This window comes from Anastrepha ludens, chromosome X, assembly GCF_028408465.1.
Source record: "Anastrepha ludens isolate Willacy chromosome X, idAnaLude1.1, whole genome shotgun sequence".
Lineage (NCBI taxonomy): Eukaryota > Metazoa > Arthropoda > Insecta > Diptera > Tephritidae > Anastrepha > Anastrepha ludens.
The window spans coordinates 48,380,679-48,452,767 of NC_071503.1; the positions used below are offsets into that span (position 1 = coordinate 48,380,679).

The window sequence follows — 72,089 nt, forward strand, 5'->3', positions numbered from 1 at the left end:
TACTATAGAACTAGTAGCTTTTTTATGCTGTTTTTTTTATGCTGTTTCTTGCGGAACGTATCTACCGCATAAAAACAGAACCTACTGTATTTATATTTGCATATACCATCTTCCTGTGTGCCTGGTAATGAAGCGTTTTGTTTGCAGGGATATGCAGGATAATAAAGATGCAATTGAACTTAGTTGTCCCATATATGCAAATACGTTTCTTTGAAGTTTTCCTTTATTTATTTTAAAGTTTTACACTATCTAGAAAATGCATACATACAAATGTACATATGTATATTATTATTCCCTGTAATAAAATGTAAATTGAAAAAAATTTGGTTTGCCAAAGGAACAAATGAATGCATATTCAAATGTAAATACATATGTATGTCGATATATAATACCAAAACACTTGTATGCTATGAATTAATTTCGACTCAAAATATTAGTAAACATTTTCATCAAATTTGTTTAGTTTTAAATTTACTAAAACGCACATACCGAAATGTGAGAGGTCGTTTTATAATGTATTTTTTTAAATTAAATCAAAATATAAAAGTTACTTTGATTCGAAATGTTGGCGCATATAATAAATATTCAATCATTTTTTTTTCTTCATCACCTTTGTTTGAAAATACAAATTGAATAAATTTTCGTTTTTCAAGGGAACATAAAAATGCACAAGCAAATACTTTGCAAAATGCCGTCGGCTAGTCGTCAATTTGATTTCCTACAGAAGCCAAAAACTGTGCAGGGCCAATATGCTAAAGGAGAAATCGTTGTAAACATCTCTGTTAAAAGTTTCACCACACCCCGGCAGCGGTTAGACTTCATTTTTGACAATTCACACTATTCGTAGCTCGTGAGAATTATCTATATTTAACGTTCTCTGCCGATAGTGGAACCAGATGATTAAACAAAGTGGAACTAAATACAGGGTGGACCAAATAAGACCTACTAATGTACGCACAAATAACTTTTTTATTTTTTGACATATTTATTTTTCTCTTTTTGTAGGTTATAATTGAATTCTTGGAAATTTATTATGGAATCCTACAGTACAACACAACGCGTTAAAATTATCGAGTTCTTCTATTCTTACACAATTAGCCACACAAATTGATTTTTTAAATAATGTTTTGATGTCGGATGAAGCGCATTTCCATTTAAATGGTTATGTCAACAAACAAAACTGTAGATTGTGGGGCTCTGAAAATCCAAGGGCAACACCCCAACATCAATTGCACCCATCTAAATTTACGGTGTGGTGCGGTGTTATGGTCCATATTTATCGGTCCATATTTCTTCGAAAATGAGGATGAAACGCCGGAATCGATTTCAGAAGCTTCTTACAGAACATTGATTAAAAACTTTTTGCGGCCAATGGCGGAGCAGTATCCTAATTTGTGGTTTCAACAAGATGGAGCAACTGCGCATACTGCTAGGCAGAAGTCTTAAGTCATTAGTAGGTCTTATTTGGCCACCCCTGTGGAACAAAAGCTAAATAGAAATTGAATTACTCACAAGGTTCTTTGTTGGGGCCAATTCTCTATAACATCTTCTTAGCTGATTTCCCTGACCCACCATTAAGTTCTGAAATTAATAATTGCGATATTAAAGTGCTCATATACGCAGATGATATAATTATATTGGGATCTCACCAACGCATAACGAAAGCCAATGAAGCCGTTAACTCATACCTAAATGAATTAAATACATACTTTCACAAATGGAAGCTAAAACTAAACTTCAATAAAAGCGAAACAACTATTGTTAAAGGAATACGTAAAAACTTATATCCAAATGCTCGTAAATATGAGCCTCAAATTAAAATAAATGGATTCAACATAAAATACAAAGAACAAATCAAATACTTGGGCATAATTTTGGATAGCAAATTCACCTTTGTAAGACATATAGATTTCATTTTGACAAAAGCAAAAAAAATGTTCTTTAGATATTGTAATTTATTAAGAAGGCAGGGTGGACTATCGAACTGTATTAAAATAAATATTTACAAACAAATAATTAGACCAATCATATCTTATGCTCATCCGATATGGTTCAACATTTCTTCGAGCCAAATGGAGAGACTCAGACGATTTGAACGATATGTTTTAAGAATTTGTAGCGGTCTTAATCGCCAACCTTACAGAAGTGGTACTTTTCGGAAAAGAGTTTCTAATAAAAGTTTGTATGAAAAATGTAAAATATCACGCATAGACTTTTTCTTAATGAAATCGTCAGTAAGATTTGTTGATAAACTGATATTCATAGAAAATGAACTGATAAACAAATATCTGTCAAAGGCAAGGGAAATATCATTACCTCTAACAGAAAAATATTTATCACCAATATATTTAAAAATACTAAAAAATAATAATATGTTACATAAAAATAGTAAAGCAATATATTATCATAGGCGATACAATACTTACAACTTCAACGATGAAAATTTAGTTTATAACATTGATCAATTTATAGCCAAATAAATTATAGAAGTTTATTATACGTTATCTCCTTTTTAAGCCCTTTTTGGGAGAATATAAATAAGTTTTAAAATTATGCCAAAGACATTCCAAATAATAATGATAACCTATTGTATAATCAAAAGAAAAATAAGTTTTAAACTCCTAGATAAATACAAGTGTATGTTAGGATAATGCTAAATAATCTAATTTTATCATAACTTTGTAAACTCCTATGTTAAAATGATTTTGGGCAATAAATGAAATTAAAAAGTGAATTACTGAACTAATTTTTGAAAATTATACAGGGTGGGCCATATAGCGTTTGCTTTTTGAACCACCTGTTTTTTTGAGAATGGTAACACGAATGACATGTCAAATGTGTTCATAATTTACTTAGGGGTTTGACATTTACGAAATGGGACGCTATACGCTTGAAGAAAATTGGGAAATATTGAAAACCTATTTCCAAAGTGGTGAGCCTTCTTTTTCTTTTCTGATGAAGCTCATTTTCACATCGGTAAGCAAAATTGTCGGATTTGGGGCTCAAAAAATTCACACGTTACTGTAGAGAAGCAAATGCATCCACAACGAGTCACTGGCCCCTATTATGAGTTGCATTCGATCTTCGATATTCGTTGGTTGTCGAAGATCGAAAATCGAATGTCAATTTGGTATTATGAGCGGTGCAACCCTGTCGAAATTTTCGTTGAATACCAAATTTAGAGTCGAATGCCATTTTGCTTTCGATTGTGGAGCGTACTGTGGGAAAACTTGTTAAAATGTAAGTTGTTTGCGATTATTTATTGTTTTATAGTAACCAAATAATAAATATATACTAATTTTGTTAATTTTATGCAGGTCGAAAGTCGTGAGTACCAAACAGCAACTAGAAAGGCTAGGCATTAATGGAAGAGAATCCACAATTTGCAAAAGGGATTTGCACCAAAGTACATGCAGCAAAAAAATGGGAAGAAGAATTCACAACGGAGCTGAATTGCTTGGGACCACCAATTAGAACGGCAGCAAAATGGATTAAGGTTAATAATGTTTTTTTTTTGTGTGATGTTTATAGAAATACAGGTATGGGCTGACATGAAGTCAAAAGCGAAAAAAAAAATGTCGCAAAACAAAGCTGAACTCCGAGCAACAGGTGGGGGCCCTAACAAACTTCAGGGACTTTCAAATACCGAAGAAAGCATAATCGGTTTGCTGCAATTTGATGTCTGCATAAATCTGCCTGGGGTGGAATTTGACCTGGATACAACTACCAGTGACCAGTTCACAGTTTTGTCCGCGTCAAATCCCAGCCCAGAGCTTCTGGTCCAAAACTATGAGGAAAGTGAAGCCGATTTAAATTTAAATGTTCACGAGGAGCCAGCAGGAAAAACCAGAACAAACAAAAAGTCTCAAAAAGCAGAGAGATTGAGGTTACTGGAGTTGCAGACTGATGGCCAAAAACAATTTTATGAACAAATGATTTCTACATTGCACAAAATCAAGCAAAGTGCTGCAGAAACAGCGGAATACTCAAAAAAAAATTACGAGTTAAAAAAAAAACGCAACCGACGAACTCTTGCAACTAAAACGGGAGAAGTTGCGCATTTACAAAGAAGAACTTCTGAAGAAGCAACAAGACCGCAGATCAAAACTACAATTAAAAGTAGCGATTTTAGAGATCAAAAAGAAATTGCTATCGAAATAATTTTTATATTTAGTGTTAAGGAAACTGAAGTGATATTTTTTGTTTTATATTAGTATTAGGAAAAAAGACTGTATATATTTAAAGTAGGTTATTTATATGTAATTTTTATATTTACATAGCTTTAAGCTATATGCCTTAAAGAAACTGAAGTGATATTTTTTGTTTTATATTAGTGTAAGGAAAAGACTATATATTTAAAGTAGGTTAAACAAATGAGTTATTGTTTTTTATTAAAGAAATGAGATTGATTTTGAACTAAATAGCAAATTGAAATACGTAGAGGAACTGAAATACATATTTTTTTCGAATGACGAAAATGACGAATGAATAAAGAAAATTTATAACAAAAATAAAAAAGAAACTGTGGCATAAAGGTTTCTATTTAATACTTTTTAGATTTTTTTATAATATTCTAAGAATTTCATTTCTTATGTGTTCTGCTTCTCCGTTATTTGACTCCACTTCAATATCTTCAGCATCATCGTTGAGGGTCTCGTCGGATAACTCTTCATCCGGAAGTTGAACATTATAAAACAAGCAAATGTTGTGCAAAGCTGCACACACATTAATAATTTGTGTTGCTTTTTTTGGAGAATAGTGAAGAGCTCTTGCCTGCAACAAACATCTAAATCGATTTTTCAGGACTCCAATTGTTCTCTCAATTATACTTATCGCTTTGGCATGTTGTTTGTGGTAGGTCCTTTGTGGAGACCCTTCCTCAGAGTTTCTGAACGGTGTCATTAAATAAGGTTTAAGAGCGTATCCAGCATCACCTGAGACAGACAAAAATTATTAAAAACGGAGTTTCAATTGGTGTTTATTACATACCGAGGAGCCAAGTATTGCGACGGCCATTGAGATGTTGCTCCTCTAAATGCGCTTTCAATGGCGACATGTTGAAAGCCATGGAGTCATGAGTAGCTCCTGGATTTTTCGCATTTATATAGGTTATTTTCATTGTATGATCACAAACCTAAAATTTACATTATTCGCATTTAGAATTTATTACTCATATTTAAATATATGCAAATGTCTACTTACAATCATAGCATTAATGCTGTAGAATCCCTTCCTGTTGTAATACAAATGCTGAACTTCTTTCCTGGGAGCGACAATTTTAACATGCGTGCCATCAACACAGCCAATTATTCCTGGAATCCGGTATTTGCTATAAAAATGTGCTTTTCTTTGTTGCAGATCAGCCTCAGTGCTACTAAATTTTACCCATCTTTGGCAAATATAATTTTCCAGGACATCTATTATTTCTGATAGCACAACAGACACAGTGGGTTGAGCAAGTTCTATCATACCTTCATTACCAATACTCAATTGGTACGATCCCTGAGCACAAAATCGCAGAACTGTGGCTAGCTTTAAAATATTAGGAATCGATTTGGCTCGGGTGCACTGCTGCAACTGGTTTTCTGTAGTGGACAGTAGGTTCACAAACGCCTCTTTAGATAATCTAAAGTTCTTTAAAAATCTGTAAGGAAATTTCTGTTATATTAAGTACGTCAACACATTTTGAAAATTCTGAACTTACTCAGTGGAAGCCATTTCTAGGGGGTTGGATGCGTCCCTCAACTGTTTTCTACTTCTAGCTAGTTCCACTAATCTTTCATCGTCCGGTGAATCGTCGAACCACAACTCCGTTGTACTCATTTTCACGTAAATTACGGTTTTTAACTTTTAAAAATAATGTTAGCAAAGAATTTCAACACAATAGGTTTTTCTTTTATTTTGATTTGCTGTATCAGCTGAGAAAAAATTATCTATTGTAAATGCGTCGAGCGATCGAAATTCACAATAGTCCTATTCTTCCACGAATGAGCACCATAATACCAAATGAAAATTCGTTCGATCAGCACTTTCGACTACAGTCGAAGATCGAATGTTACTCATAATAGGGGCCACTGTTTGGTGCGGTTTTTGGTCTGGCGGCATCATCGGGCCTTTTTTTTCGAAAATGAGCGAGGAGCTGCGGTTACAGTAAATGGCAAGCGTTGCCGTGACATGCTCAACGACTTTTTGTTTCCAAAAATTGAAGAGGATGACATGGACGACATTTGGTTTCAACAGGACGGTGCAACTTGTCACATTGCCAAAGTTACACTCGAACTTTTGGCTACCGTTTTTGAATTCCGATATCAATTGGCCGCCTCGGAGCTGTGATTTAAGCCCTATTACCTGGACTATTTTTTGTGGAGAGCCGTTAAGGACAAATGCTATGCGAACCATCCACAGACAATTGATGCTGTAAAACACGAAATCGAAGTTGCCATTCATGAAATTGGAGCCCAAACAATCGAAAATGTGCTTAAAAATTGGGTTGATCGAATGGCCTACTGTAAAGCCAGTCGTGGCAGTCATTTGAACGATATTCTTTTTTATTCATAAATGACAATGTTCAATCCTCAAAATAAAAAAAAAAGGTTGAAAAAATATTGATTAGTTTTTTTTTTATAGCCGATTCAAAAAGCAAATTTTACATGGCCCACCCTATATTTTACATAACTATAAACATCACACTTTTATTAAAAGCAGCTAGAAAAATGTCAGTGAGGAAGTACTAAAATATTAATTATTATTTGGAGACCTTATCACCAATTTCCTGTCAATAGAATAGGATATAAAAAATCTTCTTTTGCAACGCAACAACTTTCTTATTCCGGCGAAAACTTTACGAAGGTCTTAACCTTTTTAACTCAAAATATTCAAACGAATTTGGAGTCAAATGCAATTATTGCTCGTACTCTAAATCAGTTTTATTATTTCATCATTTAATTTGCTAATGTAAATGTATTATTTTTAGACAAATTGTGTTTTAGTTTTAGCTCGTTTGATTTGATATTCTATTAATATATTGTTTATATTAGCATTGTGCCAATAGTCAGTAATAATCTTTATATATCTTGACTCAATTAAATAAAGAAAATAAATGAAAACTCCTCGGCTAGAGAACAAAAAAACAAAGCTAAATCAAGTTACGGACCACGATAGGCGCCATCTCATTATACCTTCCATCACGGTGCAGCGCATTACATTAAAGATTGCATGGTGCCAAAGGCAACACGCAAAATAACAACAGCCATATGCTAATCGTTGTTAAACTGTTCTCTTCAGATGACCACAAATGGACACATCTCCTTAAATCAATGGCTGGCTTGTGCAAGTTACGCAAAATATCTCTCAAACGATTTGACATTGGATCAGCCGGTTGTGTATATGTGTGTGTATGTATTTATTCTACCAAAGGTGTTGCGTGTGGTGATGTCGTATGAACTCCGGAGAAAAAAACTACTAACATCAGTTTAGCACAGCAATAGGTTCCAGTGAATAGTGAATTTATGAATAGAACAATACCTGGTTTTACTTTCTCCAATATTGGTAAATGTATAGTTGTTGAGTCCGCCCATGACGTCTGGTTCTACGTTATCGGAATGACTCAGGTTTTTCCCGACCAAGGGCTTGCCGCCCCAGTTAACTAGCCCTCTCTACTACACCGTACCTTACCACCGTTACCGCTCAATGAAAAATCTAATACGATTGGTCTAGATGGCATTCATCCCAATTTTTTTTTTAATTTTTTACAGTCTCTATGTTTTAAATATCATTTTAACAACTTCTCTTTTTCCTCACTGCTGGAAGTCCGCTAAAGTCCATCCGATTAGAAAACCTAATGGGAACTTTACGCCCTACCTGGGGACTATCTTTCTAAATTATTTTCCGAGTCGAAATCTGCTGATAAATCAGTACTAATATCGTTTTAGATCAAACAGAAGCTGTATAAAAGCGCTAATTAGGGTATCGAACGTCATCAGACTCAACATTGATAACGATCGCGTAATTGTATTAAAACTTCTGGATCCTCCAAAGCTTTCGACACTGTTAATCACGAACTTCTGGCCATGAAATTTTTAAAAAAATTTTTACTTCTCATCGATAGCATTACACTTAATAAAATCATAGCTCAGTGATCGCTCGCAAGCTGTTTGTGCTAGTGACATTATATAACTACTTACGGAAGTAATATGGTGGCATTATATACTACTTACCCGTATCTATTGTTCTCGGTCCTCTATTGTTTGTGTTATATGGTAATGATCTTCAAAGCGTGTTGAAATATTGTGATATTCATGTATATGCAAATGATATCCAATTATACCTATGTCTGCTGCTCTTTTGTATCTGTCAATAATTGTAATAATAACCTCAATACTGACTTGTTAACGAGAAGTAGGCCTGTGACAATGAGTCACTTTTAAATCCGGGTAAATTACAGTGTATCGTTATTTACAAGAAGACTTTTAATCTCGAAGGCTGCAGGTAAGTGAAATTGAACAACACTGTTATAAAATTTGTTGACACTGCCAGAAATCTAGGAATAATTCTGAAAGGAACTTTACAGTTCTAATGCAATAGACAAGGTGTATGGAAGGATTCGTTTATGAGCTATTCAGCACTTCACCCCAATAAAAAATAGACTGCTTTTAGCTAAAACATTTCTGTTACCAACCTATTGTATGGATTTGAATTGTATGCCAATTGTGATAGTCTGTGTCATAGTAAACCTAATGTCCTCTACAACAACATCCAGTATTGTGTAAAACGTCGTGGTTATATATCAATTATTGCATTAAGCATTTTTTCTGTAAAATTTGATGATTTACTGAAAGTAAAATGCCTAATGCCTCTTTACAAGGTCGTTTGGGTCGTGAGCCCAAAAACCGTGCCGAAAGAATTCAATTCACTATATCGGCCTAATCACTTTACCTGCATAGCATGAAATGCAGTTGCTTTGTATCCGAACGTCAGTTCTTCGTTTTTGCTGTTCGTATTTAAAATGTCCTGCCAAAAAAAAATCGAAACCATTGAAAGTACATTGCGAAATCCTACATTATTTAACTCATTCTTATAATACATCCTTGTCCTTGTTCTTCTCTTTCTACGTCCATTTTTTTACAGCCTACTATTTCTCTTTTTCAAAAATTTTCCATAAAACATCACTAATGTTATTTCTAAGCTCTCAGAATTAAATATATACTCATAAATATATATAAATATAAAATATATTTTATTTATGATTCCTGAAGGAATCGATTCACTTTGAATGTACGTTTTGTTCTTTACTATGTAGGTTTTAAAAACTCAAAACAATCGTTTTCAAGCTTTTTAAACTCTTTTCAAATTCAAAAAAATGTTCTCTACTCAAAAGGCAACAACAAATACATGTATGTTTTTACTTATATTCGCCTTGCCAACAACAGAGAACGTTAATGTATAGAGAAGTCTCAATGACAGGAACGTATGAAATTTCGAGGGGTACTCGTCTTGCGAAGACTAATCACCACAGACACATTTTTCACCAAAAATTAACAGTAAGGGGCTAAATTATGTAAATTTAGCAGCAGTCGATAAGAATTTGTTGGTGATTAGAAGCAAAGAATGTTGGGTTAAAATGACTATATTTGAATTTTTTCCACATCATCCACAATTATGGGTATATTCAGAAACGCATTATAATGCGCAACGTACTTTTGCAGTGTTGGCAATGCGTTCAGAAATGCAAATATGGCAGTACTGCAAATACATCGCGTTCCAAAACGCCATTATTGTATCAAACGTCACGCATTATTTGCAGGAAAAATTTTAATACTGCCACTGATTACGCTAATATGATGTCTGATGAAAAGTAGTATAAAACTAATTTTTTTAGCTTTTAATGCAAAGATATATTAAATATACGTTATTAAAAACATATTTTATTACATTTTTCTTGATTTTAGCGATTATCTAAGTACATCGGAAATAAAGTTGCTTCTCAGAGTCCGACTGAGCATGGAAAGTGAATTTGCTTCAGGGAGGAGGAAAAAGAGTGTTTTGTGGAATAAGGTGGCGGAAGAAATAAAAAAAGTGAATAAAGATTTGAAAATAGACGGGCAAATCGCGCAGCGAAAATTTTCTAATTGTTTCAAAAAAAGATTTTTTTTTTTTTTGTTTTTTTTTGAAAATTGGAAAAGTAGTGAATTACAATCACAATAAATTAAAAAGCATTAGCGATTAGGAAAAAAAGATTTATTTTTGGGAATTTTTCGTTTTAATGAACATCTTACTATATGTGATCTTCTTTTTAGCTTTACACGTCTTTTTTTTCTTAAATTTAGCAAAAAACTATCACTTTTTACTTCAAATATATCGTCAACAACTAAACTCAATAATACTTCCATTTTAGTGTAAAACGCGTTCATAAATGCAACAAATCTTTTTGCAAATCGTTAACAAATCTATCAATTGCATCACTTGTCACATTGGCAGTGTTGCCAGTGCTGCAATTACTGCGCATTTATAATGCGTTTCTGAATATACCCTATGTACACTAGCGAAAACCCGCCCGTTCCGCTGGTCGTCTTTAAAAAAATCTAGATTAATTAATTAAATTAAGCCGAAAAATACTGTGTGTTTTTTATAAAAATTCTCGCTCATGAATAGAAATGAAAGAAGTTTTATATAGTAGTAGCAATTAAAAAACGTTTGATGTGATTTACTTTATTACTTTTTTTATTGTAGTACTCTTTGTTATACAATATTCTTCGTTTTTCCATGCGTTGTTTAATAAATGAACAATACCAATGGCTTACCAACTCTTGAGCATGAAACATAAAGTTGGCCATGAGAAAAACATGGGTATTCTAAATCAATACCACAAATTGATAAAGTTTGGCCTTGTGACATATTAATAGTAATCGCGAAGGCAAGGCGAAGAGGAAATTGAAGACGTTTGAATTCAAACGGCATATCCGATGGTATCATTGGTATTCGCGGTATTAAAACATCTTCACCAGAGTATTTTCCATTCAAAATTGTTGTTTCAATGACGTTATTCATCAATCTCTTAACTGTTAATCGAGTGCCATTACATAGTCGTGGTTGATTTATGTTTCTCAACATAATAATCGGTGCTCCTATTTTCAAGATTAGCATGTGTGGCGGTAATCCAGGTAAATAAAGGGAATTCAAAAATTCAGTGGGATAATTTACAATATCATCTTGATTTGTAACAGTGTCAACGGATCCATATGTTTGTTCTGGACTTGGTATGTTAGCCAAAATAGCCGCATTCATTTCTTTCACGTCTTTATTTTTGCCAGCCATCATGGCTCGTTCACTAAGCCAATCATGATTTTTGTAATTTTGAGGCAAATTTGGGAAAATACCTTGAATTAACTGTTCTTTCGTTTAACTTATTTGACAAAAGTTTGGTTGTAAAGTTATTAAGCAAGTTAAATTATCGACAGGAAATTTGCCATTTCCAATATCCAATAATTGCTGTGAAAATTCAGCAGCTGATGGATTATTTTGCATTAGAACATGTACATTAGTAGTTAGTTTGAGTGTTTGAACATGTCTCCACAAATATGATGATTTCAAACATGCAACCAATTCATCTGCTACAGTTGCTCGAGGAGTAACAGGCGGTGTTTGTCTAAAATCACCTGCCAGCAGCACTAAGGCACGACCAAACATTTCATTTTTACTACGTAAATCTCGTAATGTCCTATCAAGCGCCTCCAGTGACTTTTTATGTGCCATCGTGCACTCATCCCATACAATTACGTGTGCGAAAAAGCGGAGAAGGAGAAGAGAACTGTTCTATTCTCCCCCGCTTTAACCCAGCTATGTGTTGCAAATGACTTGTTTGCGTAAAGTCTGATATAAAATAAGTTCTATTTACTCTTCTTAAATTTATATAAACTTTTCCAGGCGAAGTAAAAAAACTGACATATATTTGCTTCAACCGTATATTTGTGAGTACACAGGTAATACGTAAATATATGAATGATATAGGTAATATAATATCTCATATTAGAATAACCTTTCTGCAAAAAATTAAGGAAACGATCACCAATCATGCCGGCAATGATACAATGAATTTTTCACTATAACTGACTTCAGATTAACGTTTATATAATAAGCATATATGTAACATTTTAAAATTTTTTTCGAATTTTTTTTTTAGTTTTTAATAATAAGTGGTCTTCCTCTTTCTCTTCCTGTAGCTATTCCTTTTCCTCTTCCATCTCCAGCTCCATCTCCTTTCTTTATCCCGGAAACGGGCAGTAAAAATTACTTCACTTAAAAGCTTTCATCAACAGTTTCCATCTGATACCCATATTGTACAAACACATCCAAGGGTACCTTGGTCCACCTTTTCGGCTATATCTCGAGACCCTGGTCACTCAGAGATCTAAAAAATACTCTGTATTAAAGCACTCATCAGTAGCTTTGATTTGGCCTTCGGCAGCGCCACCTGGTGGCGAGTGGAATCAATAAGCATATTATACCAGAGAATGTTAATGCAATGAGAAGGAGCAAATGTTAAATGAGCTTTTTTCGAGTTCTAATTTGTAGATTCAAACTAAGGTAATTTCAAATTCAACTTTGCTCACGAGTGGGGAATTGCAGATATTTACCACGCGAGTGACGCGAGTGGAGGGTTTCTATATTTACTTACCACGCTAGGACAGGAATTCAGATATTTTCTGCGTTTACCAAACTACTGAGGAAGTTCATAAGATTTTTCGGCACACTACTAAGGAAATCGAAGCGAATAAATTTGCGATTAAGAAGGCCGCGCGGCAGTTAATTTATGGTGCAGAAGCTAAAGTCGGCGGAATTATTCGTTTTGTTTTTTGGCACTTATTTAATTCAGGTTCAAGTCCTGAAGTCATATTTTTTTTCTTGCACATTTTTTTTTTACAATTCAAACCAGGAAAGTTTGGTAAAATTTTTGAGTTTATTTTAATTAAAATTTTTTTAAAATACTGTTTTTTTTGTATTTTATAAATGGAAATTTCTTTTCGGTATAAAATAGTTCATACTGGATATGACCTGATTTTTATATAAATCAATCAAAACAGAAAATATGTACATACATATGTCTATAATCTATTTCATCAAATCCAAATTATATTGATGAGAAAATATGATTCTAATATCCGTCCAGAAAGCCAAACGCGCAAACACACATACATATGCATATAATTACGCATACAAACTTTCAACTAACGCAGAATATGTGCATATAAAACTGCGAATCCAATAAATGAGTGATTTAGAAAAGAGTATTAGTAATTATAGATTAGCGCAATCGTGAAAGACGTGTTGTGGATGCGATACATAGTCTCATGTTTGACTCAGGTTCAAGTCCTGTACACAGTTTTCTGTTCGATATATTTATTTCATTTTTTATATTTGGTTTAATTAGAATTGATTTAAAATAGTGTATTCAGGTTTTTCTAATACCTGTTATTTAGAAATTTATTTTCTATATAACATTATTCATACTTCATTTGAATTAATTTATATGTAAAACAGCCATAAAGGCAATCATATGAATATGCATTCCTATATTTAATCTCTTCAGTCAAATCTGAACTACTTACATACACATATTGATGAGAAAATATTCTAATATCCATGGATGCATCCAGAAAGCCAAACGCGCATACACGCATATGTATACAAATATATACAAACCTTCAACGAACGCAAAATGTATGCATATAAAAAGCAGCAACTGCGACCGTCTTCTTGTCCGTCAGTGAAAAGATGGGATATGTATACCCTATGAGCAAAAAGAACCGGGAAGGTGTTGTTGACTGTTTCCTTCGATTGCCAAGGCATAGTCCACCATGAGTACCTTCCATCGGGCCAGACAGTCAATAGAGAATATTATTTATCCGTTTTGAAACCGTAGAGAGATGCTGTGTGTTGCAAACCGCCGGAAATGTGAGCAAACAATTCTCAGATTTTGCATGATGATAACGCGCCATCGCACTGATCAAAGAGAATACAAATCGGCCTGCCGGGGGTGTTTGGAGGACTGGGTTAAACGTTGGCACATGTGTGTTGCTTCAGACGGGTCATATTTTGAAGGAGATAATATAAATTTGCCTTAAATTTAACTCTGTTTTGTTTAATTTAAACATTCCCGGTACTTTCTGATCATAAGGTACATATATGCGGCTTTGCGGACAGCAATGTGTGATTCGCTGGAAGTCGCATTAACTCGCGACTGTCGCACAGTTAGAACACATATTTACATACATATAAGAGCCGCGGCCACTCGACATGACAAAAATTTAAGATTTATCAAATATTGGCAATTAATTCCACGCGAAATATTCCAATATTGACTATTTTCGAATGGTCGCGAAAATTGGCATATGGGCGGCTCGTTTTATGAATGAAATTGAAATATGAGCTCTAACTTATGAATGAACTTTTTGTTTTTGTTCTAAATTGTTCAGCGCCGTCGCTGATAGAATCATGGCCGCTGCGACTGCGTCTACGAATGTATTTTGTTTTTGTAGTCGCTAGGCTTAGATTTTAGCTTTGGGCGACATGCGCATGTGAGGTACGTGTTTTTGTTGTGTTCTAGAACATTTTAGAATGTGTGGGGGCAAAGCGGTCATCGCGTTGCGCTTGCTGTTGCTTTTGCGTCTATCAAAGTATTGTGTTTTTGTAAGTATAATATTAGGAATATCGACTGGTGAAAGACAAAAGTACACGGAAGCAAGAAGGGAGCGCTGTGCTCGCGCATACATATATGCATGAATGTATGAACGTGCATGGATGTAGTAACATATGAATACAATTATTTTGTAGGAAGTTTAGAAGGCAAGTGGGTATACTCGTATATGTATGTATATATGCTAGGACATAAAGTGGGTATATATACATACATAGAGCAGAATTGTTTTTGCACTTGTTAGGAAGAAACTCGTTCACTAGTGCGTATGTGTATTTGATTTCTTTTAAGAATGTGATGTGCTATGACATGTGTACATACATAAGTCAAGGTTATTTGGGCATACTTGCATATGTGATATGATGTTCTTGCGCTTGTGCATTATTGTTTTTCATATACAAATGTACATACATACATATGTATGTAAATGCTGTCGAATACATAAACTATAAATTGACATAAAATATAAAATAAGTGTTGATTTATCTTAAACCGTTCTTTTTTTCTGCATGCAAATACCTCCTATTGACATGTACATACATATTATGTACTTATGTATATTATCATATACCATCATTTATTTACATATAAAGTATACGTTCATTTTTGAATGTAAGTAATGAAAAACTTCATGAATTACTTTCAGAACTTTATTAAAATTTATTCGCGTCGCGCGCATGCACAAAACCTTTTGTTCACAACGCAGGCGCAGAAATAAACGCTCTGCGTATTTATCCTCCCCACGTGACTCGCCATCAATTCTCGGTGGAAATTTTTTTTTTTTTTTTCGTTTTTAAATTTTTTTTTTTTTGTGTACGTAAAAAAATTTGTAATAAATTTTATGTATCCGCTTATCATTTCAAAAGTAACAAAATGGTAAAAAAAAAAGCAGTCGAAGAAATAAACGCACCGCCTATTTTTCCTCGCCACATGTTAGACTCGAGTTCAATTCCCGGCGCAAACTTTTTTTTTATAAATTTTTTTTTTTTAAATCGTTTTTTTTTTAATGTAATTGAAAAAAAAATTATGTAATAAATTTTACGTATTCGCTTATTATTTCAAAAATACGAAAATAGTAAAAATTTAATTGGTTTAATGTCGAGGTGAGAAATGTGATGTGTGTTGAGGTGAAAGATGTGTGGTGTTTCTAATTTTTGTGTGGGCAAAAGTCAGTGAGGTGTCTATAAACTCGGTGTGCTAAATTCCCTTACTTCAAATCTTTCAAATCTCAATTGTACTAAAAAAAGCTCACAGTAACATTTGCACCTTCTCATTGCATTAACATTCTCTGATTATACTAACCTTCACCGTGGAAAAATATATATATATACCAAATTTCATAATAATCGGCCCAGACACACGCGACCAAAATGTATTCAATTCTAATGAATGATATGTGCGGTACAAAAAATACGTGCGGCAAACAACAAAAACACACTCACTTAACCGACGCACCGCACACACACGCGTTATCGGATTTCAACCAAACTTCACAGAAACCTTCGCCAAAGCAACACCAACAATATGTGAAACTTTCATTGTTTTCCTTACACGCGTTGCTGAGATTACCCCGGACAAATGCACACTTTTTTTTGGCTTAATTTTTATATATATAGATATATTATGTCTGACTGTCTGGTGTTCTGTAAAACTTCAACTGAATCGAAATCCTCTAAAGAAACCCCTTCTGGTAATGAAGCGTTTTCTATAAAGAATTTGTTCATTGGATAATTACACTGCCCTGCAAATTTCAATTTTTCTGATGCGAATAAGATGTAACCTAGTATTCCCGAAGGGAATTCTCGCGCTGCGCACGAATCCGAGTTCAAAAATTTTCCATCACGTCAGGTTTTCAAAAAAAAGGGGGTTGAAACCCCTAAAAATAGCGTATTTGGCCATTTTTCAAAAATTGTGGACCAGAACCCTGACGTGCTACGATCTTCGTTATTGTCAGTAATTGAAGGTTGAACTTTGCTCTTTGAAATAAGCCCAAACCCAAATTGTTTGCATGCACCCTTAGAGTAAGGGGTGTACTTATGTCTACGGGGGCAGAGAAAAAAATGAACATAGGAACTTATCTACTTATTTTTATTTTTTTATTTCTTTTCATTTCTTTAAATGGAATGTTTGACTTCAGATTTGTAATCAGCGACACTAAATACCTTAGGAACACTGCACTTTTCATTATATCTTATCTTGGGTGTAGATAACTTCCTATGTTCATTTTTTTCTCTACCCCCGTAGACATAAGTACACCCCTACTCTAAGGGTGCATGCGAACAATTTGGGTTTGGGCTTATTTCAAAGAGCAAAGTTCAACCTTCAATTACTGACAATAACGAAGATCGTAGCACGTTAGGGTTCTGCTCCACAATTTTTGAAAAATGGCCAAATACGCTATTTTTAGGGGTTTCAACCCCTTTTTTCTCGAAAACCTGACGTGATGGAACATTTTTGAACTCGGATTCGTGCTTAGCGCGAAAATTCCCTTCGGGATCACTAGGTCCCATCTTATTCGCAAAACCGATGCAGGGCAGTGTTATATATGTATATGTCAAAACACATATATGTACGTACATAGGCTAGGGCATCAAGTGTGCATATACGCACATGCTAACATGTAGGCGCATATGCAGAAGAGAATTGTTTTAGCATTTGTTAGACAGGAAATCGATCATTCGGATACTTACTCCCTAATTATTGCATGAAATATGATGCGATGCTCGTGAGGTAGGTCATGGTTGCTTCAGTGCATACATATGCGTGCAACACTATATTTATTAAAGATGCAATAGAAGTTTGAAGTTTTCTTTTATTTATTTTAAATTTCAAAGTTTTATACTCTCTATAAAATGCATACATGTATTATTCCCTGTGAAAAAAATTTCGTTTGGCAAAGGAACAAATGAATGCATATTCAAATGTACATAAATATGATAAGGCGATGCGTCGTGAGATAGGTCATTGTTGCTGCAGTGCGTGTGCGCATACATACATACATATGTAACACCATAAGAATTGAAGATGCAATTGAACTTTTGCACAAACATAACTAACATAATATATGTATATATTTATATTGATATACATATATGTATGTATATTATATTCACCAATATACCAATATGCTCTTTGAATTCTTGTCTAAAATTAATTTCGAGTCGAAAAATTAGTAAAAAATTTCATCAAATTTGTATAAAGTTTTTAATTTACTAAAACGCACACAACAAAATGTGAGGTCGTTTTATAATGTATTTTGTTTAAATTCTTCTTTTTAAATTAAATCAACAAACATTAAAGTTACTTTGATTTTAAATCTTCATTTCTTTGAAAATATAAATTGAATAAATTTTCATTTATCAATGGAACATAGAAATGCCCAAGCAAATCCCTTGCAATATGCTGTCGGCATTCGTCAATTTGGTTTCATACGGAAACCAAAAACTGAACAGAGCCAATGTACTTGTACCAGAGAATGTTAATGAAGTGAGAAGGTGCAAATGTTACTGTGAGCTTTTTTTAGTACAATTGAGATTTGAAAGATTTGAAGTAAGGGAATTTAGCACACCGAGTTTATAGACACCTCACTGACTTTTGCCCACACAAAGATTAGAAACACCACACATCTTTCACCTCAACACACAACACATTTCTCACCTCGACATTAAACCAATTAAATTTTTACTATTTTCGTATTTTTGAAATAATAAGCGAATACGTAAAATTTTTTACATAATTTTTTTTTTTCAATTACATTAAAAAAAAAAACGAATTTAAAAAAAAAACTTATAAAAAAAAGTTTACGCCGGGAATTGAAATCGAGTCTACCATGTGGCGAGGAAAAATAGGCGGTGCGTTTATTTCTTCGATTGCTTAGTTTTTGCCATTTTGTTACTTTTGAAATGATAAGCGGATACATAAAATTTCTTACAAATTTTTTTACGATTACATTAAAAAAATAAAAAACGAAAAAAACGAAAAAAAAAAATTTGCGCCGAGAATTGATGGCGAGTCACGTGGGGAGGATAAGTACATTAAACCAATTAAATTTTTACTATTTTCGTATTTTTCAAATAATAAGCGAATACGTAAAATTTATTACATAATTTTTTTTCAATTCCATTAAAAAAAAAAAAACGAATTAAAAAAAAAAAATTATAAAAAAAAGTTTGCGCCGGGAATTGAAATCGAGTCTAACATATGGCGAGGAAAAATAGGCGGTGCGTTTATTTCTTCGACTGCTTATTTTTTACCATTTTGTTACTTTTGAAATGATAAGCGAATACATAAAATTTATTACACATTTTTTTACGATTACATTAAAAAAAAAAATTTAAAAACGAAAAAAAAAAATTTGCGCCGAGAATTGATGGCGAGTCACGTGGGGAGGATAAGTACATTAAACCAATTAAATTTTTACTATTTTCGTATTTTTCAAATAATAAGCGAATACGTAAAATTTATAGGACTATGAATAAGTTCGTGCGGTTTTTTTTCGAAATTTGAAACTTTATTGACGTAAAATGGTTACAAATTTAATATTCAAAATATTGTCCATCGCTTACTACTACTTTTTCCCATCTTTCTGGCAATTCACGGATTCCCTTTGTGAAAAATTCGGTCGGTTTTGCCGCAATCCACGAATCGATCCATTTTTTGACTTCATCGTAATTACGGAAGTGCTGGTCAGCCAGGCCATGTTGCATCGATCGGAAGAGATAGTAATCGGATGGCGCAAGGTCTGGACTATACGGCGGGTGGGGTAGGACATCCCATTTGAGCGTTTCTAAGTATGTTTTGACCACTTGTGCAACATGTGGCCGAGCATTGTCATGTTGCAAAATAACTTTGTCGTGTCTATCGGCGTATTGCGGCCGTTTTTCTCGCAGTGCTCGGCTCAAACGCATCAATTGTCGTCGGTAGACATCCCCCGTAATCGTTTCATTCGGTTTCAGTAGCTCATAATACACAACACCCAGCTGGTCCCACCAGATACACAGCATAACCTTCAGGCCATGAATATTCTGCGCCGACGTCGATGTTGAAGCATGGCCAGGGTATCCATACGTTGCCCGACGTTTTGGATTGTCGTAATGGACCCACTTTTCATCGCCAGTCACAATTCGATGCAAAAAACCCTTTCTTTTGTGCCGTTGAAGCAGTTGTTCGCATGCCATAAAACGGCGTTCAACGTCTCTTGGCTTCAATTCATACGGCACCCAATGGCCTACCTTTCGGATCATTCCCATGGCTTTTAAACGTTTGGAAATGGTTGATTGATCAACTCCCAAAGTTTTTGCAACCTCTTCTTGCGTTTGAGCCGGATCTTGATCGAGCAATTCCTCCAATTCGGTATCCATGAACTTTGGCGGCGCACCCTCGCGTTCTTCGTCTTCCAAGCCAAAATCACCACTTTTAAAGCGTGCAAACCACTTCTGGCACGTTCGCTCAGATAGAGCATGCTCACCATAAACTTCCACCAAGATACGATGACTTTCGGCTGCTTTTTTCTTCATATTAAAATAATGAAGAAGAATTCCCCGCAAAAACACATTATTTGGCACGAAATTCGACATTTTCAAGTGTGGTAAAAATATTGTTGTTTACGCTTCAAATAAAAAACTTATACTGACGTTTGTGCCTTACGACAGTAGCTCTCCAATGAATGTTTGGAAATGTGGATCGATGGAATAATAATCAAGTTACGCCATCTGTTGTAAAACCGTAACGAACTTATTCATAGTCCTATATTACATAATTTTTTTTCAATTCCATTAAAACAAAAAAACGAATTAAAAAAAAAAATGTATAAAAGAAAGTTTGCGCCGGGAATTGAAATCGAGTCTAACATATGGCGAGGAAAAATAGGCGGTGCGTTTATTTCTTCGACTGCTTATTTTTTACCATTTTGTTACTTTTGAAATGATAAGCGAATACATAAAATGTATTACACATTTTTTTATGATTACATTAAAAAAAAAATTTAAAAACGAAAAAAAAAAATTTGCGCCGAGAATTGATGGCGAGTCACGTGGGGAAGATAAATACGCAGAGCGTTTATTTCTGCGCCTGCGTTGTGAACAAAAGGTTTGTGATGTCTTAGTAGATATGTATGTATGTATGTATGCGCGCGACGCGAATAAGTTGTAATAAATTCTGAAAGTAATTCATGAAGTTTTTCATTACATAGAATCATAAATGAACGTATACTCTATATGTACATAAATGATGGTATATGACAATACTAGCGTACCCTCGCCCACTTCGCTAGGCGATAAATTCAATGATTTGCTGAAAGAGAATAAAATTAATACGAAACAAAGCAAATTCTTTGATACAATTTCATTCGAACTTTATTGTAACACTTTTTGGTAGACAACGTTTTTGGGTTTTCCATCTTTCGAGTAAATGAATAATGACGATGGTTTGCCTACTCGTGAGCAAGCTACATACAATTGTCCATGAGAAAAAATTGGGTATCCTAAATTAATGCCGCACATTTGTAGAGACTGTCCTTGCGCCGTATTAATTGTCATAGCGAAGGCAAGGCGAATAGGGAACTGTAAACGTTTTAAATCGAATGGTAAATCCGTCGGAATCAGTGGAATTCTGGGTATTAAAAAGTCTTCTCCTTTGTACTTCCCTTTCAAAATTGTTGCTTCGATAACGTTACCCATTAGCTTCTTCACAGCGAGTCTGGTACCGTTGCAAAGTCGTGGCACATTAATGTTGCGCAGCATAATAATCAGTGCTCCAATTTTTAATCGTAAATTATGAGGTGGTAGGCCTGGCAAATCGAGTGAGTTTAAGAATTCAGTTGGATAATTTACGACCTCATCTTGATCAGTAATAGTGTCTATTGACTTATACGCAACTATGTCACCAGGTATTTGATCTAAAATAGCTGAATTTATATCATTGACGTCCTTATTTTTCCCAGCTAAAATTGCTCTTTCGCTGAGTCAATCATGGTTTTTGTAATGTTGAACTATGTTTGGAAATACACTCTGTATCAATGCCTCTTTAGACTGTGCAAAAGTGCAGAAATTGTTAAGCAATGTTATCATTCCTGTTGTTTTTGAAAAAAGGTTTATTTTTTTTGGTTAAAAAGTGTTTTTTGAAGTTTTGAAAAACACTTCGCTCTAAAAAATTTCTTCTCAGTTAATTGCTGAAAATTAAATATTTTGAAAAAACTATTTTTTTTTTATTTAACGTTTTTGAGAAAATTTTGTTCTTGAAAAAATTTGATACTTTTGTAAAAGTTTAAATTGATTTGTTAAAAAAGATTTTTTTCCGCTTTGAAAAACACCCCCTCGAAAAAATGTATTCTCTATTAATAGTGGAATATGAAATGCTTTGAAAACACCATTTTTTTTTAAATTTTGTTTGGTTTTCAGAAAATTTGGTTTGAAAAAATTTCATACCCTTGAAAAAGTTTTATTTTATTTTATTTGTTTAAAATTTTTGAAATTTTTTTTTTTTGTAATTTTAGAAAAACACCTCTTCGAAGAAATTTCTTTTATCTTTTTGAGGAAAATTTGGTTTTGAAAAAATTTCATGCTTTCGAAATATTTTTATTTTACTTTATTTCTTCAAAATTTTTAAAAACAATTTTTTTATAATTTTCGAAAAACACCCCTTTGAAAAAATGTTTTCTATGTGTCATAGTGGTATTCCATTAACTTTTAGGATTATAGTCAAATACTTACAAATATCTACGCTTTCACAAATAGCAACAATAAACAAATTTCCTCAAAACCAAAAGATTTACTTTTTTTCTAAAAAAATTCTAAACAAACAACGTAATAAATTTAGAATTTTGTGTTCACGAAAAAACAGTATTGTTTTTATTGTATTAACTGAAAACCAAAATGTTGCAAAAAATCAAAACAAAACTAAATTATTTTTTTGTGTTCATTTGGTCCATATGTTCCATAAAAAGTTAATATGGTAAATAATATGCAGGGTCTGATACACGCAAATTTCCATTGACCATTATAGTGACAAAATTATCGATCACCAATTCCAACAGGATTTCAAAATCAGAGTTGGAATGAGTTGTTGTGTGGTGTACTTCTGAAAAAATGAGAAATAAACAAAATAAATCTAAAAATTCGAATTCTAACTTTATCTTGTGTATGTTCTTATTACCTTTGAATTTTTCCAATGAAGCACCATTCATTTTAAATTTTCCAAGAATTTTTTTTATCATTTCGCGTTTCTTTCCTTTTTCATTCGATTCCAACATTTGTTCATAGCCGAAAACATCGTTTGCAAACGCATTCATTTCCATATAGAATTGGTCAAAGAAAGCATTGCTCAATTGAATTGAAACATTATTTTCATAAATACTTAGGACCTTAACTAATGCACCTTGGTACATACCTAACGCAGATATTCATCGCGACCTTGACATCGATACCATTGAAGAAACAATACAAAGCGCTAGCAGAAGACACATAAATAGACTATTAACGCATACAAATCCTATGATGAGAAGACTACCAAATAAAGAAAAATCTACCCAAAGTCGGCTTAACCGTCAAACACCAACAGATCTTGCAAAATCCTTGTAATCAATTGTCAACTAATCGTATATGTCATTGTTTGTTAACCACTTGTTTTTAAATAATATGTACATATATATTTCTTCTAAATGAGCTTGGGGGCATTGGCCCTTCAATATCACTCTCATTCCATCTTTTTGTAAATCAAATTACTTATTGTCTAACGACAGGTGTAATATTTTATGGAAGAAATAAAAAAAAAAAACAATTTCATTCGAATCATTTGAAATTTCTGTATACAATAACGAAAAATTCAAAAAAAGTTGTACACATAAAATGAATGTCGATTCGAAACTTACTTTAATCTAAGAATCGAGCAAGTTTTGTTTTGTACAATATTTTGATTTTTTCTTTTTTTTATATGAAGAAAATATTTAAAAGAAATTTTTTTTTGCTAAAAACATTCCCCTAGTGGATCCCTACAATATGAAAAAAAGAACGAATAAAATTGGCCTCGTATCGGCCCAAAAAAATGCGTACAAACGAACATCATTTCATTTTTATATATATAGATACATAATATGTATGTACGTGTCAATAGGAGGTATTTGCATTCAGAAAAAAAGAACGGTTTAAGATAAATCAACACTTATTTTATATTGTATGTCAATTTATAGTTTATGTATTCGACAGCATTTACATACATATGTATGTATGTACATTTGTATATGAAAAACAATAATGCACAAGCGCAAGAACATCATATCACATATGCAAGTATTCCCAAATAACCTTGACTTATGTATGTACACATGTCACAGCACATCACATTCTTACAAGAAATCAAATACACATACGCACTAGTGAACGAGTTTCTTCCTAACAAGTGCAAAAACAATTCTGCTCTATGTATGTATATATACCCACTTTATGTCCTAGCATATATACATACATATACGAGTATACCCACTTGCCTTCTAAACTTCCTACAAAATAATTTTATTCATATGTTACTACATCCATGCACGTTCATACATTCATGCATACATATACATATGCGCGAGCACAGCGCTCCCTTCTGGCTTCCGTGTACTTTTGTCTTTCCCCAGTCGATATTCCTAATATTGTACTTACAAAAACGCAATACTTTGATAGACGCAAAAGCAACAGCAACCGCAACGCGATGGCCGCTTTGCCACCACACATTCTAAAATGTTCTAGAACACAACAAAAACACATACCTCACATGCGCATGTCGCCCGAAGCTAAAATCTAAGCCTAGCGACTATAAAAACAAAATACATTCGTAGACGCAGTCGCAGCGGCCTGATTCTATCAGCGACGGCGCTGAACAATTTAGAACAAAAACAAAAAGTTCATTCATAAGTTCGAGCTCATATTTCAATTTCATTCATAAAACGAGCCGCCCATATGCCAATTTTCGCGACCATTCGAAAATAGTCAATATTGGAATATTTCGCGTGGATTTATTTGCCAATATTTGATAAATCTTGAATTTTTGTCATGTCGAGTGGCCGCGGCTCCGTATGTATGTATGTAAATATGTCTTCTAACTGTTCGACAGTCTCGAGTTAATGCGACTTAGATTCCTTGAACAAGTCCTCCAAATACCCCCGGCAGGCCGATATGGCCTTCAGCTCCTTCGTCGTATTCTCTTTGATCTTTTTGATCGGTGTGATGGCACGTTATCATCTCGCAAAATCCAAGAATTGTTTGCTCACATTTCCGGCCGTTTGCAAGATACAGCATCTCTCAAAGGCTTCAAAACGGATGAATAATATTCTTTATTGACTGTCTGGCCCGATGGAAGGTACTCATGGTGTACTATGCCTTGGCAATCGAAGAAAACAGTCAACAACACCTTCCCGGTTCTTTTTGCTCATAGGGTATACATATCCCATCTTTTCACTGACGGACAAGAAGACGGTTGCAGTTGTTGTTTTTTGTATGCATACATTTTGCGTTCGTTGAAGGTTTGTATATATTTATATACATATGCGTGTATGCGCGTTTGGCTTTCTGGATGCATCCATGGATATTAGAATATTTTCTCATCAATATGTGTATGTAAGTAGTTCAGATTTGACTGAAGAGATTAAATATAGGAATGCATATTCATATGATTGCCTTTATGGCTGTTTTACATATAAATCAATTCAAAAGAAGTATGAATAATGTTATATAGAAAATAAATTTCTAAATAACAGGTATTAATTAGAAAAACCTGAATACACTATTTTAAATCAATTCTAATTAAACCAAATACAAAAAATAAAAAATAATTTAAAAAAACTAAAAAACACGCTTTTATTGCCAATCGAACTAAAAAGTATAAAATATATTTTAATGACAAAGAGACCTATAATGAAGTAATAGCAAATCGAACGATCAGTCATAGTCAACTACCTCAGAACAGAATTATAACAAAAATTAAGATACAAATAGAATAATTCAAATTAGAGTTAAAAGCGTGGGATGCATTTTGCTTCACTTTCATAACCTTCTGTACATAGATAGTTGCCAATAGAATGATTGTAATATTTACTATATCAAGCATCCCACGCTTTTAACTCTAATTTGAATTATTCTATTTGTATCTTAATTTTTGTTATAATTCTGTTCTGAGGTAGTTGACTATGACTGATCGTTCGATTTGCTATTACTTCATTATAGGTCTCTTTGTCATTAAAATTTATTTTATACTTTTTATTTCGATTGGCAATAAAAGCGTGTTTTTTAGTTTTTTTAAACTATTTTTTATTTTCTACTTTTTAGTTCGATTAGCAAAAAAGCGTGTTTTTTAGTTTTTTTTTTAAGCTATTATTTATTATGAATGAAAATTATTGTTATCATTGCAGTCAGTGAATTAATGATTCGATATATTCGTGTTATATTTAATTCCTTTCTTATTGACTGTGAGTCTAAAGCTATGCAGTTATCGGCCGTGATAAAGAAGTAATCGGGATGAAGAACTTATTTCGTGGAGGGAGCCTGAGAAACGGCTACCCCACTCCATTGGCCAGTTTTTCTCGACTTTCGTGGTGTGGTGCACTATGAATTCCTTCCACCTGGCCAAACTGTTAATAAGGAATATTATTTGAGCGTTATGCGTCGTTTACGTGAAGCAATTCATCTAAAAAGACCAGAATTATGGGCCAACAAGTCTTGGATTTTGCATCACGATAATGCACCGTCTCACACTGCACTCGTTCCTCGTGACCATTTCGCCAAAAATTCCACGCATATCGTTCCGCAACCACCGTATTCGCCTGATTTGGCTCCGTGTGACTTCTGGCTATTCCCAAAACTCAAGAGACCACTCCGGGGAACGCGTTTCGAGTCGATTGAGGAGATAAAAGCTGAATCGAAGAAGAAGCTGATGGCTATACCGGAAATGGACTATTTGGCATGTTTCGGGGATTGGAAAAATCGTTGGGATAAGTGTATTTCATCGACAGGGGATTGTTTTGAAGGGAATGAAATTGATTTACAAGAATAAATAAAATTTTTTCATTTTGCAACCAAATTCACCTTACTTTTTGCCCATAGGTAAAAAAAGAAAATATTAATCCTGGCAATCCTAATAAGGATAATGCAAAACTTTTATCAAATTATTGCATTGTCATCGGTCCTTGATAGGTGTGCAAAATTCCAAGTCGATCAGATTTTTAGAAGCCAGTGAAAATTAAGCTTAAAGATTCCGTTACATACATACATACAACCCGTCCTAATAAAAGTGTGTTAATTAAATAAAAATATCGAACAAAGTAAAGTGTGTACAGGATTTGAACCTGAGTCAAATATGGCACGATGTACTGCATACACGACACGTCTTTCACGATTGCGCTAAACTACAATTACTAATGAAGTTTTCTAAATCACTCATTTATTCGATTCGCAGATTTATATGCACATATTCTGCGTTAGTTGAAAGTTTGTATGCGTAATTATATGCATATGTATGTGTGTATGCGCGTTTGGCTTTCTGGACGGATATTAGAGTGATATTTTCTCATCAATATAATTTGGATTTGATGAAATAGATTATAGACATATGTACATATTTTCTGTTTTGATTGATTTATATAAAAATCAGGTCATATCCAGTATGAACTATTTTATACCGAAAGGAAATTTCCATTTATGAAATACAAAAAAAACAGTATTTTAAAGAAATTTTAATTAAAATAAACTCAAAAATTTTACCAAACTTTCCTAGTTTGAATTGTAAAAAAAATGTGCAAGAAAAAAAATATGACTTAAGGACTTGAACCTGAATTAAATACGTGCCAAAAAACAAAACGAATAATTCCGCCGACTTTAGCTTCTGCACCACAAATTAACTGCCGCGCGGCCTTTTTAATCGGAAATTTATTCGCTTCGCTGTGGGCATGAAATAAGTCGATTTCCTTAGTAGTGTGCCGAAAAATCTTATGAAAATCCTCAGTAGTTTGGTAAACGCAGAAAAAATCTGAATTCCTGTCCTAGCGTGGTAAGTAAATATATAAACCCTCCACTCGCGTCACTCGCGTGGTAAATATCTGCAATTCCCCACTAATGAGCAAAGTTGAATTTGAAATTACCTTAGTATGAATCTACAAATTAGTACTCGAAAAAAGCTCATTTAACATTTGCTCCTTCTCATTGCATTAACATTCTCTGCTTGTACATAGTTCACTGTTATTAACTCTGTTAAGAAGTTCCCCGCCGTCGAGTTGAGCGAGGTTTCACTTCAATTTTGACAATTCACACTATTCGTAGCTCATGAGACTTCTCTATACATTAACGTTCTCTGCAACAATAATAGCAATTGCCGATAGCAGAGAACGTTAATGTATAGAGAAGTCTCAATGACAGGTGATGCTTTCCATTTCAATTCAACCGGGCTATTCGGGTCATGTTCTTCGATTTCGATGTAACTTAAATATGTTGCTCTCTGGTCGAAATAATGGGACACGTATTTTTTTGTTCGCCCGAAAAAATTTTTTTTCAAGAGTTATCGGCAATTTTGTTTTTCGCCTCAAACTCGATTTTTTTTAATTATATAAGAAAAAAATTTTTTTAAATGCCCATAACTTAGTCAAAAATGAACCGATTTTAATAATTCTGGGTTCAAAATGATCGTAATTACTTGCACAAGCGACTTCATGTAGAAACAATTGCAAAAAAGTAGTTGAAAATTTTTTATTTAGCAAAAAAGAATAAAAATTTAAATTTTTTCAAAATTCAATATTTCAAAAAGTGTATTTTTTTTTTTTTTATAACTTTTTCCAAATCAAAAAAACATCTCAAGCTTTAATTGAGCTGCATGCCTAGTAGCTAAAATGAGTTGTTTTTGAGTAATGAATTTTTGAGTAAACACCCTGTTTCGCACTTTTTGTTTTTTGCAAAATAAAAAATTTTCAACTACTTTTTTGCAACTATTTCTAAATGAAGTCGCTCGTGTAAGTAATTACGATTATTTTGAACCCAGAATCATTCAAATCGGCTTATTTTTGACTAAGTTATGAGCAATTAAAAAAAATTTTCTTATATAGATTCTTTCCATTTCAATTCAAAAGGGCTATTCGGGACATGTTCTTCGATTTCGATGTAACTCAAATATGTTGCTCTCTGGTCAAAATAATGAGACACGTATTTTTTTTTCGCCCGAAAAAAATTTTTTTCAAGAGTTATCGGCAATTTTGTTTTTCGCCTCAAACTCGATTTTTTTTAATTATATAAGAAAAAAGTTTTTTTAAATGCCCATAACTTAGTCAAAAATTAACCGATTTTAATAATTTTGGGTTCAAAATGATCGTCATTACTTACACGAGTGATTTCATGTAGAAATAGTTGCAAAAAAGTAGTTGAAAATTTTTTATTTTGCAAAAAACAAAAAGTGCGAAACAGGGTGTTTACTCAAAAATTCATTACTCAAAAACAACTCATTTTAGCTACTAGGCATGCAGCTCAATTAAAGTTTGAGATGTTTTTTTGATTTGGAAAAAGTTATAAAAAAAAAAAATACACTTTTTGAAATATTGAATTTTGAAAAAATTTAAATTTTTTTTCTTTTTTGCTAAATAAAAAAATTTCAACTACTTTTTTGCAATTGTTTCTACATGAAGTCGCTTGTGTAAGTAATTACGATCATTTTGAACCCAGATTTATTAAAATCGGTCCATTTTTGACTAAGTTATGGGCATTTAAAAAAAATTTTTTCTTATATAATTAAAAAAAATCGAGTTTGAGGCGAAAAACAAAATTGCCGATAACTCTTGAAAAAATTTTTTTTCGGGCGAACAAAAAACTACGTGTCTCATTATTTTGACCAGAGAGCAACATATTTAAGTTACATCGAAATCGAAGAACATGACCCGAATAGCCCGGTTGAATTGAAATGGAAAGTATCAGGTACGTATGGAGTTATCAGGGGTACCCGTTTTGCACGCATGGTACACCACAGCCACATTTTTCACCAAAAGTTAACAGTAAGGGGCTGAATTATGTAAATTTAGCAGCAGTCGATAAGAATTTGTTGGTGATTAGAAGCAAAGAATGTTAGGTAGCTTTTTAATATGGCCTATATATTTGAATTTTTCCACATCATCCACAATTATATACATATATTATGTATGTCTGTCTGGTGTTCTGTAAAACTCCAACTGAATCAAAATCCTCTATAGAAAACGCTTCATTACCAGGCGCACAGAAAGATGGCATATGCAAATGTAAATTTGTGCGCATATGTATATGCTGTGTGTATGTATGCTCACCAGCCACAGCTCAAAATAAAACGGTAAAACTTCTCAAGAAATCCAGCGCGCATTCATAGGCGCAGCGCACATTCATAGGCACAGCATTGTATGTAGGTAACCTTGACATGTTTACAGGCACCTTCAAATGCTCTGATTTCAGAGTAAGTTTCTAACTTTGCAGATATATACATAGGTTTTGTGCACTTTTTATCAATTCAAGAACTACATACGTAAAGTAATCTACTAATTAACTATTTGCCTACTATCAGTTAACATAAAATAATTGTTTCCATATTTTCTCTTAGTATTAAAATGTTCGAATCAGACCTTTTTTTTAAGCTATTTGTTTTCTTCTGCAACTTACTGTATGCTCATGCGCGCACTTGACGCACAGCAGCTGCGGCTGTCGAGCATTTAGAAAGACACATTTACATACATATATTGATGTATACATATGTACGATTCCGCGGGCACTCGACTTGGCAAAAATTCAAGATTTATCAAATATTGGCAAATAATTCTACGCGAAATATTCCAATATTGACTACTTTCGAATTGTCGAGAAAATTGACATATGGTTGGCTCGTTTTATGAATGAAAGTACTTGCTCTTAGAAGTATGAGCACGAATTTATCAATGAATTTTTTGATGATGAGTTTTTGTTGTACAGTACAATAGTTGAAACTGTTCGGCGCCGCCGCGACTATTCAGCGCTATGGCAACTAGAATGATGGCCGATACGCCTGCGTCTATGACTGCATTTTGTTCTTGTAGTCGCTAGGCATAGAATTTTAGCTTTGAACGACATACGCATTTTGAGGAATAAAATGAGCGCCCTGTATGCACATGCATATGTGTATATTAATAAGCATTGTTTTGCTTGAATTCAATTCACATACAGTAGGTTCTGTTTTTATGCGGCTTTTTTTTATGCGGTTTTGAAGTAGTGCGGTTTTTTTTAAGTTAAAAAATGCATGTCGACCTATCGGGAATTGTACATATAAACAAGATTCTAAACCAGCTAAGCAAAAACTCATCACAGATTACATGAGAAATGCTAACCCTACAAGTATGGAACCGCCTGCATAACCATCTAGATCAGACGTGTACATTTCCTCAAGTGACGAAAGTGATTTTACGCCAAATCCTAAACGAATGCGCAACATGTGGGTATTGTCTGATTCTATTTCTGACTTAAATTTATTTTTCGATTCTGACGTTTCTTAAATAAAGATATAATTTTCAAAAATACAATATTTTGTTTATGCGATTTTATTTAATTATTTCAGATTCATGCGGTCTATGGAACGTATCTATAGTTATAATATGGGACTAGTGCCCTTTTTTATGCGATTTTATTACAATATTTCAGATTTATGCGGTTTTAGCACTTTTGAAACGTATCTATAGTTTTACTATAGAACTAGTAGCTTTTTTATGCTTTTTTTTATGCTGTTTCTTGCGGAACGTATCTACCGCATAAAAACAGAACCTACTGTATTTATATTTGCATATACCATCTTCCTGTGTGCCTGGTAATGAAGCGTTTTGTATACAGAATTTTTTTATTTGTTTGCAGGGATATGCAGGATAATAAAGATGCAATTGAACTTAGTTGTCCCATATATGCAAATACGTTTCTTTGAAGTTTTCCTTTATTTACTTTAAAGTTTTACACTATCTAGAAAATGCATACATACAAATGTACATATGTATATTATTATTCCCTGTAATAAAATGTAAATTGAAAAAAATTTGGTTTGCCAAAGGAACAAATGAATGCATATTCAAATGTAAATACATATGTATGTCGATATACCAAAACACTTGTATGCTACGGATTAATTTCGACTCAAAAAATTAGTAAACATTTTCATCAAATTTGTTTAGTTTTAAATTTACTAAAACGCACATACCGAAATGTGAGAGGTCGTTTTATAATGTATTTTTTTAAATTAAATCAAAATATAAAAGTTACTTTGATTCGGAATGTTGGCGCATATAATAAATATTCAATCATTTTTTTTTTCTTCATCACCTTTGTTTGAAAATACAAATTGAATAAATTTTCGTTTTTCAAGGGAACATAAAAATGCACAAGCAAATACTTTGCAAAATGCCGTCGGCTAGTCGTCAATTTGATTTCCTACAGAAGCCAAAAACTGTGCAGGGCCAATATGCTAAAGGAGAAATCGCTGTAAACATCTCTGTTAAAAGTTTCACCACACCCCGGCAGCGGTTAGACTTCATTTTTGACAATTCACACTATTCGTAGCTCGTGAGAATTATCTATATTTAACGTTCTCTGCCGATAGTGGAACCAGATGATTAAACAAAGTGGAACTAAATACAGGGTGGACCAAATAAGACCTACTAATGTACGCACAAATAACTTTTTTATTTTTTGACATATTTATTTTTCTCTTTTTGTAGGTTATAATTGAATTCTTGGAAATTTATTATGGAATCCTACAGTACAACACAACGCGTTAAAATTATCGAGTTCTTCTATTCTTACACAATTAGCCACACAAATTGATTTTTTAAATAATGTTTTGATGTCGGATGAAGCGCATTTCCATTTAAATGGTTATGTCAACAAACAAAACTGTAGATTGTGGAGCTCTGAAAATCCAAGGGCAACACCCCAACATCAATTGCACCCATCTAAATTTACGGTGTGGTGCGGTGTTATGGTCCATATTTATCGGTCCATATTTCTTCGAAAATGAGGATGAAACGCCGGAATCGATTTCAGAAGCTTCTTACAGAACATTGATTAAAAACTTTTTGCGGCCAATGGCGGAGCAGTATCCTAATTTGTGGTTTCAACAAGATGGAGCAACTGCGCATACTGCTAGGCAGAAGTCTTAAGTCATTAGTAGGTCTTATTTGGCCACCCCTGTGGAACAAAAGCTAAATAGAAAGTGAATTACTCACAAGGTTCTTTGTTGGGGCCAATTCTCTATAACATCTTCTTAGCTGATTTCCCTGACCCACCATTAAGTTCTGAAATTAATAATTGCGATATTAAAGTGCTCATATACGCAGATGATATAATTATATTGGGATCTCACCAACGCATAACGAAAGCCAATGAAGCCGTTAACTCATACCTAAATGAATTAAATACATACTTTCACAAATGGAAGCTAAAACTAAACTTCAATAAAAGCGAAACAACTATTGTTAAAGGAATACGTAAAAACTTATATCCAAATGCTCGTAAATATGAGCCTCAAATTAAAATAAATGGATTCAACATAAAATACAAAGAACAAATCAAATACTTGGGCATAATTTTGGATAGCAAATTCACCTTTGTAAGACATATAGATTTCATTTTGACAAAAGCAAAAAAAATGTTCTTTAGATATTGTAATTTATTAAGAAGGCAGGGTGGACTATCGAACTGTATTAAAATAAATATTTACAAACAAATAATTAGACCAATCATATCTTATGCTCATCCGATATGGTTCAACATTTCTTCGAGCCAAATGGAGAGACTCAGACGATTTGAACGATATGTTTTAAGAATTTGTAGCGGTCTTAATCGCCAACCTTACAGAAGTGGTACTTTTCGGAAAAGAGTTTCTAATAAAAGTTTGTATGAAAAATGTAAAATATCACGCATAGACTTTTTCTTAATGAAATCGTCAGTAAGATTTGTTGATAAACTGATATTCATAGAAAATGAACTGATAAACAAATATCTGTCAAAGGCAAGGGAAATATCATTACCTCTAACAGAAAAATATTTATCACCAATATATTTAAAAATACTAAAAAATAATAATATGTTACATAAAAATAGTAAAGCAATATATTATCATAGGCGATACAATACTTACAACTTCAACGATGAAAATTTAGTTTATAACATTGATCAATTTATAGCCAAATAAATTATAGAAGTTTATTATACGTTATCTCCTTTTTAAGCCCTTTTTGGGAGAATATAAATAAGTTTTAAAATTATGCCAAAGACATTCCAAATAATAATGATAACCTATTGTATAATCAAAAGAAAAATAAGTTTTAAACTCCTAGATAAATACAAGTGTATGTTAGGATAATGCTAAATAATCTAATTTTATCATAACTTTGTAAACTCCTATGTTAAAATGATTTTGGGCAATAAATGAAATTAAAAAGTGAATTACTGAACTAATTTTTGAAAATTATACAGGGTGGGCCATATAGCGTTTGCTTTTTGAACCACCTGTTTTTTTGAGAATGGTAACACGAATGACATGTCAAATGTGTTCATAATTTACTTAGGGGTTTGACATTTACGAAATGGGACGCTATACGCTTGAAGAAAATTGGGAAATATTGAAAACCTATTTCCAAAGTGGTGAGCCTTCTTTTTCTTTTCTGATGAAGCTCATTTTCACATCGGTAAGCAAAATTGTCGGATTTGGGGCTCAAAAAATTCACACGTTACTGTAGAGAAGCAAATGCATCCACAACGAGTCACTGGCCCCTATTATGAGTTGCATTCGATCTTCGATATTCGTTGGTTGTCGAAGATCGAAAATCGAATGTCAATTTGGTATTATGAGCGGTGCAACCCTGTCGAAATTTTCGTTGAATACCAAATTTAGAGTCGAATGCCATTTTGCTTTCGATTGTGGAGCGTACTGTGGGAAAACTTGTTAAAATGTAAGTTGTTTGCGATTATTTATTGTTTTATAGTAACCAAATAATAAATATATACTAATTTTGTTAATTTTATGCAGGTCGAAAGTCGTGAGTACCAAACAGCAACTAGAAAGGCTAGGCATTAATGGAAGAGAATCCACAATTTGCAAAAGGGATTTGCACCAAAGTACATGCAGCAAAAAAATGGGAAGAAGAATTCACAACGGAGCTGAATTGCTTGGGACCACCAATTAGAACGGCAGCAAAATGGATTAAGGTTAATAATGTTTTTTTTTTGTGTGATGTTTATAGAAATACAGGTATGGGCTGACATGAAGTCAAAAGCGAAAAAAAAAATGTCGCAAAACAAAGCTGAACTCCGAGCAACAGGTGGGGGCCCTAACAAACTTCAGGGACTTTCAAATACCGAAGAAAGCATAATCGGTTTGCTGCAATTTGATGTCTGCATAAATCTGCCTGGGGTGGAATTTGACCTGGATACAACTACCAGTGACCAGTTCACAGTTTTGTCCGCGTCAAATCCCAGCCCAGAGCTTCTGGTCCAAAACTATGAGGAAAGTGAAGCCGATTTAAATTTAAATGTTCACGAGGAGCCAGCAGGAAAAACCAGAACAAACAAAAAGTCTCAAAAAGCAGAGAGATTGAGGTTACTGGAGTTGCAGACTGATGGCCAAAAACAATTTTATGAACAAATGATTTCTACATTGCACAAAATCAAGCAAAGTGCTGCAGAAACAGCGGAATACTCAAAAAAAAATTACGAGTTAAAAAAAAAACGCAACCGACGAACTCTTGCAACTAAAACGGGAGAAGTTGCGCATTTACAAAGAAGAACTTCTGAAGAAGCAACAAGACCGCAGATCAAAACTACAATTAAAAGTAGCGATTTTAGAGATCAAAAAGAAATTGCTATCGAAATAATTTTTATATTTAGTGTTAAGGAAACTGAAGTGATATTTTTTGTTTTATATTAGTATTAGGAAAAAAGACTGTATATATTTAAAGTAGGTTATTTATATGTAATTTTTATATTTACATAGCTTTAAGCTATATGCCTTAAAGAAACTGAAGTGATATTTTTTGTTTTATATTAGTGTAAGGAAAAGACTATATATTTAAAGTAGGTTAAACAAATGAGTTATTGTTTTTTATTAAAGAAATGAGATTGATTTTGAACTAAATAGCAAATTGAAATACGTAGAGGAACTGAAATACATATTTTTTTCGAATGACGAATAACTGAATAAAGAAAATTTATAACAAAAACTAGCATCACCCAGTGGGCTTCGCACCACCATACATAAAATGTTTGTTTTATATCGCAAGAAATTTTTCATATTAAGTTTTCTTTATAGAACTCGTAAAATGTTTAAACAGTTGAATTAGTTGATTTTTTTCATTCAACATACTTTCTAAAGATGTCACAATAGCCTTTTCTGTACTTTTTTAAAATTTGATTGTGGTGGTCACCTATATACAGGTAAGGTACCGGTTCAAACACATCCTAGGGTTATCCAGGTCCACGTTTTGGTCTATATCTCGAGACCCTAGTTACGGAGGGGCATTAAAAATACTCTATACTATAGAATCATCAGCAGCTTCCATTTGCTACCCATATTGTACAAACACATCCTAGGGTTACCCGGGTCCACGTTTTGGATTATATCTCGAGACCCTAGTCACGGAACGGTATGAAAAATATTCTATACTATAGAAATCATCAACAGCTTCCATTTGCTACCCATATTGTACGAACACATCCTTAAGTTATCGGGGTCCACATTTTGGGCGATATCTCGAGACCCTAGTCACGGAGCGGCATCAAAAATACTCTATACTATAGAATCATCAGCAGCTTCCATTTGCTACCCATATTGTACAAACACATCCTAGGGTTACCCGGGTCCACGTTTTGGATTATATCTCGAGACCCTAGTCACGGAACGGTATGAAAAATACTCTATACTATAGAAATCATCAACAGCTCCCATTTGCTACCCATATTGTACGAACACATCCTTAAGTTATCGGGGTCCACATTTTGGGCGATATCTCGAGACCCTAGTTACGGAGCGGCATCAAAAATACTCTATACTATAGAATCATCAACAGCTTCCATTTGCTACCCATATTGTACAAACACATCCTAGGGTTACCCGGGTCCACGTTTTGGATTATATCTCGAGATCCTAGTCACGGAACGGTATGAAAAATACTCTATACTATAGAAACCATCAACAGCTTCCATTTGCTACCCATATTGTACGAACGCATCCTTAAGTTATCGGGGTCCACATTTTGGGCGATATCTCGAGACCCTAGCCACGGAGCGGCATCAAAAATACTCTATACTATAGAATCATCAGCAGCTTCCATTTGCTACCCATATTGTACAAACACATCCTAGGGTTACCCGGTTCCACGTTTTGGATTATATCTCGAGACCCTAGTCACGGAACGGTATGAAAAATACTCTATACTATAGAAATCATCAACAGCTCCCATTTGCTACCCATATTGTACGAACACATCCTTAAGTTATCGGGGTCCACATTTTGGGCGATATCTCGAGACCCTAGTCACGGAGCGGCATCAAAAATACTCTATACTATAGAATCATCAACAGCTTCCATTTTCTACCCATATTGTACAAACACATCCTAGGTTTACCCGGTTCCACGTTTTGGATTATATCTCGAGACCCTAGTCACGGAACGGTATGAAAAATACTCTATACTATAGAAATCATCAACAGCTCCCATTTGCTACCCATATTGTACGAACACATCCTTAAGTTATCGGGGTCCACATTTTGGGCGATATCTCGAGACCCTAGTTACGGAGCGGCATCAAAAATACTCTATACTATAGAATCATCAACAGCTTCCATTTGCTACCCATATTGTACAAACACATCCTAGGGTTACCCGGGCTCACGTTTTGGCCTATTTCTCGAGACCCTGGTATCCGATTCTTAAAATTTTAAAACACAAACCATCTACTGAATAGTCCAAACAAAGCCTAAAAATTTGGTTTGGATAGGTGAGCCCGTTCGCGAGTTTTAAGCGAATATAGGGACAGATTTTCACATTTATATATATAGATAAAAAAGACACTGTGGCATAAAGGTTTATATTTAATACTTTTTAGATTTTTTTATAATATTCTAAGAATTTCATTTCTTATGTGTTCTGCTTCTCCGTTATTTGACTCCACTTCAATATCTTCAGCATCATCGTTGAGGGTCTCGTCGGATAACTCTTCATCCGGAAGTTGAACATTATAAAACAAGCAAATGTTGTGCAAAGCTGCACACACATTAATAATTTGTGTTGCTTTTTTTGGAGAATAGTGAAGAGCTCTTGCCTGCAACAAACATCTAAATCGATTTTTCAGGACTCCAATTGTTCTCTCAATTATACTTCTCGCTTTAGCATGTTGTTTGTTGTAGGTCCTTTGTGGAGACCCTTCCTCAGAGTTTCTGAACGGCGTCATTAAATAAGGTTTAAGAGCGTATCCAGCATCACCTGAGACAGACAAAAATTATTAAAAACGGAGTTTCAATTGGTGTTTATTACATACCGAGGAGCCAAGTATTGCGACGGCCATTGAGATGTTGCTCCTCTAAATGCGCTTTCAATGGCGACATGTTGAAAGCCATGGAGTCATGAGTAGCTCCTGGATTTTTCGCATTTATATAGGTTATTTTCATTGTATGATCACAAACCTAAAATTTACATTATTCGCATTTAGAATTTATTACTCATATTTAAATATATGCAAATGTCTACTTACAATCATATCATTAATGCTGTAGAATCCCTTCCTGTTGTAATACAAATGCTGAACTTCTTTCCTGGGAGCGACAATTTTAACATGCGTGCCATCAACACAGCCAATTATTCCTGGAATCCGGTATTTGCTATAAAAATGTGCTTTTCTTTGTTGCAGATCAGCCTCAGTGCTACTAAATTTTACCCATCTTTGGCAAATATAATTTTCCAGGACATCTATTATTTCTGATAGCACAACAGACACAGTGGGTTGAGCAAGTTCTATCATACCTTCATTACCAATACTCAATTGGTACAATCCCTGAGCACAAAATCGCAGAACTGTGGCTAGCTTTAAAATATTAGGAATCGATTTGGCTCGGGTGCACTGCTGCAACTGGTTTTCTGTAGTGGACAGTAGGTTCACAAACGCCTCTTTAGATAATCTAAAGTTCTTTAAAAATCTGTAAGGAAATTTCTGTTATATTAAGTACGTCAACACATTTTGAAAATTCTGAACTTACTCAGTGGAAGCCATTTCTAGGGGGTTGGATGCGTCCCTCAACTGTTTTCTACTTCTAGCTAGTTCCACTAATCTTTCATCGTCCGGTGAATCGTCGAACCACAACTCCGTTGTACTCATTTTCACGTAAATTACGGTTTTTAACTTTTAAAAATAATGTTAGCAAAGAATTTCAACACAATAGGTTTTTCTTTTATTTTGATTTGCTGTATCAGCTGAGAAAAAATTATCTATTGTAAATGCGTCGAGCGATCGAAATTCACAATAGTCCTATTCTTCCACGAATGAGCACCATAATACCAAATGAAAATTCGTTCGATCAGTACTTTCGACTACAGTCGAAGATCGAATGTTGCTCATAATAGGGGCCACTGTTTGGTGCGGTTTTTGGTCTGGCGGCATCATCGGGCCATTTTTTTCGAAAATGAGCGAGGAGCCGCGTTTACGTTTACGCGAGCGTTGCCGTGACATGCTCAACGACTTTTTGTTTCCAAAAATTGAAGAGGATGACATGGACGACAATTGGTTTCAACTGGACGGTGCAACTTGTCACACTGCCAAAGTTACACTCGAACTTTTGGCTACCGTTTTTGAATTCCGATATCAATTGGCCGCCTCGGAGCTGTGATTTAAGCCCTATTACCTGGACTATTTTTTGTGGGGAGCCGTTAAGGACAAATGCTATGCGAACCATTCACAGACAATTGATGCTTTAAAACACGAAATCGAAGTTGCCATTCATGAAATTGGAGCCCAAACAATCGAAAATGTGCTTAAAAATTGGGTAGATCGAATGGCCTACTGTAAAGCTAGTCGTGGCAGTCATTTGAACGATATTTTTTTATTCATAAATGACAATGTTCAATCTTCAAAATAAAAAAAAGGTTGAAAAAATATTGATTAGTTTTTTTTTTTATAGCCGATTCAAAAAGCAAATTTTACATGGCCCACCCTATATTTTACATAACTATAAACATCACATTTTTATTAAAAGCAGCTAGAAAAATGTCAGGGAGAAAGTACTAAAATATGAATTATTATTTGGAGACCTTATCACCAATTTCCTGTCAATAGAATAGGATATAAAAAATCTTCTTTTGCAACGCAACAACTTTCTTATTCCGGCGAAAACTTTACGAAGGTCTTAACCTTTTTAACTCAAAATATTCAAACGAATTTGGAGTCAAATGCAATTATTGCTCGTACTCTAAATCAGTTTTATTATTTCATCATTTAATTTGCTAATGTAAATGTATTATTTTTAGACAAATTGTGTTTTAGTTTTAGCTCGTTTGATTCGATATTCTATTAATATATTGTTTATATTAGCATTATGCTAATAGTCAGTAATAATCTTTGTATTTTTTGACTCAATTAAATAAAGAAAATAAATAAAAACTCCTCGGCTAGAGAACAAAAAAACAAAGCTAAATCAAGTTACGGACCACGATAGGCGCCATCTCATTATACCTTCCATCACGGTGCAGCGCATTACATTAAAGATTGCATGGTGCCAAAGGCAACACGCAAAATAACAACAGCCACATGCTAATCGTTGTTAAACTGTTCTCTTCAGATGACCACAAATGGACACATCTCCTTAAATCAATGGCTGGCTTGTGAAAGTTACGCAAAATATCTCTCAAACGATTTGACATTGGATCAGCCGTATGTGTATATGTGTGTGTATGTATTTATTCTACCAAATGTGTTGCGTGTGGTGATGTCGTATGAACTCCGGAGAAAAAAACTACTAACATCAGTTTAGCACAGCAATAGGTTCCAGTGAATAGTGAATTTATGAATAGAACAATACCTGGTTTTACCTTCTCCAATATTGGTAAATGTATAGTTGTTGAGTCCGCCCATGACGTCTGGTTCTACGTTACCGGAATGACTCAGGTTTTTCCCGACCAAGGGCTTGCCGCCCCAGTTAACTAGCCCTCTCTACTACACCTTACCTTACCACCGTTACCGCTCAATGAAAAATCTAATACGATTGGTCTAGATGGCATTCATCCCAATTTTTTTTTTTAATTTTTTACAGTCTTTATGTTTTAAATATCATTTTAACAACTTCTCTTTTTCCTCACTGCTGGAAGTCCGCTAAAATCCATCCGATTAGAAAACCTAATGGGAACTTTACGCCCTACCTGGGGACTATCTTTCTAAATTATTTTCCGAGTCGAAATCTGCTGATAAATCAGTACTAATATCGTTTTAGATCAAACAGAAGCTGTATAAAAGCGCTAATTAGGGTATCGAACGACATCAGACTCAACATTGATAACGATCGCGTAATTGTATTAAAACTTCTGGATCCTCCAAAGCTTTCGACACTGTTAATCACGAACTTCTGGCCTTGAAATTTTGAAAAAATTTTTACTTCTCATCGATAGCATTACACTTAATAAAATCATAGCTCAGTGATCGCTCGCAAACTGTTTGTGCTGGTGACATTATATAACTACTTACGGAAGTAATATGGTGGCATTATATACTACTTACCCGTATCTATTGTTCTCGGTCCTCTATTGTTTGTGTTATATGGTAATGATCTTCAAAGCGTGTTGAAATATTGTGATATTCATGTATATGCAAATGATATCCAATTATACCTATGTCAGCTGCTCTTTTGTATCTGTCAATAATTGTAATAATAACCTCAATACTGACTCTTTAACGAGAAGTAGGCCTGTGACAATGAGTCACTTTTAAATCCGGGTTAATTACAGTGTATCGTTATTTACAAGAAGACTTTTAATCTCGAAGGCTGCAGGTAAATGAAATTGAACAACACTGTTATAAAATTTGTTGACACTGCCAGAAATCTAGGAATAATTTTGAATGGAACTCTACAGTTCTAATGCAATAGACAAGGTATATGGAATGCTTCGTTTATGAGCTATTCAGCACTTCACCCCAATGAAAAATAGACTGCTTTTAGCTAAAACATTTCTGTTACCAACCTATTGTATGGATTTGAATTGTATGCCAATTGTGATAGTATGTGTCATAGTGAACCAAATGTCCTCTACAACAACATCCAGTATTGTGTAAAACGTCGTGGTTATATATCAATTATTGCATTAAGCATTTTTTCTGTAAAATTTGATGATTTACTGAAAGTAAAATGCCTAATGCCTCTTTACAAGCTCACCTGGGTCGTGAGCCCAAATACCGTGCCGAAAGAATTCAATTCACTATATCGGCCTAATCACTTTACCTGCATAGCATGAAATGCAATTGTTTTGTATCCGAACGTCAGTTCTTCGATTTTGCTGTTCGTATTTAAAATGCCCTGCCAAAAAAGATCGAAACCATTGAAAGTACATTGCGAAATCCTACATTATTTAACTCATTCTTATAATACATCCCTGTCCTTGTTCTTCTCTTTCTACGTCCACTTTTTACAGCCTACTATTTCTCTTTTTCAAAAATTTTTCATAAAACATCACTAATGTTATTTCTAAGCTCTCAGAATTAAATATATACTCATAAATATATATAAACATAAAATATATTTTATTTATGATTCCTGAAGGAATCGATTCACTTTGAATGTAAGTTTTGTTCTTTACTAAGTAGGTTTTAAAAACTCAAAACAATCGTTTTCAAGGTTTTTAAACTCTTTTCAAATTCAAAAAATGTTCTCTATTCAAAAGGCAACAACAAATACATGTATGTTTTTACTTATATTCGCCTTGCCAACAACAGAGAACGTTAATGTATAGAGAAGTCTCAATGACAGGAACGTATGGAATTTCGAGGGGTACTCGTCTTGCGAAGACTAATCACCACAGACACATTTTTCACCAAAAATTAACAGTAAGGGGCTGAATTATGTAAATTTAGCAGCAGTCGATAAGAATTTGTTGGTGATTAGAAGCAAAGAATGTTGGGTTAAAATGACAATATTCATCACACATCATCCACAATTATATATTTACATATATTATGTCTGTCTGTCTGGTGTTCTGTAAAACTTCAACTGAATCGAAATCCTCTAAAGAAAACACTTCTGGTAATGAAGCGTTTTCTATAAAGAATTTATTGATTGGATAATTATATATGTATATGTCAAAACACATATATTATATGTACGTACATAGGCTAGGGCATCAAGTGTGCATATACGCACATGCTAATATGTAGGCGCATATGCAGAAGAGAATTGTTTTAGCATTTGTAAGGCAGGAAATCGATCATTCGGATACTTACTCCCTAATTATTGCATGAAATATGATGCGATGCTCGTGAGGTAGGTCATGGTTGCTTCAGTGCATACATATGCGTGCAACACTATATTTATTAAAGATGCAATAGAAGTTTGAAGTTTTCTTTTATTTATTTTAAATTTCAAAGTTTTATACTCTCTATAAAATGCATACATGTATTATTCCCTGTGAAAAAAATTTCGTTTGGCAAAGGAACAAATGAATGCATATTCAAATGTACATAAATATGATAAGGCGAAGCGTCGTGAGATAGGTCATTGTTGCTGCAGTGCGTGTGCGCATACATACATACATATGTAACACCATAAGAATTGAAGATGCAATTGAACTTTTGCACAAACATAACTTACATAATATTTGTATATATTTATATTGATATACATACATGTATGTATATTCACCAATATACCAATATGCTCTTTGAATTCTTGTCTAAAATTAATTTCGAGTCGAAAAATTAGTAAAAAATTTCATCAAATTTGTATGAAGTTTTTAATTTACTAAAACTCACACAAAAAAATTTGAGGTCGTTTTATAATGTATTTTGTTTAAATTCTTCTTTTTAAATTAAATCAACAAACATTAAAGTTACTTTGATTTTAAATGTTGGCGCACAATTTCAAATCTTTATTTGTTTGAAAATTTTAATTGAATAAATTTTCGTTTATCAATGGAACATAGAAATGCACAAGCAAATCCCTTGCAATATGCTGTCGGCATTCGTCAATTTGGTTTCATACAGAAACCAAAAACTGAACAGAGCCAATGTACTTGTACCAGAGAATGTTAATGCAATGAGAAGGTGTAAATGTTACTGTGAGCTTTTTTTAGTACAATTGAGATTTGAAAGATTTGAAGTAAGGGAATTTAGCACACCGAGTTTATAGACACCTCACTGACTTTTACCCACACAAAAATTAGAAACACCACACATCTTTCACCTCAACACACAACACATTTCTCACCTCGACATTAAACCAATTAAATTTTTACTATTTTCGTATTTTTGAAATAATAAGCGAACATGTAAAATTTATTACATACTTTTTTTTCAATTACATTAAAAAAAAACGATTTAAAAAAAAAAAATTTTTTTTTGAAAGTTTGCGCCGGGAATTGAACTCGAGTCTAACATGTGGCGAGGAAAAATAGGCGGTGCGTTTATTTCTTCGACTGCTTATTTTTTTACCATTTTGTTCCTTTTGAAATGATAAGCGGATACATAAAATTTATTACAAATTTTTTTACGATTACATTAAAAAAAAAAAAATTTAAAAACGAAAAAAAAAAAAAATTTGCACCGAGAATTAATGGAGAGTCACGTGGGGAGGATAAATACACAGAGCGTTTATTTCTGCGCCTGCGTTGTGAACAAAAGGTTTTGTGCATGCGCGCGACGCGAATAAATTTTAAAAAAGTTGTGAAAGTAATTCATGAAGTTTTTCATTACACACATATGTACATAAATGAACGTATACTTTATATGTAAATAAATGATGGTATATGATATTATACATAAGTACATAATATGTATGTACATGTCAATAGGAGGTATTTGCATTCAGAAAAAAAGAACGGTTTAAGATAAATCAACACTTATTTTATATTGTATGTCAATTTATAGTTTATGTATTCGTATATGAAAAACAATAATGCACAAGCGCAAGAACATCATATCACATATGCAAGTATGCCCAAATAACCTTGACTTATGTAAGTACACATGTCACAGCACATCACATTCTTACAAGAAATCAAATACACATACGCACTAGTGAACGAGTTTCTTCCTAACAAGTGCAAAAACAATTCTGCTCTATGTATGTATATATACCCACTTTATGTCCTAGCATATATACATACATATACGAGTATACCCACTTGCCTTCTAAACTTCCTACAAAATAATTGTATTCATATGTTACTACATCCATGCACGTTCATACATTCAAGCATACATATACATATGCGCGAGCACAGCGCTCCCTTCTTGCTTCCGTGTACTTTTGTCTTTCACCAGTCGATATTCCTAATATTATACTTACAAAAACACAATACTTTGATAGACGCAAAAGCAACAGGAAGCACAACGCGATGGCCGCTTTGCCACCACACATTCTAAAATGTTCTAGAGCGCAACAAAAACACATACCTCACATACGCATGTCGCCCAAAGCTAAAATCTAAGCCTAGCGACTACAAAAACAAAATACATTCGTACACGCAGTCGCAGCGGCCATGATTCTATCAGCGACGGCGCTGAACAATTTAGAACAAAAACAAAAAGTTCATTCATAAGTTCGAGCTCATATTTCAATTTCATTCATAAAACGAGCCGCCCATATGCCAATTTTCGCGACCATTCGAAAATAGTCAATATTGGAATATTTCGCGTGGATTTATTTGCCAATATTTGATAAATCTTGAATTTTTGTCATGTCGAGTGGCCGCGGCTCCGTATGTATGTATGCACCCTTATATGTATATAAATATGTCTTCTAACTGTTCGACAGTCTCGAGTTAATGCGACTTAGATTCCTTGAACAAGTCCTCCAAATACCCCCGGCAGGCCGATATGGCCTTCAGCTCCTTCGTCGTATTCTCTTTGATCTTTTTGATCGGTGTGATGGCACGTTATCATCTCGCAAAATCCAAGAATTGTTTGCTCACATTTCCGGCCGTTTGCAACATACAGCATCTCTCAAAGGCTTCAAAACGGATGAATAATATTCTTTATTGACTGTCTGGCCCGATGGAAGGTACTCATGGTGTACTATGCCTTGGCAATCGAAGAAAACAGTCAACATCACCTTCCCGGTTCTTTTTGCTCATAGGGTATACATATCCCATCTTTTCACTGACGGACAAGAAGACGGTTGCAGTTGTTGTTTTTTGTATGCATACATTTTGCGTTCGTTGAAGGTTTGTATATATTTATGTACATATGCGTGTATGCGCGTTTGGCTTTCTGGATGCATCCATGGATATTAGAATATTTTCTCATCAATATGTGTATGTAAGTAGTTCAGATTTGACTGAAGAGAAGAGATAGGAATGCATATTCATATGATTGCCTTTATGGCTGTTTTACAAATAAATCAATTCAAAAGAAGTATGAATAATGTTATATAGAAAATAAATTTCTAAATAACAGGTATTAGAAAAACCTGAATACACTATTTTAAATCAATTCTAATTAAACCAAATATAAAAAATGAAATAAAAATATCGAACAAAAAACTGTGTACAGGATTTGAACCTTAGTCAAACATGAGACTATGTATCGCATCCGCAACACGTCTTTCTCGATTGCGCTAAACTATAATTAGTAATGAAGTTTTCTAAATCACTCATTTATTCGATTCGCAGTTTTATATGCACATATTCTGCGTTAGTTGAAAGTTTGTATGCGTAATTATATGCATATGTATGTGTGTTTGCGCGTTTGGCTTTCTGGACGGATATTAGAATCATATTTTCTCATCAATATAATTTGGATTTGATGAAATAGATTATAGACATATGTATGTACATATTTTCTGTTTTGATTGATTTATATAAAAATCAGGTCATATCCAGTATGAACTATTTTATACCGAAAAGAAATTTCCATTTATAAAATACAAAAAAAACAGTATTTTAAAGAAATTTTAATTAAAATAAACTCGAAAATTTTACCAAACTTTCCTGGTTTGAATTGTAAAAAAAATGTGCAAGAAAAAAAATATGACTTCAGGACTTGAACCTGAATTAAATACGTGCCAAAAAACAAAACGAATAATTCCGCCGACTTTAGTTTTTGCACCACAAACTAACTGCCGCGCGGTCTTCTTAATCGCAAATTTATTCGCTTCGATTTCCTTAGTAGTGTGCCGAAAAATCTTATGAACTTCCTCAGTAGTTTGGTAAACGCAGAAAATATCTGAATTCCTGTCCTAGCGTGGTAAGTAAATATAGAAACCCTCCACTCGCGTCACTCGCGTGGTAAATATCTGCAATTCCCCACTCGTGAGCAAAGTTGAATTTGAAATTACCTTAGTTTGAATCTACAACATTGCATTAACATTCTCTGCGTGTACATAGTTCACTGTTATCAGCTCTGTTAAGAAGTTCCCCGCCGTCGAGTTGAGCGAGGTTTCACTTCATTTTTGACAATTCACACTATTCGTAGCTCATGAGACTTCTCTATACATTACCGTTCTCTGCAACAATAATAGCAATTGCCGATAGTGTAACCAGATGATTAAACAAAGTGGAACTAAATACAGGGTGGGCCAAATAAGACCTACTAATGTACGCACAAATAACTTTTTTATTTTTTGACATATTTATTTTTCTCTTTTTGTAGGTTATAATTGAATTCTTGGAAATTTATTATGGAATCCTACAGTACAACACAACGCCACACAATTAGCCACACAAATTGATTTTTTAAATAATGTTTTGATGTCGGATGAAGCGCATTTCCATTTAAATGGTTATGTCAACAAACAAAACTGTAGATTGTGGAGCTCTGAAAATCCAAGGGCAACACACCAACATCAATTGCACCCATCTAAATTTACGGTGTGGTGCGGTGTTATGGTCCATATTTATCGGTCCATATTTCTTCGAAAATGAGGATGAAACGCCGGAATCGATTTCAGAAGCTTCTTACAGAACATTGATTAAAAACTTTTTGCGGCCAATGGCGGAGCAGTATCCTAATTTGTGGTTTCAACAAGATGGAGCAACAGCGCATACTGCTAGGCAGTAGTCTTAAGTCATTAGTAGGTCTTATTTGGCCACTCCTGTGGAACAAAAGCTAAATAGAAAGTGAATTACTGAACTAATTTTTGAAAATTATACAGGGTGGGCCATATAGCGTTTGCTTTTTGAACCACCTATTTTTTGAGAATGGTAACACGAATGACATGTCAAATGTGTTCATAATTTACTTAGGGGGTTGACATTTACGAAATGGGACGCTATACGCTTGAACAAAATTGGGAAATATTGAAAACCTATTTCCAAAGTAGTGAGCCTTCTTTTTCTTTTCTGATGAAGCTCATTTTCTCATCGGTAAGCAAAATTATCGGATTTGGGGCTCAGAAAATCAACAGGTTACTGTAGAGAAGCAAATGCATCCACAACAGGTTACTGTTTGGTGCGGTTTTTGGTCTGGCGGCATCATCGGGCCATTTTTTTCGAAAATGAGCGAGGAGCCGCGTTTACGTTTACGCGAGCGTTGCCGTGACATGCTCAACGACTTTTTGTTTCCAAAAATTGAAGAGGATGACATGGACGACAATTGGTTTCAACTGGACGGTGCAACTTGTCACATTGCCAAAGTTGCACTCGAACTTTTGGCTACCGTTTTTGAATTCCGATATCAATTGGCCGCCTCGGAGCTGTGATTTAAGCCCTATTACCTGGACTATTTTTTGTGGGGAGCCGTTAAGGACAAATGCTATGCGAACCATTCACAGACAATTGATGCTTTAAAACACGAAATCGAAGTTGCCATTCATGAAATTGGAGCCCAAACAATCGAAAATGTGCTTAAAAATTGGGTAGATCGAATGGCCTACTGTAAAGCTAGTCGTGGCAGTCATTTGAACGATATTTTTTTATTCATAAATGACAATGTTCAATCTTCAAAATAAAAAAAAGGTTGAAAAAATATTGATTAGTTTTTTTTTTTATAGCCGATTCAAAAAGCAAATTTTACATGGCCCACCCTATATTTTACATAACTATAAACATCACATTTTTATTAAAAGCAGCTAGAAAAATGTCAGGGAGAAAGTACTAAAATATGAATTATTATTTGGAGACCTTATCACCAATTTCCTGTCAATAGAATAGGATATAAAAAATCTTCTTTTGCAACGCAACAACTTTCTTATTCCGGCGAAAACTTTACGAAGGTCTTAACCTTTTTAACTCAAAATATTCAAACGAATTTGGAGTCAAATGCAATTATTGCTCGTACTCTAAATCAGTTTTATTATTTCATCATTTAATTTGCTAATGTAAATGTATTATTTTTAGACAAATTGTGTTTTAGTTTTAGCTCGTTTGATTCGATATTCTATTAATATATTGTTTATATTAGCATTGTGCCAATAGTCAGTAATAATCTTTATATTTTTTGACTCAATTAAATAAAGAAAATAAATAAAAACTCCTCGGCTAGAGAACAAAAAAACAAAGCTAAATCAAGTTACGGACCACGATAGGCGCCATCTCATTATACCTTCCATCACGGTGCAGCGCATTACATTAAAGATTGCATGGTGCCAAAGACAACACGCAAAATAACAACAGCCATATGCTAATCGTTGTTAAACTGTTCTCTTCAGATGACCACAAATGGACACATCTCCTTAAATCAATGGCTGGCTTGTGCAAGTTACGCAAAATATCTCTCAAACGATTTCACATTGGATCAGCCGTATGTGTATATGTGTGTGTATGTATTTATTCTACCAAAGGTGTTGCGTGTGGTGATGTCGTATGAACTCCGGAGAAAAAACTACTAACATCAGTTTAGCACATCAATAGGTTCCAGTGAATAGTGAATTTATGAATAGAACAATACCTGGTTTTACCTTCTCCAATATTGGTAAATGTATAGTTGTTGAGTCCGCCCATGACGTCTGTTTCTACGTTACCGGAATTACTCAGGTTTTTCCCGACCAAGGGCTTGCCGCCCCAGTTAACTAGCCCTCTCTACTACACCGTACCTTACCACCGTTACCGCTCAATGAAAAATCGAATACGATTGGTCTAGATGGCATTCATCCCAATTTTTTTTTAATTTTTTACAGTCTTTATGTTTTAAATATCATTTTAACCACGTCTCTTTTTCCTCAATACTGGAAGTCCGCTAAAATCCATCCGATTAGAAAACCTAATGGGAACTTTACGCCCTACCTGGGGACTATCTTTCTTGTCCAAAGTACTTGAGCGTATAATGCATGCTCAGATAAATTATTTTCCGAGTCGAAATCTGCTGGTAAATCGGTACTAATATCGTTTTAGATCAAACAGAAGCTGTATAAAAGCGCTAATTAGGGTATCGAACGACATCAGACTCAACATTGATAACGATCGCGTAATTGTATTAAAATTTCTGGATCATTTCAAAGCTTTCGACACTGTTAATCACGAACTTCTGGCCTTGAAATTTTGAAAAAATTTTAACTTCTTATCGATAGAATTACACTTAATAAAATCATAGCTCAGTGATCACTCGCAAGCTGTTTGTGCTGGTGACATTATATAACTACTTACGGAAGTAGTATGGTGGCATTATATACTACTTACCCGTATCTATTGTTCTCGGTCCTCTATTGTTTGTGTTATATGGTAATGATCTTCAAAGCGTGTTGAAATATTGTGATATTCATGTATATGCAAATGATATCCAATTATACCTATGTCAGCTGCTCTTTTGTATCTGTCAATAATTGTAATAATAACCTCAATACTGACTCTTTAACGAGAAGTAGGCCTGTGACAATGAGTCACTTTTAAATCCGGGTTAATTACAGTTTATCGTTATTTACAAGAAGACTTTTAATCTCGAAGGCTGCAGGTAAGTGAAATTGAACAACACTGTTATAAAATTTGTTTACACTGCCAGAAATCTATTAATAATTCTGAAAGGAACTCTACAGTTCTAATGCAATAGACAAGGTATATGGAATGCTTTGTTTATGAGCTTCACCCCAATGAAAAATAGACTGCTTTTAGCTAAAACATTTCTGTTACCAACCTATTGTATGGATTTGAATTGTATGCCAAAATTGTGATAGTGTGTGTCATAGTAAACCTAATGTCCTCTACAACAACATCCAGTATTGTGTAAAACGTCGTGGTTATATAACAATTAATGCATTAAGCATTTTTTCTGTAAAATTTGATGATTTACTGAAAGTAAAATGCCTAATGCCTCTTTACAAGGTCATTTGGGTCGTGAGCCCAAATACCGTGCCGAAAGAATCGAATTCACTATATCGACCTAATCACTTTACCTGCATAGCATGAAATGCAATTGCTTTATATCCGAACGTCAGTTCTTCGTTTTTGCTGTTCGCATTTAAAATGTCCTGCCGAAAAAGATCGAAACCATTGAAAGTACATTGTGAAATCCTACATTATTTAACTCAGTAAGTTGCCAATATACACGTACATATAAATGTTCTTATAATACATCCTTGTCCTTGTTCTTCTCTTTCTACGTCCACTTTTTTACAGCCTACTATTTCTCTTTTTCAAAAATTTTTCATAAAACATAACTAATGTTATTTCTAAGCTCTCAGAATTAAATATATATTCATAAATATATATAAATATAAAATATACAATATTTTTTTTTTGATTCCTGAAGGAATCGATTCACTTTGAATGTAAGTTTTGTTCTTTACTAAGTAGGTTTTAAAAACTCAAAACAATCGTTTTCAAGGTTTTTAAACTCTTTTCAAATTCAAAAAATTTTTCTCTACTCACGTTTCCTCTGACATTTTCAAATCGAAAGAAAAGAAAAGAAAGAAAAAGAAAAAAGTATTTAAGAATAATTGACGTTTGTGTGGTACAAGATTTGCATTTATAATCATACTGCTTCAAATGCAAAAACAGTTTGCGTATCCCTATGCTTTTCCGGTGAAATCCTTTACCTCTTTCTTGATCAAAGTGAGAAAATTTAATTGTTTTTGAAACAAGATGGAAAGGAGAATTGTTTATTAACCCTTTCGACCCCAATTTTTTTCCTGTGGAACGAAATTGTTTTTTTAGTTTTAATCCTTTTGTATTTGTTTAAAGGAACAATTGCCCAAAATTTTGAGTCATCACGCCCCACGGTTTGAGCGCTGCCGAAAGTTGCTTGTGAGCAACTTTGGGCAATGGTGGTACACAAAATAAACAAATTTTTTCTTTCGAACTTTTAATTATTTTTATTTATTTTGAAAAATTAGGTATGACTAGGTGGACTTTGCATTTAAGGCATTTGGACATTGGGGTTCCTGTCTTGCACAATCTGCAACGCCCCTTTTCACTAAAGACAACCTAATGTTCCATTTTATCGTAACGCTGTGAGACTGAAGGATCCGGTTGGAACCTGTATTTTTTCGGCTGTTGGGAAGACACGCTGCTTGATGGGAAGCCCAGGGATACTATCGAGCTAGGTCTTTCAACATTCGATGGCCGGCGTCGACAATCATCAATATAAGCTTTTTCCTTTGGATTCCAACGTTTGCGTACGTTGTTAAAACAACAACAAGCAACAGGTTCAATGCTTTCACACGAGGATATAAGTTGAACTGGCTTATTGTCAATCCACTTGACGCATGCCATATTATTGTTGATTTCACATTTCATATCGAAAGATCCCCTTCCACGCTTTTTTAACTCAGCATCTGAAAGTAGCTGGCAATTGCTTATGCGGTTTTTACGTACGGTTCTTGTTGCAAATATGCCCATATGCCAAATGTAAAACTATATCCGAGGATAGGCCCAATCCATAATCACCAACATACAACGTAAAGTTGTACACTAATCCGGAGGTTCCAGCGCGCGTAAACATTTTCAGACCCCATTTATGAGGCTTAGCAGGGTTGTATTGTCTAAATGACAATCGACCTGTAACAAAAATTTAAACTAAGATGTCCATTATGACATTTATGAATGTATACCTTTGAACGCAATGATTTATTCATCAATGGGTTATCTTTCCAAAATTTTCTTGGAAACAGTCTAGTAAAGGTCGTATTTTGTGCAACTTGTCATAGTTTAAATAGCCTTTTTTGGATTGATTAGTGTTATCGTTGAAATGTAAACATTGTTTTATTTTTTCAAACTTCCCGCGCGGCATTGAATCTGTTATAGCGGTAAGATTTAAATCTTTTGACCATGCCATTTTGAGTTGAGGCAATTTTAAAACACCCATGTGCAACAAAATACCAATATAGCGTTTAATATCTTCAACAGTGCATTTGAGCTCAATGCCGTGTTCTTACAGCGCATACAAATCTGTTTGTGATCAAATCAAAAACTTGGCTATTAAAAAAAAATGCAGAAATATTCTACTGGCGTCATCACATTGTCGACCTTCACAGTATTTTCTTCCCAACTGGTGTCCAAAGGTACAAATGGCCTTTTCTCCACTTTAGTGTCTTGGGGTCAACTTTTTCAAAGCAATTATCAGCCACACAAGTTCTTCTCTAGCACTGCAGAAATGTCATCCATCTCGTCATCACTTTCGTCGTCAGAAGAGGCATCCCAATCAAAGTTAAGAATCCTCTCAATATCGTCATTTGACAATCCTTTCTCTTTCGGTCTCATAACTAAGTACAAAAATATTTATTAGCACAATGGCCCAAGGTTGCCCACAAGCAACATTGCAACTTTGAAAATTACTCGCCTGGTTAATATTTTTAGCTAATCAAATTTAAATTCAGTTTTGTGAAGTTCAATCTTTGTTAAAAAACATGACATATAAACTTTTTAAATTTTTTCATTATTATAAAAGTTGATTACTCACTTTAAAAACTCTTTTGAATTTCACAACAATATTTTCTGCGTTGCCCTTGCTGTTTATTCAATATAACTTTGCTAAATGATCTGCAAATGATATTTTTTTTTTGTCATATTTTGAGTAGATACATAAAAGTACATTTATCATTTATTACGAACAGACAAAAACAAAACGAACGCTTTCCGTAAGCTGCTAAACTGCCGAAGTTGCTCACAGGCAACGTTGGGGTCGAAAGGGTTAAAATCTTGCGAATTTAACCTCAGTATTTAATATTTTGTTGTATTTAGTTGTTAAGCATGGCACCTAGAAAAATAAACTTTATCTCATCAAAAGTTATCACATAAAGAAAAAATTTAAAATGCTTTATTTTAAATAAACGACTAACCTAGGATTAAAGTCATGTTATTTAGGGTCATACACAAGGAAAATTTGTATTGGATGGAAGTGTTTTACTACGGTTGTGTTGCGCTAAGTGAAAAAAACATATATTTGGTACTCAAAACATTTATTTAGTCAAAATACGAAATTGAAGTGAGTTTGATTTATGCTTCTTCAAATTTATTTAAAGTTCCTTAAAACATCCAATGTGATATCACCACACGTTTTTTAATATAAAAAACCACTTACACCTTGAAGATTCCCTTATCATTCTAACTTTTTCTTAAACTATGTCACTATCATTAACTTATGAACATACTTTACTTTTAATATTAATATTTACAAATAATTTATGTGAAAAAATATATATATTTATAGTTTTTTGTGAAGCATTTAAATTCACACCGTATCAAAATGTGTTTTTCTATTTTAACAAAGTATATCTGTATTATTGAAAGGTACGTAATGGCGGATGGTCTTTATAGTAATGTAAAGATCCGCATTGTTAGAGATGGTTTAAATATTGTAATCGTCCGTATTTTATAAAAAAAAAGGAATATCTAAAAAACCAAAGAGGCGAGTGAATATTTTTTTTTCAGTGATCAAACTAATAATTATTTTATATTATAGTTCTTATAAAAGTAAATACTACCGAAACACAGGCTTACACTTTAGAAAGCATCTAGGAAAGTTTTAGGTATAATAAAAAACGGGCCTTGTAAGAAAACGCTACCCTACTTTACACTACGCATTTAAAGTTGCAAGATATATGATCAAACTTGTCCACCTAATTATTTTTAACACCACTTACCAACAATAACATACACTGAGATGAGTGGTATTATGGAGGAGCCGCATCGTGAGTCGCTTCGAATTAAATGAAATAAAATAATACATTCTTATTTGCATAAAAACTCATTATCAAGGTCTGGAATTGCGGCAAGTTTTCAGCTTCTTAGCAGCCATATTTTGAGTATTAATTTTTATTAAATTAATGTTAACTTATTTCCTGAATGTAGGCTACAATATCACGTATTCGCTATTTTGACTCTAGGTTTTACAGATTTATCACTGCTAGAATCATTTTGCTAGTCCGGCTGCTCGTAATACATAATGAAGGAATTCGTGAAAACTTAGAGTCCCACAATTTTTAATATTTTTCTTTACTATATAAATTTACAATTTTTAATAATATTTAGAATAGTTTTCGTTTAGTAAATCTTTCAATAGTTTAATTTTTATCCAACACGTGAAACTTTTAATTCGCTTAATAACCGTAACCCAAAACAGCCGTTCAAAATATTTTTAATGGATACCTTTGAAGAATAATTCGTGAGACCTAAGGAAATCGTATTCAAAGCAATCGATTTCGCGAAAAGACGCTTGTTTTAAATAAATACGCACTAAATGTACTGCAGTTATTTTAGGCCTTTGACCAATAAAAGCCATTTTTTAAAAACTAATTCAACTCCAAGAAGCTGAAATCTACTCACTTAGAAATTTCTTCAAGTCTATTTTCAATCCAGTTACATCAGCTCTTCTCTTCAAACTTTATTAAGTTAGATATACCTTAAATTTATATTGTACTATTTTTAGAAATAAAACTGTAGTATAGCGTTCCAATTTATATAAATATATAAATTGAAATGATTCGTCTATTTTCTTGCTGACCTAATTTAACAACTCATTTTAAAGAGCTTAAGTTCGGACATAATTATTTTTAATCAGTTTTTCTGTACTAGTTTAGTAAAGAAAATGAATAAGTGTCTTCATTATGTTCTGACGTCAATCCTTTTTGATAAAAATTTTAGTATTGATGAAGTATTTGGTGAAAATTTAGTTTGGAAATTGTGAGTTACTAACACAATATATTTCCAACATATACATGTGTGGTATTGAGACTTTTTACATAAAAGACTTTAACATTATTACATTATTAATGTATATGAGATTATTGTGCTATCCGTATTTCACATATGTTTAGCTCCAATGTTTAGCTCCGTATTTAACATATGTTTTGTCCAATTTTTTAGTCAAACGAAAAATCACATATCAAAGTCAGAATATAGGAGACCCAAAAAGAGCATCCAAAAATGTAGTTTTTCATCGTTTAAGGTTATCTGCATGAACAAATTTTGTTTGAATTTTGGATTTTTACATTAACAGTAACAGATACTATACATGTAATGATTAAATTCAATATAATTTAAGAAAAATTGAAATCAAATATATTCACAGAGCTATGAATATTTTGATTAAGTACATGTAAACTAAGTAACAAATATACCGAATAAGTGCAAGAAAAACGGTTTTCTTTATTTTATAATTTACCTTTGCATTACAAGTTCTTTTCAAGCTCAGCAACTTTTTTGGTCTTCAATTACTTTTCAGTAAGTTTATTCACAATGTTGTATTAAAACTAACCATTTTTACAAACGGACTAGACCGCATACCTGGACATCAGTTTGGTTGAAATGAGTTACATGGGAGGAACTCAGAATCTACGACATGTCTATGATGAATGAATTTATTCAAACTGTATATAAACTATAAAACTGAAATTTAAGCTATATAAACGCAAATTCCAACGATAAGCAGTACAGATAAAGTAGCTCATCAAGTATACGTTAAAATATAAAATCATTAAAAAACTAAATGCTCTAATTGTATTATTATGGAAAGCACTTGAATAAAATTACGATTGATTTAAATAAGTTACGTGGGAGCAATTCAAAACCAAACCATTATTAAAATTGTTATATATTAACTGAAACTTCAACGTAAGTAAGTTAGTAAGTGGTAGTAGTACCTTATCCAAATAATTCATATAAATACTTATGTTCAAATATAAAATTATATGACGATATTGCCTTTTAATTTATGCCGATTCGTCCAAAAGAAACACTGAAAATATAAGGATTTAAAATAAAGTGGGCAGATTTCGCAAAACGAAGTTCCTCTTCGGTGACCGTCTGTACTTGATACTACTTCATGCTGATAAAATTATATTTTAATCCGTATACACAACATAGGAAGAGTTGGAATCCATCCCATTCATCTCTACCTTTATAAGGTTTTGTGTAGCTATCTGCACCGGACTATTGGAATCATTATTGATATTACTGCGGCTCCCCCCGAGGGAATTTCGCCTGGAATATTACAATAACATTTTTAGATGAAAAAAGTTAAAAAATAAAGTATTTACTTAGTTTTCGCGTGCGTCAAAATATGCGATTTTAGATTGGTAGATTGCGCAAATTTTTTATTACAACCGTCAAAAGGACAAACATATGGCCGATCACCTGTGTGAATTCGTACATGAGTTCTGAAAGCAGATAAATTAAAGCAAAAGATCAGTATTAAACACTACTTCATGAAGTCGAATAATGGAGACGCAGTCATTCCCATGGCAGCCGGTTCTACGTTACCGGAATGACTCGGGTTTTTCCCGACCAAGGGCTGCCGCCACAGTAAACTAGCCCTGTCTAGTAAACAGTATATCACTACATCCCTTACGTCACAGGAGCAACTCCTCGCAGCAACCTTGCTCCAAATACTTCTCCTCAGGGCTGGAGTTGAATCCAACCCTGAGCCAGAAGTTTTCTATTGCTGCGTCTGCCATAAACGGCTCCACCCGAACTCCACCTCGGTTAATTGCAACAAGTGCAACGGGTGGAGCCATCTTAAGACCTGTTCAGGCCTTAAGACACATAAGGAGTGGTCCGCACGGTATTTGGCTACGTGTTGCTCCCGCCAGCAGGCGTCAAATGCCTCGAAGGCTACTACCCCCCCTGATAGGCCGGCCCTACCAACCGCCACCACAGCTAGTACCACTACGGTAAGGAGCCTATCGGAGCAACACCACTCTGACTTAACCCATTTCCTTCCCTCCTGCTCCAACCCCAGTGCGGGGACAAATGAGCAGCTCCTGGTCCCCCGCTCAGTCTGTTCCGTGTGTCAGGCCGTATTACCTAGGAATCTGGCATCAGTCAAGTGCAATCCCTGCACCCGCAAGCGCCACCCATGGCGCGGCACCCCACCATCATCAGGCCGCAACAACAATAGCGGATTGCACAGCAGGCCCAAAGTAGGCAACCCCATGCGTCCCTCACCCCCCCCGAGTTCCAACGACATCAACCAGAAGCTTTAAGCTTCTTCAACTTAACTGTAACGGACTCACGAGCAAGGTCGACGAGATAGTTGACTTTATGAGCCGGCACGGTATCAAGATAGCTGCGGTCTAGGAAACCAAGCTGCACGCTAGGTCCTCTCTGCTCACCAGGGATGGCTATAACGTGCACAGACATGATCGCGAGCGAGACAATGGTGGTCGTCTCATTCATGGAGGAATCGACCGCAGGGACAACACCTTAGAATGTCAAGGCATAGCTGTCCGGTCAGGCGTTTCCGAGCTCGAAATATTTAACGTATATATACCCCCTGTCACCTGCTGCCCGGCAGGATATCACCCTGATATAGGTGCGCTCATCAGAGGTGAAAACCGATTGGTTGTAGGTGACTTTAATGCGAATCACGATCTTTGGCATTCAAGCCTGCCAAATGATCGTAGGGGACGGCAATTGGCAGAGCAAATAGACTATTCGACATTCAGCACTGTGAACGACGAAGCCCCCACCAGGGTAGTGGGCAATTGCAGCAGCTCGCCTGACCTAACAATAGCTAGCGCGGGTCTGATAAATAGCATAACGTGGCGACCTATGCTATCGCTTGCATCAGACCACTTGCCCATTATCGTCTCAATTGAGAGACCTGCCGACTTTGTTTCCGCGAACCACCGGTCCTATTTTAACTTTAAAAAAGCTAATTGCGCCGGCTTCACGGAATTCACTGAAGACACCTTCGCCGCTGTTCCCATCCCCATCGATGTGCGCGCAGGCGAACGCGCATTCCGCAAGGTGCTCACAGCTACGCGGCCCGCTTCATCCTGGAAGCTTTAAGGACATCCGTCCTCATTTCCCAGCCGAAGCAGCCAGCTTGGCAAACGAGCGTGACCACCTACGCCAGGCCGATCCCGGGGATCCCCGCATAAGGGATCTCAATTTGGAGATCCGGCAACCGGTAGACCAACACAAACGGACTAAATGGGTTGAGCACTTGAAGACCTGTAACTTCACCTATGGGGGTTTAAGCTCTGGTCCACCGTTAGGTCCCTGTCGAACCCGACGAAGCACAACGACAAGGTGGCTATCACCTTCAACGGTTGTACTTCGTCGGACCCGAAGAGATGCGCGAGCTATTTTAGCCGGTTTTTATACTGCATCCTCCGGCCGACAGACCCAAGCGTCGTGCTACCAGAAACCTGCACAAACTGACGAACGACAGTGCGCCACTTACTTTCTCCGGTGATGAGGTTCAGAGGGCAATCAACAAGTCGAAAACATCTAAAGCCATTGGCCCTGACGGACTAAACGCGCTGGTGCTGAAGCACCTGGGACCTTTGGGAGTAGGATGACTCACAAGGGTCTTCAATCTGTCCCTGGCCACTCTCATCACCCCTGACAAGTGGAAAGCAGGGAGAGTGGTCCCATTACTGAAACCTGGGAAAGCCGCTAACCAAGGGGAATCTTATCGTCCGGTCACTCTCCTTTCCCCAGTAGTGAAGACACTTGAAGCCCTCCTACTCCCACTCTTCGCGAAACACCTGGCCCCAGCCTCACATCCGCACGGCTTCCGACGAGTGCGTAGCACCACCACCGCTATAAACGCCTAAATAAACCGCGGGCTTAACCAAAGCCGCTCCTGCGAGAGGATTGTCCTAGTAGCGTTGGACCTCAAGAAGGCTTTCGACACAGTCAGCCATTCCACGCTACTAGATGATATTTATCAGTCGACACTCCCGCCAGGGCTGAAGTGGTGGTCCGCAAACTACCTGAGCGGTCGTCCCTCGTCAGTGATTTTTCGAGATCAAACATCATAGCAGAGGAAGATAAAGCAAGGTGTACCGCAGGGCGGTGTCCTTTCTCCCTTGCGGTTCAACTTCTATGTCTCGAAGCTCTCCCAACCACCAGCGGGATTTTCTCTGACGACTGTACGATAATGGCGTCGGGCAATGACATCGATGGCCTGTGTTCCAAAGTCAACAACTACCTCACCGACCTTTCTCGCTTTTTCACTGCGAGGAATCTCCAACTTTCCCCCACTAAATCCACGGCGACCCTCTTCACCACCTGGACAAAGGACGTCAAACTGTCCTTTAAGGTAAAAGTCGATGACACACCAATACCGACAGTAAACAACCATAAAATTTTGGGTGTAACCTTTGACAGTTTGCTCTCCTTCTCAGCGCACACAACCGCAATTGCCACTAAAGTCCAAAGCCGCAACAAGGTCCTCAAATCGCTTGCCGGCAGCACTTGGGGCAAAGACAAAGAACTGTTGCTATCGACATTTAAGGCAATTGGTCGGCCGGTTTTAAACTATGCAGCGCCTGTCTGGTCGCCTGAAACTAGTGACACGCAGTGGACAAAGCTTCAGACATGCCAAAATACCGCCATTCGGACAGCGACGGGTTGCCTCCTGATGTCTCCGGTTCAACACCTAAACAACGAGGCACAAATGCTCCCAGTAATGGAGCATAACAAACTGCTCAGCAAGCAGTTCCTGCTGGGATGTTACTGCAGGTTTCACCCCTGCAGACACCTGCCTGAACCTAAGCCGCCTCCCAGGCACGTCAGGAGAGATCTCTTAGACTACGCTGACGAAATCTAGGACAAAACTGACCGCAATCTACTGGACCTGACAGTATTTAGACAGTCAATAAACGACATTCACCGGGACACCGTCACCACCTTCTTAAGCTCCCGTCTTGTGAATGCCGTAATCGGAGTCCAACCACCACCTACAGCAGATGAAGAGCTCCAGCTTCCTCGGGAGACACGTGGAACACTGGCACAATTACGTTCTGGATATTGTAGCAGGTTAAACTCCTATCTATCCATAATCGACCCCGACATACCAAACACATGTCCTGCATGTGAAGGCACACCGCACGACACTAACCACCTTTTCACATGCCCCCTAAAACCGACTCATCTAACACCCCTCTCTCTCTCTGGACCCATCCCGTCGAAACAGCATGTTTCCTAGGCCTACCCCTAGATGAGCTAGACGAAGATGACAGGTGATATACCCGACACTGGCGGGGCTACTATTACTGTTAGCAAACAAACAATGGAGACGCAGTGGTATAAAAAAACAAAAACTATACAGTGCAATATACGTAGAAAGACTCTGATTACCTTAAATTAAAATCCAACGAGAATCGTTTTCCACAACCTTCAAACGTGCATTGAAATGGTTTCTCACCAGTGTGTACCAACTGATGGCGCTTTAATTTTGAACTCTCAACGAATGCTTTACCGCATTCAGCGCAAACATGGACTCGGGGTCCGTGGGTATGCAGGTGCTTACGCATAGCAGAGTTATCACGAAAAAATTTGTAACATCCTTTTTGAGGGCATGCAATTCGTTTTTCGCCAGGACCATTGCAATTCGTTTCCGTTGCCGGAGTATTTATTTTGTTACTATAGCTCAATGGTGGGGGTGAGGAAGAAATAGTATGTGGATTTGGTTGTAAAACAACGCCCACTGGCATGGCTGAGGCTGATAAACTACCATCATCTATACTGGTCATAGTGATCACAGCAGTATTGGCAGGATGAATGAGTGGTGCAGTCAATACAGTAGTGCGTGAAATTGGCAAAACTACATGTTTGCCGTTGTCTTCATCCGATGATATAATCGTATCGGCTCTATTATTTGATGCAGTCTTCTTTGATTTTAGTTTATCTATACTTCTAGTATTCGCTAGGTCAGATAATTGTTGTTGATTAGACACATTTAAACCTATTATTGTGGGTGTGATTGCAGCACATGCAGTGTCTGTAGTTGTTAAAGAGTCGACACCATGTACAGTATTTTGTGCAAGAACTTGTTGAGGCTGCAGTTCTTGTTGTTGCAAAATCAGTTGCCGCTGCATCAATTGCTCTTGTTGGTGCTGGAAAGTATTACCTTCGATGGTGGGCACAAATCCCTGCACAGAATCAGTAATATTACATTCGTTATCGACTTCCCGTTCCTCACAAGATAAAAAATCTTGGAAGTCTGTGTCGTTCTCTGGGTTAGAAGCTTCGTCGTCGGAATTACCGGAAGCCCACATGGTCACACTGAATTCCCCCTCCATGGTTTTTATTTGTACCTGCTTTTGTTCCCAGCGCCGCGGTTTAGCATGCTCTTCCATTATTTCAATACGCTTATTATAGCAAATTCTATTACCCGCACTTGAACCTACACCGCCAACGGTTTGTAAATGTGGCACTTCTGTTTTGTTTAAATATTTTTGACGTTGATTTCGTTGATGGTTAAATGATATTTCGTTATTACTGAAAGCGCCAGTGAGATTTTGGACATAATTTACATCAATGTTTATATTGCGCATTTGACCAACATTTGCATTCATAATATCGGCAGTAGCTACGGAATTAACTTGTTTAACTGTATCCCTTCCTTTTCTAAAAGAACATAATGTTTAAACTACTGATTTTATTTTGGAAAATTTAACTTACCTTGTTGAAACGACTGTTGACGAAGTGGGCGTTGTGGTTATTTGCACGGTTGTGTTCACATACAGATGTCTCTTGGTATATGACAAAAAATCCTTATCATGTTCAACAGAAATTTTCTTGCGATTAAACAGTGGCAATCAGAATGTATGACTCTACCTTCACTTTCGAATACTGGAAGAATTTAAGTCAACAAGATCGTTAGTATATAGAAACAATTTTCAGTCTTAATTTTTAAAGAAAATTTTCTTTTGAAAACATAAGAAAGTGAAAATCAGATTTTACGACTACATATTTGATATAATTTAAATTTCTAAGCACAATTTTCAGTCAAATGTATATATTACGAATTTTATTACACACTTCTTTCTTATCCAATATGTGAAAACGACTGCCGTTATGCATTTGAAAGACGATTTGAAATGATTTTTTTGGACTTGTTGTTACGAGGGGTGCCTTTTATATGTCGGGATTAGAGAACAACAACAAATTTTAATCATCGAAAATCACTGTTGTTTCTCCATGAAGATCGATACACTTTTGTATGCGTTTGAACCAATTGTCGAAGCACTTTTGCCACTCTGAGTGAGGTACCTCCAAAACATGCATTCTGAATGCCGCAACCGCTTCTTCAGGTGTCGAAAAACGTTGACCTCTCGCTTTGTTTTTTACGTACGGGAATAAAAAGAAGTCATTCGGTGCCAAGTCAGGACTATACGGCGGATGACCCATTAATTCGATGTTTTCGGGTGCTCAAAAATGCAGTTGTTTGAGCCGTTGTGTGAGAGCTCGCATTGTCCTGGTGAAGAGTGATCCGTCTTTAGCGATTGGTTTTCCTAATTTCTTGGAAGACAACTGGCAAACAAATGGTTGTGTACCACTCAAAATTTACTGTTCTGCGTTGTTCTAGTGGTACGGTTGCGACATGTCCAGTTTTTCCGAAAAAACAGGAGACCATTTGCTTGGAAGTGCTTCGTGCGCGAACAACTTTTGTTGGATTTGGCTCATCTTGAAACACCCATACAGTCGACTGCTGTTTACTTTCGGGCTCATACGCGTAAATCCATGATTCATCACCTGTCACGATGTCATAGACGTGTTTCGAAGCCCCGCGATCGTATTTTTTGAGCATTTCCTTCGACCAATCGACACGAGCCTTTTTTTGAGTGATGGACAAATTGTGTGAGATCCAACGCGAACAAATTTTTTTGACAGTCAAATGTTTATGCAATATTGAATGTATACTGGTCCCACTAATGCTTAAGATTGTCTCAATCTCACGATAGGTCACATGACGATCTTGCAATATCAGTTCGCGCACAGCATCAATGGTTTTCGGAACAACAACTGATTTTCGACGACCTTCACGAAATTCGTCTTGGAGTGAACTACGACCACGATTGAGTTCACCATACCATCGATAAACACTGGTCCTTGATGGAGCTTCATCGCCAAAAAATGAATTAAGTTCATCCATGCAATGTTGCTGAGTTAATCCACGTCGAAAGTTGTAAAAAATAATCGCACGAAAATGTTCACGATTTAATTCCTTTTTGGACCGAGATGAATCTTTTAAGTTACTGTAAACAACACAAATAGCGCTGGTATTTCAAAACGTTCTGAGTACGTAAAAGCCAAAAAATGTTAAACTTTGCGATACAGCTGTCAGTTGCCAGATTGCAACACCAGGGTTGCCTAATCCCGAAATATAAAAGGCACCCCCCGTACATAGTCCAACATAAATTGGAGGGAAGAACACGGTGCGGGAGCCATGGTTAACCCAGTATATCGATTGAAAGAGCATTTCACCTGGGCTAGTGAACCTGGAAATTAGTCACAAGCATTACACCAAGATAGACACCCGTCGAGCAACCCGAGATATTGCAGCGGTCTCGAGGTTATGTAGGCGAGAGGCGACTCGAAGCGCGGACCAAGCAGATCCGGTTGCTTTGATTGGGTTAAACTTATTAAACAAAGCGATGATCTATTTTGAACTGTTTGAATGGAGTGATTTCAAATGTAGTAATGTAGTTTTGGAGGATGGTTCCACGCAAGTGGGGAAAGTACCTGATCGCCATTCACTTGGGCGTGGCCAGGACGATTCTTCTGCCAATGGTCCAAGCAGCTCACAACGTCCGGGTTTCGCCCAAGTATCGCTTGAGAAGCTTTCGCACATTTGTTTGAGAGCGAGCTAGTATGAAAAGGCCAAGCAACTCAGGATATCTGGTTGTGCGCTGGGTTTGGGAATTGCCACGTAAAAATCTTCTCCCAACGAAAAACAAAGTCTCGGACGAGAACTGCCTGCTTTGATGACGACCACTGCAAAATACACTAAGGATTATGATTTGAGTGCAGGCACCTGGAGTGTCCGGTCTCTTAATGGGGAAAGTGTCTCTGCCCGGCTGGTTGATGTAATCGTGGGAGCAAAGGCAGACCACACTGCCATTCACGAGATGCGATAGACGGGCAAGACAAGAATAACATTTGACCTTTAAACGTCTACTATAGCTACCGTGTAAAGGAGCGTAAATTTGGTGTTGATTTATAATGGGAGAGATATTTAGTCGTCAAGTACTTCCGTTCACTCCGGTGGACGAACGTCTCACAATAATCTGCATCAAAGCCATATTCTTGAACCTCTCACTCATTTGCGCCCACGCCTCGGCGGAAAAGAAGGACGAAGCGTTCAAAGATTCCCTCTAAGAGCGCCTGGAAAGTTCTTATGAGCACTGCTCCGTCCACGGTATAAAAATCATGCTTGGCGATTTCAATGCCAGAGTGAACATGGAGGCAATTTTCGGTCCCACAGTCGGTAAATAGAATCTGCACAACGAAACACCCGGTAACAGACAGAGACTAATCGACTTCGCCGGGCCTGATACATAGTAGTCCGCAGCACCAGACTCCAGCATAAGAAAATACACCAAGCAACGTGGCTGCCTCCTGATCGGAAAACACGAAACCAGATCGATCATGTTGTGATAGATGGAAGACACTCTTCTAGTGTTTTAGATGTACGTATGATCCGAGGACTCAAAATCGACTCGGATCATTACCTTGTTGCAGCCAAATTACGCACACACATGTATGCGGCAAAAAACATACATCTAACCACACAAAGAATGTTCGACATCGGAAAGCTGCAATCGCAACAAACAGCCATAAGATTCGCCACTCGACTCTCATTGCTGCTCTCAGAGAGTATTGTCCAACAATCCGGCATGTACGAGCAATGGAGCAGCATTTATAGTTCTTTACGTCCGCCGCAGAATGAGTCGGATTTCGGAACCCGTAAAAACTATTAATATAATGTAATGCTGCCGCGCAAATTAAAGATTCTACCGATAGGGCCAAGCTGCGATCATGGTGAACGAGGACAAAACAAAGTACAGTTTGTCAAGAATATCTTTGCATAGTGAAGAAAAATTTAAAATTTTAGCTTTGATCGAGAATTCCAACAACAAATAAAAAAGCAAACAAAAAATTTATACATACATTCCATTACTGTACTTGTCTACGACTTTTAGGCGCCAACAGTTATTAAATAAACATACACATTACAAAAACAACAACAAAAACGATGCATAACATATATAGCTTTGCATAGCTGATGAAAAACAACCAAGAAATGCAGTTATTTTCCGCGAATTTCATTGCAAATGGTATGGAATGTGAAAGGGGTAAAAAATTATTTAGTTATGAAGTGATTGTCTTCAGTGCTACAAGTGATCTCAGATTTGAATAAAAAAAATGCCAGGAAAACGAGTTTCAAAAAATATTATTCAATTAGTGTATTTCAATCACTACAAAGGCAAATCCGCCAGAGAAATCGCCGATATGTTCTCCCTCAAAATTAGAATTGTATATAATATAATAAACCGTACTGAAAATGAAGAAAGACTCGATTTGAAAGGATCTACAGGCAGACCAAAAAAAAGTGACCCAGCGAATTGAACGTAAAATTATTAAAACTATTTATAATAGCCCGCAAAGCAGTACAAGAGGATTAGCTCTTCAAGTGGAAAAAGACTACGGGTTAAGAATTTCTCATGAAACTGTTCGAAAAGTGTTGCAAAAACACAAATATTCTTCAAGAGTGGTTAGGAAAAAACCGCTAATATCAGCACAAAACGTTGATAAAAGATTGCGACCGAGCACATATCATTTCTCACAGAGTACTGCGATGACGTTATTTTCTCAGATGAGACGAAAGTGATGCTCTACTACCACGATGGACCTCACAGCACTACAAAACAAAAATAATATCCCTACCGTAAAGTTTGGAAAACTGTCAGTAATTGTTTGGGGTTATATATCAACAATGGGAGTGGGTGAAATCAAAATTTTGGACGAAATAATGACCAATGAAGTATATATTGATACTTTAAAAAACGAATTGACTTTCAGTATTAAAAGATTCGGCTTTGTTGACCCGGAAAATTCGAACAAATTTAAATACAAATACTATCAAGATAATGGTCCCAAACATAAATCTTATTCATGCAGGTCCTGGTTACTCTACAACTGCACCAAAGTTATTGATACTCCCGCCGAAAGTCCCGACATTAACCCAATCAAAAATTTGTGGGTTCATTTAAAAATAAAAGTAGGAAGAAGATCGCCAACTAATAAGAGTGAATTAATAAGATTCATCAGAGAAGAGTGGGAAAAAATACCATTGGAATTAGATATTCCGAAACTAATTAAATCAATGCGAAGTCGTCTTCAAGCGATAATTGATGCCCGAGGAGGACATACAAAATATTAACTCCAAAAGACTGCAAAGATTTTTTTGACACATTTTAAATAAAGTAAACATCTTTTTTTGTTGTTGGTTTTGTAATGTGTGAGTTTATTAAATAACTGTTGGCGCCTAATAGTCGTAGACAAGTACAGTAATGGAATGTGCAACCGGCACAAACTAATAGTTCAAACACTTCAAAGAGCAGACTCAGATAACGTAAGTGCATCTGGAACTCTGATGACCTGGGAAATGTGAATAGGCACCTATATGCTTTCAATAGATCATGACCAGTGACATCCAAGTCCTTAACTTCGTACCTTCAGATGGAGTTCGTGGACTGCTGGGAATAGTATAGTTGTGAACAACTTAAGATACACAAACAATATGTACAGGCTCGGAAAAATTTCTGCAGTAGCATTGAAAGCTGGATCCAGACTACTTGGTTCCATCAAAGAGCATTATTTCTCAGGGACTTGATACGGATGAGATAGGTTTATGAACTTGGAACATCAAAGAATCGCTGTAGTGCCTTCACATACTTTCCAGCAGAAGACTCGGAGTAGGAAGCTGGTGTTACGGAAACAGAATGCATGAGCTTAAAAAAGTCGTGGTGATGGAATGTGAATTTTGATCTTGACATCGTTACTAAAAGGGAGTGGCGTCTTCAAGTGTGTCTTAAAGAAAAGTGTGATTGCTTATGTTTCAAACCATGAAAACATTTTGCTTGATACAAACTTAAACAAAATACTAGTTTGGTTAATCATCATAGTACAGGGTGGGCCATATAGCGTTTGCTTTTTGAACAACCTATTTTTTTGAGAATGGTAACACAAATGACATGTCAAATGTGTTCATAATTTACTTAAAGGTTTGACATTTACGAAATGCGACGCTATACGCTTGAACAAAATTGGGAAATATTGAAAATCTATTTTCAAAGTGGTGAGTCTTTTCTTCTTTTCTGATGAAGCTCCTTTTCACATCGGTGGCTACGTCAATAAGCAAAATTGTCGGATTTGGGGCTCAGAAAATCCACACGTTACTGTAGAGAAGCAAATGGATCCACAACAAGTCACTGTTTGGTGCGGTTTTGGTCTGGCGGCATCATCGGGCCATTTTTTTTCGAAAATGAGCGAGGAGCCGCGGTTACAGTAAATGGCGAGCGATACCGTGACATGCTCAACGAGTTGTTTCCAAAAATTGAAGAGGATGACATGGACGACATTTGGTTTCAACAGGACGGTGCAACTTGTCACACTGCCAAAGTTACACTCGAACTTTTGGCTACCATTTTTGAAAACCGAATAATCAGCCGAAATTCCGATATCAATTGGCCGCCTCGGAGCTGTGATTTAAGCCCGTTGGACTATTTTTTGTGGGGAGCCGTTAACGACAAATGCTATGCGAACCATCCAGAGACGATTGATGCTTTAAAACACGAAATCGAAGCTGCCATTCATGAAATTGGAGCCCAAACAATCGAAAATGTGCTTAAAAGTTGGGTTGATCGAATGGCCTACTGTAAAGCCAGTCGTGGCAGTCATTTGAACGATATTATTTCTCATTCATAAATGACAATGTTCAATCTTCAAAATAAAAAAAAAAGTTTGAAAAAATATTGATTAGTTCTTTTTTTATAGCCGATTGAAAAAGCAAATTTTACATGGCCCGCCCTATATAAACTTAAAATTTGGTGTAGTGTATACTTTCTATGTTAAAATAGTCTATGCTCATGTTTAACCTTGGGACACTAATGTTACACAAAGCAAAATTAAAAAACAAAGATAGTCCAGAACCAGAGTTGGTTTGCTGGTAGTAAATAATAGCACTTCATGTAACACTTAAACACCTATATTTTTAAAATCTGTCTGGATTGTGAACTAAAGTAAGGATATATTTTTTACCTACTTTCCGTATTATAAAATAAATGCTGGCTTGTTTGCAATTTCTCAATGAACCTATGATAGTTGCATTTGCATAAATTGTTGCCCATCAGGAACAGTCTAGTATATGTGGAACACATACCAAAACTGTCTATCGATAATAGTGTGCTAACGTTTACTGACAGATAAGAAATTTAGATTTTGTTGTAGTTAGTAATGTCTATGCCGTTTTACGCATATTAAGAAAGTCAGTACCATTTCTACCTTTAGGGACAAGAAGACGGTTAGCTGTTGAACTAATTTTATCTCACTTTACCTATACTGAGCAAGTAAAGCGTTTTTCAGTAAGAGCGCTTCAACTTTTTTTTTTTTGAATAAAACACAAACGGTTTGACTTTTTTAACTAATATTTTTTTATTATCGAGTTTGAACATATACATTTAAGTATGAAATTCGATTTCTTTTGCATGACCACCGCGTGCACGTTTTACGAAGTCCAATCGTTGAACCCAATTTTCGACCACTCTTTTGCATAAATCGGCCGAAATTCCAGCAATTTCGCGTTCAATATTGGCTCTGAGCTCACAAATCGTCGCTGGCTTGTTACTGTAGACCAATGACTTCACATAACCCCAAAGAAAATAGTCTAGAGGGGTCAAATCACACGAGCGCGGCGGCCATTCGACCGGTCCATTTCTGGAAATAATGCGCTCATCGAACTTACTCTTCAACAAATCAATTATAGCGTGTGCTGTGTGGCTTGTGGCCCCGTCCTGTTGAAACCACATGTCGTCTAAGTCCATACCATTCAATTGCGGCCAAAAATAATCGTTTATCATGTCGCGGTATCGATTTCCATTCACAGTAACGTGGCGATCGTTCTCGTCAACGAAAAAATATGGGCCAATTACGCCGCCGGCATGTAAACCGCACCAAACAGTGATTTTTTCGGGACGCAACGGTGCCTCATGAATCACGTGTGGATTGCTTTCTGCCCAGCAACGCATATTTTGCTTGTTGACAAAGCCATTGAGCCAAAAGTGAGCTTCATCACTGAAGATGATTTTTTGGAATTATTTGGATTTAAAGTGGCAGCAACAGAACGATTATTTTCATAAAAAATTTGCACGATTTGCAATCGTTGCTCAAGTGTGTAGCGTTCCATGATGAAATGTATACTAATGAAGTTTACAAATGAAAAGCGAAAAATAAAAAATATTTCGTCGTTCGCCCTCCCTATCGGAAAAAAGTTGAAGCGCACCTATTGAAAACGCTATATATAGCAAGGTTTATTATTTTTCGTCTCACAAAATTGATGTTGCGTTCAAAAACGCTACCTGTTACGTTTATGGCGATGAATTATATGGCCACATATTTTTTTGGAAAACTAAAATTCTTTTATGGAGCATTTCTGATTATCTTGCGGCGAGAAATTGTATATTTATGTAGTATTTACAACCCTCTGAAAGCCTGATATATCACCTTCACGTGGTAACGGCTGTGTGTTGGTAAATGAATATGACTTGTCACAGTAGTTGCCTGATGCACGGGCGGCTAAAATAGACAGACTCCTAATCCAAGTTGGAATGACATATAGCGAAAGATGCATGGCTAAGAGAGGGGCCTCCAGTTTCCGCTAAAGCTTTCACGCAGTACAAGGGCTCGACTGCCGGTCACTCCTTTCTCTACTACTCGTTGATTCTTTTATGAATAACCAAATTTTAAATGATTTAACGAAAACAAACGACGCTGCTGCTGTAGTGCGCTCGTCGCCGGTCAGTTCGACCGCTCACATTTCTGAGCTGGAGCAATCACCTTTAGCTGCGTGCAGCGTTGTTGGAGACGCACCGAGTCATTTTTCAGCTCGACTTCGCCGGGCCCGATGCATGGTAGTCCGCAGCACCAGATTCCAGCATAAGAAAATACACCAAGCATCGTGGCTGTCTCCTGATCGGAAAACACGAAACCAGAACGATCATGTTGTGATAGATGGAAGACACTCTTCTAGTGTTTTAGATGTACGTATGATCCGAGGACTCAAAATCGACTCGGATCATTACCTTGTTGCAGCCAAATTACGCACACACATGTGTGCAGCAAAAACATACATCTAACCACACAAAGAATGTTCGACATCGGAAAGCTGCAATCGCAAAAGACAGCCATAAGATTCGTCACTCGACTCTCATTGCTGATCTCAGAGAGTACTGTCCAACAATCCGGCATGTACGAGCAATGGAGCAGCATTTATCGTTCTTTACGTCCGCTGCAGAATGAGTCGGATTTCGGGACCCGAAAAAACTATTAATGTAATGTAATGCTGCCGCGCAAATTAAAGATTCCGCCGATAGGGCCAAGCTGCGATCATGGTGAACGAGGACAAAACAAAGTACAGTTTGTCAAGAATATCTTTGCATAGTGAAGAAAAATTTAAAATTTTAGCTTTGATCGAGAATTCCAACAACAAATAAAAAAGCAAACAAAAAATGTATACATACATTCCATTACTGTACTTGTCTAGGACTATTAGGCGCCAACAGTTATTAAATAAACACACACATTACAAAAACAACAACAAAAACGATGTTTACTCTATTTAAAAAGTGTCAAAAAAATCTTTGCATAGCTAATGAAAAACACCCAAAAAATGCAGGTATTTTCCGCGAATTTCATTGCAAATGGTATGGAATGTGAAAGGGGTAAAAAATTATTTAGTTATGAAGTGATTGTCTTCAGTGCTACAAGTGATCTCAGATTTGAATAAAAAAATGCCAGGAAAACGAGTTTCAAAAAATATTATTCAATTAGTGTATTTCAATCA

At 35.4% G+C, this 72,089-nt stretch overlaps 3 protein-coding genes across 3 annotated transcripts; all 3 read right to left on the reverse strand.

The window, feature by feature from the left end:
- Nucleotides 1-4,981: 4,981 nt before the first annotated feature.
- Nucleotides 4,982-38,349, reverse strand: LOC128870035 (putative nuclease HARBI1). The gene is made up of 3 exons (XM_054112630.1): nucleotides 38,211-38,349; nucleotides 37,832-38,155; nucleotides 4,982-5,085 (listed from the first exon to the last, which is right to left on the reverse strand). The coding sequence occupies exons 1-3, from the start codon at nucleotides 38,338-38,340 to the stop codon at nucleotides 4,982-4,984; spliced, it is 558 nt and encodes a 185-aa protein (XP_053968605.1). The 5' UTR covers nucleotides 38,341-38,349.
- A 38-nt stretch (nucleotides 38,350-38,387) lies between these two features.
- LOC128870036 (uncharacterized) lies at nucleotides 38,388-39,003 on the reverse strand. The gene is made up of 2 exons (XM_054112631.1): nucleotides 38,926-39,003; nucleotides 38,388-38,865 (listed from the first exon to the last, which is right to left on the reverse strand). Exons 1-2 carry the CDS (start codon nucleotides 38,937-38,939, stop codon nucleotides 38,388-38,390), a joined length of 492 nt encoding a protein of 163 aa, XP_053968606.1. The 5' UTR covers nucleotides 38,940-39,003.
- A 17,351-nt stretch (nucleotides 39,004-56,354) lies between these two features.
- LOC128870496 (polycomb protein PHO-like) lies at nucleotides 56,355-62,812 on the reverse strand. The gene is made up of 4 exons (XM_054113175.1): nucleotides 62,645-62,812; nucleotides 61,319-62,590; nucleotides 57,265-57,384; nucleotides 56,355-57,208 (listed from the first exon to the last, which is right to left on the reverse strand). The coding sequence occupies exons 2-4, from the start codon at nucleotides 62,536-62,538 to the stop codon at nucleotides 57,070-57,072; spliced, it is 1,479 nt and encodes a 492-aa protein (XP_053969150.1). The 5' UTR covers nucleotides 62,539-62,590; nucleotides 62,645-62,812; the 3' UTR covers nucleotides 56,355-57,069.
- Between the last annotated feature and the right edge of the window lie 9,277 nt (nucleotides 62,813-72,089).

Coding starts and splice junctions, on each gene's coding strand:
- LOC128870496 (XM_054113175.1), bottom strand. CDS start 62,538: ATGAATGCAAATGTTGGTCAAATGCGCAATATAAACATTGATGTAAAT. Junction 57,385..61,318: donor TCGTTGGATTTTAATTTAAG/GTAATCAGAGTC, acceptor ATCTGCTTTCAG/AACTCATGTACGAATTCACA. Junction 57,209..57,264: donor TTGACGCACGCGAAAACTAA/GTAAATACTTTA, acceptor GTAATATTCCAG/GCGAAATTCCCTCGGGGGGA.
- LOC128870035 (XM_054112630.1), bottom strand. CDS start 38,340: ATGAAAATAACCTATATAAATGCGAAAAATCCAGGAGCTACTCATGAC. Junction 38,156..38,210: donor TCGCAATACTTGGCTCCTCG/GTATGTAATAAA, acceptor TGTCTGTCTCAG/GTGATGCTGGATACGCTCTT. Junction 5,086..37,831: donor TATTGAAGTGGAGTCAAATA/ACGGAGAAGCAG, acceptor CGAAAAATCCAG/GAGCTACTCATGACTCCATG.